The sequence below is a fragment of the Pristiophorus japonicus genome, chromosome 5 (assembly GCF_044704955.1).
Source record: "Pristiophorus japonicus isolate sPriJap1 chromosome 5, sPriJap1.hap1, whole genome shotgun sequence".
NCBI lineage: Eukaryota > Metazoa > Chordata > Chondrichthyes > Pristiophoridae > Pristiophorus > Pristiophorus japonicus.
The window spans coordinates 214,980,283-215,041,230 of record NC_091981.1 but is presented as its reverse complement, the minus strand read 5'-3'; the positions used below and the strand labels follow the sequence as shown (position 1 = coordinate 215,041,230).

General features: G+C 45.9%; 1 protein-coding gene across 2 annotated transcripts; it reads left to right on the top strand.

Annotated features, from left to right (window-relative positions):
* Nucleotides 1–1,593: 1,593 nt before the first annotated feature.
* On the top strand, nt 1,594–54,209 carry gpd1c (glycerol-3-phosphate dehydrogenase 1c). Of its 2 annotated transcripts, none has more exons than XM_070881299.1 (8): nt 1,594–1,779; nt 18,888–19,065; nt 21,301–21,441; nt 24,789–24,927; nt 40,060–40,172; nt 44,724–44,957; nt 45,660–45,766; nt 49,927–54,209. In XM_070881299.1, exons 1-8 carry the CDS (start codon nt 1,748–1,750, stop codon nt 50,021–50,023), a joined length of 1,041 nt encoding a protein of 346 aa, XP_070737400.1. In that variant the 5' UTR covers nt 1,594–1,747; the 3' UTR covers nt 50,024–54,209. The 2 variants fall into 2 exon arrangements, with proteins under 2 accessions (XP_070737400.1, XP_070737399.1); XM_070881298.1 differs by lacking the exon at nt 1,594–1,779 and adding an exon at nt 2,076–2,238.
* The last annotated feature ends 6,739 nt before the right edge of the window (nt 54,210–60,948 follow it).

Sequence of the window (60,948 nt, the reverse complement as noted above, 5' to 3'; positions counted from 1 at the left end):
CCGTGACAGAGGGATAGTAAGGTGGGGTAGTGATGAGCAACAGGGATATGGGGTTTCAGTCAGGGGAACCGGATTCTGATGATCTGCTCACAGACAACCCGTCCAGAAGGGGGATTTTCAGGTTGCCTTCTCCCTTCTTCCTCCTCCTCCTCTTCCTCCTCCTCCTGAGGTGGTCACGGAACCCATGGTGGCAAGGGCTGCACCCTCGTGGTGGCCAAGTTGTTAGAAGGTGCAGCAGACCACAACGAATTGGGACACCCGCTCTGGTGAGTACTGGAGGGCTCCTCCTGAGTGGTTAAGGCAGCATAACCATTGCTTGAGCACCCCGATGGTCTGCTCGATGAGGTTCCGCATGGCAGCATGACAGTATTATATGATTGCTGGCCGTGACCGGTGGGGTTGTGGAGGGGAGTCAACAGCCAGGTGTAGAGCAGATAGCCCTTGTCTCCGATCAGCCACCCTCAGGTTTGATGTGATGGCTGGAAGATTGCTGGCACACCAGACTGGTGCAGGATGAAAGCATCATAATTGCTGCCAGGATAGCGGGCATTCGCTATCATGATGCGCTGGACATGGTTGCACACCAATTGCACATTAAGTGAGTGGTCCCCTAAACGGTTATGGTGCATCTCAGCATTGGTATGCGGCACCCGCAAAGCTACATGTACACAGTTGATGGCGTCCTGCACCATGGGGTAGCCCGCTATCCTGGCAAAGCCATGTGTGCACTCCTCTTGCTTCTCTCTGTTCAGAGAGATGACGATGAAGTCCCTTCTCCCCCTGATGAGTACAGAGCCTCTGTGACCTCCCGGGTGCAGCAATGGATGGTGAGCTGGGAAATGTTTGCTATGTCACCTGTTCCAGTCTGGAAGGATCCACTGACAAAAAAAATCAGAGCCACAGTCACCTTGAGGGCCACTGGCAGGGTCGTCATCCCTCTGCTCTGAGGCTGCAGGTCTGGTCCCAAGAGGTGGCAGAGTTATGTGACCATCTCTTTGGTGAAGCGGAGCCGCAGAACACACTGCTCCTGCCTTAGGTGCAGGTAAGAGAAGTGCTCCCTGAAGACCCTAGGTGGATAAGGCCTCCTGCTGAGAGCCTTCCTCCCCCCCCCCCCCCCCGTGAACAGCTTGTCTTCGTTACTGCCTTTGCTCCATCTCCCTGTCATGTTACAGTGCGAGGGAGACCACAAGTAGAGCCCGTGGTGCAGTCAGAGGCCTTCGAGTAGCAGCCAACGTCTTCCCAACATCCAGCAGCACTTGCTGTACATTTTAAACACCTTTATAATTGTGTTCCAGCAATCCAGTATTCATATAAACTCTGCAAGAGTCAGAATAAGTGATTACTTGCAAGTTGGATGTATCTCTTTAATAGCGCTGGTGGGGAATTCCTCGTGCAGCTGAACACATATTTAGCTGTGCGTGTTTAGGAGAGGGTGTTGATTGGAACGACGACGTCCAAAATGGCAAGTAGTGCGTCTAATCAGCGTTGCACGCAGACTGACGTCATGATCTACCCACTCTGCATTCTGCTGGAGCAAGCACGTCCCACCCACGCTATCGCCCTCACCAAGATGGCGAACAGCACGGGACACGCTGTAAGTGGGTGGATGCCATTTTTTTCTTCAAACCCGCCTTAACTGCCGGCGCTAAGATGCCGAATTTCACGGTGAGGATTTATCTGCAGACTGCGTTCCTCTTTTCAACACAATTACTGCAGTGGCAACAATAACAACAACCATCTTTTAAAAATGGGCACGAGTTATAGAAGGTGGATGGGCAGGTGAGCATTGGTATAGTTGGCTCTGGACATATCAGGCAGCAGATGGACTGAGGTAGTGGTGGAGATGGAATTAAATGATATAGAGAAGATATGGGGTTAGAACTGATCTCAGGGTCAAATTGGATTACTGATAGAAAGACAGGGTATGGTGTGCAGGGGCTCTGCATCTTTATCGTTTATATGGATACAATGCCTGTATTTTGACATAGTCACCACCTCTGTCCCTGTGGCAAGTACTTGACTCCGCAGAAAGGAGGAGCATGGTCAGGTGACACGGCAGCGAGTGGGTTTACCGCATGCTCAGTGCCGGCTAACACTGCCCTCGGACTGACGCTCCACCGAGCTTCAGTACAATTTCTGCGCGACAAAGTCAACAGCAAATCCGGTTCTGCTCTTTTAAATTGCCTGCTCGCAAATGGCCGCACCCTTGAAAGTGTGCATTATTGGCTCTGGAAATTGGTGAGTCAAGTGACGGGGGGTGTTGCTCCGAGCTGCCGCTTGTCTGAGAATGGGCGCCGGGAAGTGTCAGTTCCACTCTCGGGAAACAGATTACTGTGTCGTTTCAATTCGGTTTACTTGTGAATGTTTCGCCTTTTTCCAGCGTAGACTGCAAGGGTTTTTTTTTATACATTATGTGAAATAACCTGCGGTTGTAGTGTTGTCACTGAAACTGCATTCAGTCCCAGAGTTGCCAGTTTCACGGTTGCATGCCATATATAGGGACAAGATATTTTCATGTACTTGCCAACTTTGAATTGACATTTTGACATTTCAAGTGCAGGATCAACCTTTCGCTCGGGGTAATATTAGCAGAGGGTGATATTTAAATGAAGCCCTAATCCACCACGTCAGGGTTATCTGAGAAGATCGTCAATCAGTTAGTAAAATTTAATTTACACGGCGTAAAAGCTGGATTTATATTCTCTGAGCCTATTTACATTTGTACATTCAGTGCCGATATATCCAAGTTCTTCCAGTATTTACTGTTCTGTGACTTGGAAGGTGGCAGTCAATTTGCTGTGAGGTGTACAAGAATGTCTGGGTTTAACCTTTCCTTTTTAGGAGTCTTGCAGTGATTGGGATCTATCTCCACATGGGAATTATGGTGAACCTGCTTTTCATTCTGTTCTTGTTACCTAATTAAATCGCTGTCTCACAAGACAATGCTATATTCTCAAAGTTCGCAATAATCCAGCTGTTAAAGAAATAATTACATTATCTTGCAGACGGATTTATCCAGTTTGAAACTCATTGGCACAATGGCACATTTCTATTGGTGGGATTTGTGATATGCAGGCCGGAGAGCTGGATTTAGAACTAAGTACTGGGAGCTGGCTCATAGATACTGATCTTCCGAAATTTGAACTAAAATAGTGGCTATATAAGCATTTGTACGTTGATGCTGTATTTTTCTGTTAACAGAATGCCTGACATTCTACAATTCTGGTAGCCACAACTATAATTATCTGGTCCATCTGAGCCTGGTTAACATGAAAGTCTGGGAATTCAAACTTTTTTTTTCCTAATTACTAAACACATTATAAATGTATTTGATAATACGAGTAGTTTGGTATTCAGTTGATGATAATTGTCAAATCCCCATTTCTCCATGTGTGTTATTCCTTGTGCTTTTCACACTAGCTGTCCCAGTGAAGTTATTTTACATCTCATCAGACTTATTATACAATACCCAATAGATTTATAGCCGTTCACAAATGCTAGGCTCTCAGAATCTGAATTAAAATAAATGATGATGTAAAAGCAGCCTTATTCCTAGGTGTGCCTAATACAGTTTTCCATTCCTTCAATGTTAGTAATTTGTTGACTTTCCTCCCCCCTCCCCCCCCCCCCCCCAATATTGTTTTTGTGTTATTTATTGAGGTGAAATAATAATTGATCACTAAATCATTATATTGGCAACATCGCTAAAGAAGAGGATAAACACCAACACAGACCAGTTAGGCTGAATCCCCTGTTTCGTATTGTAATTTCTATGTGTTGAATATTCTGTTGTGAAAGTAATGTCACAACGTCATTTACCATGTGAACTGTTCATGGGATAGACAAGCAGCATAAATGTTTGTTGTCTGATCAATGGAACTATTTGATAGACACAGCAACTGGTGTTGAATTTAACATCCTGTACTATGGTCACATTAAACCAGGTCAGTGAATTCTGTTCCAGTGTTCAACACAGTCAGCAGAAATCGGGAGACAACCAGGTGGTTACTTACAACATTGTATCTTCCTAGTGTGGTGAGCGAAATGCAAGTTGTTGAAGTAATACCAGTTGGTTATTGTCTCTGTCAACAATACAAGCTCAGTGCACTCTGCTTTAAGCACATTAGGTGACCCAATACTGAAATAATGGTTTTATTGCCTTTAAATATTTTCCATAAACAAATGGTGATGTATTTGAGAACTGTGAATTTAATAAAGTTTTGATTTATTTCAGTTGTGTTGCAATGATTTTGCAATTTGAGAAAATTACTAATTTGGATACATCTGTTCACACAATTATAAAGTTTGAAACTCTCCGCCAAATATCTAGAGTCAGTTATCAAATGATCATAGAATAGTACAGCATGGAAGGAGGCTGTGCCGACTCTTTCGAAGAGCAATCCAGTTAGTCCCACTCCCCTACTGTTTTCCCCATATCCCATTTTTTTCCCCTTCAAGTATTCATCCAATTCCCTTTTGAAGGCTACTATTGAATCTGTATCCACTGCCCTGTAGACAATATGCACACTTTGTTTAAGTCTATGATGTTCTGCATTGACTGTCTTTATTGTGTATACGTATTCTTTCTAAAGTAAAACACCAGTGTGGTAAAGTGCTTTATATTTTTAGGTTCTCCACATAAGGATTTGAAAGTTATCCAAATATGATTTACAGAAGTCTTTGGTTATATTCCTTTCCACAACCTTTGTAGAGAGCTAGCATTCATACTCTGTGTCAGGCAGAGTGACACAGGCAGTTATGAGTCAAAAGCGTATGTCCTAGTGTATTCACTTCATACTGCTGCCTGTGAAACGGGATCACACGGTAAGTGGGTGGAATTACCCAGCTGTAGTTCTGGCATTCTGTTATTTTTTATGGGGTGCAAAATATGTAACTTAATGTAAATTGCTTGCAGTATAATAAAGATTCAACTATCAAAGCCCTGATTAAGGAGAAATGCTCTTTTAAGATATTTAGTTACATAATCTCCCCCAAATCTAGCTTTTGCTTGTAGCCACTTCGTCCAAGCCACAGATTTTCAGGTGTGTAGTATGTGACATCTGCAAAGGATTGTTATGACTGGGGTACACGTGACAGAATTTTTTTGAAATTAGAGCTTTTTTAACTTTTTAAAATGCAGGAAATTCACAACACAACTGGTGTATCGGCATCTGAAAGGGGGTCGATATCTCAAGTATGGACCTATTATCAGAATATGTAAAGATTCTGTAATTGAGAGCTAAACTGTCTTTTCTCTTTGCAGATGCCGATGGACCTGCTGTTTTATTTCCAGCGTATTTGTTTTTTTATTTCAGATTTCTAACATTTGCAGTTCTTTCTTAGCTTTTTTAGCTGAGTTTTTTTTAATGGATTTGCAGAATTATTTTTTATCCCAGCTATTCCATTGATTATTGTAAACTGGGGGTTCTGTGACAAGAGAGTTACTACTAAAGGGATGAGGTTTGACGAGCTGAATGGCTGTTCTGGGCTTTTCTTCTGTTTAGCTGCAAGATTGCAGTCAACGGACATACAAACAATACACATTGACTGGTCCTTATTATTGCATCTGATTTCATATTGCTGGTCATGTAAGTGGCTTTAATATCTAAGTATCACAGTGTAACTAGTGTAAATATTCTCCATTTTCATATTTTGCACCGATTTTATCATTATAAAACAGCATTTTAATTTTTCTACAAAATCATCCCACAACATTGTATCTCCCACAATATTTCTACCTCTTGAGTGCAACATGCAATTCCCTAATTTGAACCATGTAATTGTAGGAAGGTCAAAATTGCCCTCCGCGAGAAATTGGGGCGGGTACTTCGATTTTAAGTGGAAATTTACTTCCCGGCGGGAGTCGGAGGGAAGAGCCGAAAAATTCGCTTCCCAGTGCTTTGGGATGCTGTTGGAGATGGGATCGAAACAGGAGCGGGGCAGTGTCCATGTCAGCGTGCAGATGTGCTGCGTCGCACTGACGCATCGCAATGCCTCTCCCCTTCACTTAAAGGGAAGGGACACTGCGAGGCCTACGCGGAGTCCAGTGGCCACCTGGGAGGGGTTCAGCTGGGCCAATGACCTGGCACTCGAGAGGGTACTGGGCTGCCTATTACCAGCCTGGACGAATCAGCAGCCACCATTTTCGGGCCGACTCAATATGGCGGCCGCACCGCCCAGCCACTGGCAACTTCCCACCATGCGAAGCTGTTGGGGGCACCGACTGGCGCCGGCTGTGCCCCTGCGGGGCAATTACCCCTGCAGCGCGGAAAAGTGGTTGCGTAAGGGGCCGGCGCGCTGCTGACAATGGGTTGGAGCGCCGAGCAGGGTGGAAAGTCGGAGCACGGCAGAAACCCTTTTTTCACCCGGGGGCATTTGTGGATGGGTCGGCCCCGTCACCTGCCCCTGGTCAGTAAGGTCTTACCACTCCGTTGCTGCCTCTTGCAGGCAGTTGTAGGCCTTAAAGAAGGGGGCAAATTCCCTTACCCCCACCCCCACCCCCAAAGGTGTTTTTAACAGGGAAGGAGGCAGGCAGAATCAGTGAAGATCAAGCTGAGCTACCTTTTGTGAGATCCAGAATGCTCTTAGCAAGGGTTTAAGACTTCAATATCTGGGTGCAGAAACCTAAATGAAGAAAAAGAACAAAGAGGTAACAGTATTTGCCTGTGAGCAGTCTTCACTTAGAAGCCACTGAAGTCTTCTACATTTGTGATTGAGTATTTTGGATACATTAATTGTTTCCTCTGGCTGTTATAGGTGAATGAATTAAATGGTTACATTTTAAATATTACCATGTGATAATTTCATTTGTTCATTCAGCCTTTTTCGTCGAGTGGAGCGAGCGTGGGTAAGTAGTTGGTGGGCGAGTGGGCGGGGACTGAAGGCCGGTATAACTGAGTGCGGGCAGTGACTGAGCAGTGGGTAAACGCTGTGGTTTTCCGGGGGCCCCGGTTTAATTGACTCCCCTTGTGGTGAGGTTCGGGGCCTACAGGGCGGCGGCAGTTGCCTGGACGCGGAGCCCGGGAGTGCGGGAGCCCGGATGTGCCACACGAGGGCAGGGGGAGGGCCACGTGCTCCGAGCTGACTGGGGTCAGACTGGCCATCACAGTAACAGCATGCACAGACACCTTTCCCAAACACTACGTGCCGCCTTCATTCAAAAACAAATCCTATCTTTTACTTTCCAAAATAAACTACTTCTTCCCAGAAGTGGCTCATTCCAAATGCCACCCTTCCTGCTGGTGAATATTCCAATGGTCCCCTTGTTTCACATTCCATGAGCTAGTTTTCTGGTGTGAAATCTATTAATGTAGCATAGGAACAAGCCATTCAGCCCAAGAGGGAGTTAGATATGCCCTTAATGGCTAAAGGCGTATGGAGAGAAAGCAGGAAAGGGGTACCGAGGGAATGATCAGCCATGATCTTATTGAATGGTGGGGCAGGCTCAGAGGGCTGAATGGTCTGCTCCTGCACCTATTTTCCATGTTTCTAACCGGTCTGTGCTGTGTTTATGCTCCACACGGGCCTCCTCCTGCCCTATCAACATAACCTATTCTTTTCTCTCTCGTGTTTATCTAGCTTCATCTTAAATGCATCTATGCGATTTGCCTCAGCTATTCCATGTGGTAGCGAGTTCCACTTTCTAACCACTCTCTAGGTAAAGAAGTGCATTTAAGTGTATCTTGTACATATGGCCCCCAGTTTTGGTCCCCCCCACAGCCGGAAACATTTTCTCTACGTCTACTGCATCACAATTTGCAAGACTTATAGGATTACCTCTCTGCCTTTGGCCCCAGCTGCCGCAACCTTTGAAGTAATGGAACATATACAGACAAATGTTCGACGTCCAAAAAAGCAATATGCCACTTCCCTATAGCAAGAAAATTTGGAATGTACAAGTAAGGAAGTCTTGCTACAATTATAATTAATGAGAGGGCTGTCTTTTGGTGAGAGATTGTGTAGAATGGGCCAATACTCAGGAGTTTAGAAGAATGAGAAGTGATCTTTTTGAAACATACAAGATTCTGAAGGGGATTGACAGGGTAGATGCTGAAAGGCTGTTTCCTCTGGTTGAAGTGACTAGAACTAGGGGGCATTCTCAGGATAAGGGGTATATTTAAAGCAGCGATAAGGAGGAATTTCTTCAGTCAGAGGGTTGTGAATCTTTGAAATTCTCTGCCCCAGAGGGCTGTGGATGCTGAGTCTCAATATATTCAAGGCTGAGAGAGATTTTTGGAGTCTAGAGGAATCGAGGGGTTTGGAAATCGGGCAGGAAAGTGGAGGTGAGGTCGATGATCAGGCATGATATTGAATGGCGGAGCAGGCTCGAAGGAATTACTTGAGGCACGTCCTACACGTGGGGTCAGTTATGGTGTGCTCATGCTAGCTTTTCTTAGATTCCAAGTCCATCAGAGCTGTCTAGTGAAGTTGGCTCTGTCGGTGCACTGGTGCCCATGACGTGCAGTCCTGTGTATTCCTAGAACTTCAGTCTGTGGCCACTGACCGGAGATAGACTATAGAAGTATGGTAGCATAGTGGTTATGTTACTGGACAAATAATCCAGAGGCCTGGGCTAATGATTTAGTGACATGAGGTCAAATCCCATTCCGGCTGATGGAGAATTTAAATTGAATTAATTAAACACAATCTGGAATAAGAAGCAAGTATCAATGATGGTGACCATGAATCTACCGAATTGTCTTAAAAACCCATCTGGTTCATTAATGTCCTTTTTTAAGGAAGGAAATCTACTTTCCTACCTGGTCTGACCTATATGTGACTCCAGACACACAACAATGTGATTGACTCTTAACTGCCCACTGAAATGGCCAAACGTGCCACTCCGTTGTATTCAAGTAGGCGGCTCACCACCACCACCTCAAGGGCAAGAAATGCTGGCCTTGCCAGCATTGCCTATATCCCCTGAATGAATTTTTTAAACTATGCAGGATGGTGTACAACAAATCTTGAGATTATTAAGTGAGGGCAAGTTCTTAGAATCTGTTCATGGAAGAAAATGGCATGTTGGCCTTCATAGCGAGGGGATTTGAGTACAGGGGCAGGGAGGTGTTGCTATAGTTGTACAGGGCCTTGGTGAGGCCACACCTGGAGTATTGTGTACAGTTTTGGTCTCCTAACCTGAGGAAGGACATTCTTGCTATTGAGGGAGTGCAGTGAAGGTTCACCAGACTGATTCCCGGGATGGCGGGACTGACCTATCAAGAAAGACTGGATCAACTGGGCTTGTATTCACTGGAGTTCAGAAGAATGAGAGGGGACCTCATAGAAACGTTTCAAATTCTGATGGGTTTAGACAGGTTAGATGCAGGAAGAATGTTCCCAATGTTGGGGAAGTCCAGAACCAGGGGTCACAGTCTAAGGATAAGGGGTAAGCCATTTAGGACCGAGATGAGGAGAAACTTCTTCACCCAGAGAGTGATGAACCTGTGGAATTCTCTACCACAGAAAGTTGTTGAGGCCAATTCACTAAATATATTCAAAAAGGAGTTAGATGAAGTCCTTACTACTAGGGGGATCAAGGGATATGGCGAGAAAGCAGGAATGGGGTACTGAAGTTGCATGTTCAGCCATGAACTCATTGAATGGCGGTGCAGGCTAGAAGGGCCGAATGGCCTACTCCTGCACCTATTTTCTATGTTTCTATAGATACCCAGGTGTGTGTGGCTGCAGTCTGGGTTAACTGGCCTCTTATTGCCAACCTAAAAAATCAGCACACGCTGACCACCAGCTTAATAAAAACTAATTTTATTTGGTGCATTATCTGGTAATCCGGAGTTCACCATAATTCTACCTTTCAAGCCAAAAATCGTTATAGATATTAAATATGAAAATAGTTGTAAGGACTGCAATAGAATTTTATCAGGTAAAATAAATAAGTTAACACACTTAGCTAAAATAATGGATAATAGAATGTTAATGAATATGTTAAGTGTTTGTATGTTATCGCCAACAGTAATTTCTAGCTGCAAAATCAGTAATTGCTGTAAAAAAAAAAAGTTAAACTAAATTATGTAAGAAATGTAGTTTGCAGGAGCTGGTAAGGGGAGCTGAACTTTGCTCTCAGCTAGACGTGACCTGTCTCTAGTCTGGCATTTGCGACCTATTCTTATCTTATTGGTGTCACTCCTCATGTTTCCTAATGGCTGTTGACAGCTCCGATATGGACAGTCCCCAGTTATTGCACAGTAACAAAAGGTCACTCGTGCATAAACAACTGAAAACTTCTAAGTTACAGAACGTAACTGGCTACTGACTTGCTGACTAATGAGCCACTGGTTTGCAGTACACTGTCATAAATGAGAATCTCAGCGGAAGATTTATTTGAGTTACAAAAATTGCTACGATTTCTACTGCACTCTTGATTTTCAATTCTACAAATGCTCTGACAAAATTGCTCAATAAAGCAGTGAATGATTTAATGCTCGGGAACATCCTCCTTGCCTCAAAGGGGGATACAACTAGTATTGCAGAAAATAAACCTTCACCAAAAACAATAGCTCTGCATGCTCCAGAAAGTTTCTTTTATTGAGGAAAATAAAATGTTGAAAAATCTACATTTAAGTAGCCTTTTTGTAACATAGAATTACATAGAATTTTGCAGCGCAGAAACTGTCCATTCGGCCCGACAAGTGTATACTGGTGTTTATGCTCCACACGATATACAACTTTTTAGGGGGCCGATACTAAATAAAACCTCTTGTAACTGCATCTCCTTGATACCATCTTCAACCTTTTCTACTTAAAGTTTGTGTACTGTACAATGATTTGTGGGAGAAAAAATTGATTCGAATAATCTTCAGTTGTGCCCTCAAATTAATGTGATTGATCCTGTTGGCCTCTGGTTGTGCCTTGCAACTGATCTGATTGGTTCCTTATGACGACCTTCAGTCCCAGTGAAAAAGGCAGATTTTTTTTCTTTTTTGTAAAGCTGAAGAGCTGACAGCTGGCTTGTATGTCATTGATACCTTCCACATAGAAAAGATCCTCGTCTCAAAGCAGCACGGCTAAGATAAGGATCGAGGCTTATTGTGAAGGAGACAATGTTCTAGAAGTGTGTCTGATTCAGCTTCTGATTTTGGATGCGAGAGTTTTATAGTAGTCAGTGCATAGTAGAAAATAGCTGCACATAGTTAGAATCAGAAATTTACAGCACGGAAGGAGGCCCATCATGTCCACTCCGGCCGACCAAGAGCTATCTAGCCGAATCCCACTTTCCAGCTCTTGGTCCGTAGCCTTGTAGGTTACGGCACTTAAAGTGCAGATCCAAGTACTTTTTAAATGTGGTGAGGGTTTCTGCCTCTACCATCCTTTCAGGCAGTGAGTTCTAGACCCCCAACACTGGGTGAGAAACATTCCCCTCAAGTCCCCTCTAAACCTCCTACCAATTACATTAAATATATGCCCCCTGGTTGTTGACCCTTCTGATTAAGGAAATAGGTCCTTCCGATCCATTCTATCTAGGCCCCTCATAATATTATACACCTCAGTAAGGTTTCCCCTCAGCCTCCTCTGTGTTCCAAAGAAAACAAACCCAGCTTATCTGATCTTTCCTCATAGCCAAAATTCTCCAGTCCAGGCAACATCCTCGTCAATCTCCTCTGTACCCTCTCTCTAGTGCAATCAGATCTTTCCTGTAATGTGGTGACCAGAACTGCACGCAGTACTCTAGCTGACCTAGCTAGTGTTTTATACAGTTCAAGCATAACATCCCTGCTCTTGTATTCTATGCCTCGGCTAATAAAAGCAAGTATTCCGAATGCCTTCTTAGCCACCTTATCTACCTGGCCTGCTACTTTTAGGGATCTGTGGACCTGCACTCCAAGGTCCCTTTGTTCCTCTACACTACTCAGTGTCCTACCATTTAATGTGTATTTCCTTACCTTGTTTGCCCTCCCCAAATGCATTACCTCACACTTATCTGGATTGAACTCCATTTGCCATTGTTCTGCCCACCTGACCAGTTCATTGATATCTTCCTGCAGTCAACAGCTTTCTTCATTATCAAGCACACAGCCAATTTTAGTATCATCTGCAAACTTCTTAATCATACCCCCTACATTCAAGTCAAAATCATTGATATATACCACAAAAAACAAGAGACCTGGTATTGAGCCATGCAAAACCCCACTGGAAACGGGCTTCCAGTCACAAAAACACCCATCAACCCATTACCCTTTGCTTCCTGCCTCTGAGCCAATTTTGGATCCAACTTGCCACTTTGCCTTGGATCCCATGGACTTTTACTTTCGTGACCAGTCTTCCACGTGGGCCTTATCAAAAGCTTTGCTAAAATCCATATACAATATATATATATAAAAATATATATATATATATAAATCAAATGCACTACCCTCATCGACCCTCTTTGTTACCTCCTCAAAAAATTCAATCAAGTTAGTCAGACACGACCTTCCCTTAACAAATCCATGCCGACTGTCCTTGATTAATCCATGTCTTTCGAAATGAAGATTTATCCTGTCCCTCAGAATTTTTTCCATTAATTAGGCTGACTGGCCTGTAAATACTCCGTCTCAGCCTATCCCTTTCTCCCTTTTTAAACAAAGGTACAATGTTGGCAGTCCTCCAGTACCACACTTGTAGCCAGAGGGGATTGGAAAATGATAGCCAGTGCCTCTGCTATTTCCTCTTTTGCTTCTCTTAACAGCCTGGGTAAATTTCATCTGGGCTTGGGGATCTATCCACTTTCAAAGCTGCCATACCCCTTAATACTTCCTCTCTCACTGATTATTTCACCTAATATTTCACACTCCTTGATTGCAATGTCTGCATCGCCCCTCTCTTTTGTGAAAACAGACGCAAAGTTTTCATTAAGAACCATACCCACGTCTTCCACCTCCACACACACATTACCTTTATGGTCTCTGATAGGCCCTACTCTTTAGTTATAAATCTTAAAACATCTTTGGGTTTTCCTTGATTTTACTTGCTAAAATGTTTTCCTGCTCTTTGCTTTCCTAATTTCCTTTTTCATTTCACCCCTGCACTTTCTACACTCCTCCTAAGGTTCTGCAATATTGAGGCCTCGGTATCTGTTATAAGCCTCCCTTTTTTTCTTTATCCTACCCTGTATGCCCCTTGATATCCAGGGGGTTCTAGATTTGTTAGTCCCACCCTTTTTCTTTAAGGGAACATACTTGCTCTGAACCCTCAGGATCTCCTCCTTGAATGCCTCCCATTGCTCTGACACTGATTTACCTTCAAGTAGCTGTTTCCAGTCCACTTTGGCTAAATCACATCGCCACTTAGTAAAATTGGCTGTCCCCCAATTGAGATATTTTATTCCTGGTCTAATCTTTGTCCTTTTTCTATAACTACCCTTAATCTAAATGAATTATGATTGAGCATCAAAATGCTTCTCCCACTGATACACTTCCACCTACCCAGCTGCATTCCAGAAAACTAAGTCCAGAATCGCCCCTTCCCTTGTTGGGTTTGCTACATACAGGTTAAAAAAGTTCTCCTGAATGCATTTTAGGAATTCTGCACCCTCTATACCTTTCACACTAATTCTATCCCAGTTAATATCCCCTACTATTACTACCCTATAGTTTTTGCACTTCTCAGAAATTTGCCTACATATTTGCTCTTATATCTCCCTCTGACTGTTTGGGGGTCTATAGTACACTCCCAGCAGTGTGATCACTCCTTTTTTGTTCTTCAATTCAACCCGTATGGCCTCATTTGATGATCCTTCTAACATCATATCCCTCCTCACAGCTGTAATTGTTTCTTTAATCAATCCCTTTTTTTTTATCCCCATCTCTATCCCTTCTGAAAGCCCTGTAACCAGGAATGTTGAGTTGCCATTCCTGTCCTTCTTTCAGCCATGTCTCAGTAATAGCTATAATATCATACTCCCAAGTGTCTGTCTGCACTCTCAGCTCATCTGTCTTATTCCCTAGACTCCTTGCTTTGATGTATATACAATTTAGCTCTGCCAAACTCCCTTGTCTATTTTCTACCCTTCATTTCCTCTGCATTCAAAATTCACTTTCTAATTTTCTGCTTTCCAATTCCAGCTTTGCTCCCCCACCCCCTCTCCCCACCCTTCTGAATCTACTCTCGGGTTCCCCTCCCCCCTGCCAAGCTATAGTTTAAACCCTCCCCCACAGCACTTGCAAACCCCCGCGAGGATATTGGTCCCGGCTGTGTTGAGGTGCAGGTTTGTACAGGTCCCAGAAACGGTACCAATGCCTCAGGAATCTAAAGCCCTCACTCCTGCACCATCTCTCCAGCCACACAGTCATCTGCCCTATCCTCCTAGTTTTGTACTCGCCAGCATGTGGTACCGGGAGTAATCCGGAGATTATTACCTTTTTGAGATCCTGCTTTTTAATCTCTCTCCCTGCTCCCTGAAATCTGCCTGCAGGACCTCATCCCTCCTTCTGCCTATGTCGTCAGTAATGGTATGGACCACGACCTCTTGCTGTTCACCCTCCCCCCCTCAGAATGTCATGCAGCCACTCAGTGACATCCTTGACCCTGGCACCAGGGTGGCAACATACCATCCTGGAGTCACATCTGCGGCGGCAGAAATGCCTGTCTGCTCCCCTGACTATGAATCCCCACCACTATAGCTCTTCCACTCTTCTTCCATCCTCTCCTGTGCAGCTGATCCACCCGTGGTGCTATGGACTTGGCTCTGGCTGCACTCCCTAGAGGAACCATTGCCCCCACCAGTACTCAGAACAGAATACTAGTTGGAGAGTGAGATGCACTACTTACCTGGTCCTCCTCTTCTGTCTGGCAGTCATCTATTCCCCCTCTGTCTGCACACTCTTAAGCTGCGGGGTGACCATCTCTAGAAACCTGCTATCCACAAAGTTCTCAACCCCGCAGATGCACTGCAGTGACTGCAGCTGTCGCTCAAGCTCCAAAACACAGATCTCGAGCTGCTGTAGCTGGCAACATTTCCTACACACGTGGTTGGCCAGGATATGAGAAGCGTCCAGGACTTCCCACATGGCACAGGATGTGCATTCCATGGCCTGAGCTGTCCTGCCATGCCTCTATTTACTAGATTAATTCACTAAAGTTTTTAGTATACCTCCCTGCCCTTAGTTCAAGACTACAAGGCAAACAGGCAAAAAAAAAAGTGATACCGGTCCCAAGCATGAATAGCAAACAAAACAATGTGACCGTTATCAGCCAATCAGTTACCAGCTATCCTGTGACGTCACTCCTTGTGTTTTTTTTTTGCCCTTGCCGCCGTCGCTCTGTTCCACTCTCAGGCACTGCTCCTTTATACCACCCTCGCTCTGTTCCTGCTCTCGGGCACTGCTCCTTTATACAGCCGTCTCTCTGTTCCACTCTCGGGCACTGCTCCTTTATACCGCCGTCTCTCTGTTCCACTCTCCGGCACTGCTCCTTTATACCACCCTCACTCTGTTCCCGCTCTCAGGCACTGCTCCTTTATACCACCCTCACTCTGTTCCACTCTCGGGCACTGCTCCTTTATACCACTCTCGCTCTGTTCCACTCTCAGGCACTGCTCCTTTATACCACCCTCACTCTGTTCCCACTCTCAGGCACTGCTCCTTTATACCACCCTCACTCTGTTCCACTCTCCGGCACTGCTCCTTTATACCACCCTCGCTCTGTTCCACTCTCAGGCACTGCTCCTTTATACCACCCTCACTCTGTTCCACTCTCAGGCACTGCTCCTTTATACCACCCTCGCTCTGTTCCACTCTCGGGCACTGCTCCTTTATACCACCCTCGCTCTGTTCCACTCTCGGGCACTGCTCCTTTATACCATCCTCGCTCTGTTCCACTCTCGGGCACTGCTCCTTTATACCATCCTCGCTCTGTTCCGCTCTCGGGCACTGCTCCTTTATACCGCTCTCGCTCTGTTCCCGCTCTCGGGCACCGCTCCTTTATACCACCCTCGCTCTGTTCCACTCTCAGGCACTGCTCCTTTATACCACCCTCGCTCTGTTCCCGCTCTCGGGCACTGCTCCTTTATACCACCCTCGCTCTGTGCCCGCTCTCGGGCACCGCTCCTTTATACCACCCTCGCTCTGTTCCACTCTCAGGCACTGCTCCTTTATACCACCCTCGTCTGTTCCCGCTCTCGGGCACTGCTCCTTTATACCACCCTCGCTCTGTTCCCGCTCTCGGGCACTGCTCCTTTATACCGCTCTCGCTCTGTTCCACTCTCAGGCACTGCTCCTTTATACCACCCTCGCTCTGTTCCACTCTCAGGCACTGCTCCTTTATACCACCCTCGCTCTGTTCCCGCTCTCGGGCACTGCTCCTTTATACCACCCTCGCTCTGTTCCCGCTCTCGGGCACCGCTCCTTTATACCGCCCTGGCTCTGTTCCACTCTCAGGCACCGCTCCTTTATACCGCCCTGGCTCTGTTCCACTCTCAGGCACTGCTCCTTTATACCGCTCTCGCTCTGTTCCACTCTCGGGCACTGCTCCTTTATACCACCCTCGCTCTGTTCCTGCTCTCGGGCACTGCTCCTTTATACAGCCGTCTCTCTGTTCCACTCTCGGGCACTGCTCCTTTATACCACCCTCGCTCTGTTCCACTCTCGGGCACTGCTCCTTTATACCACTCTCGCTCTGTTCCACTCTCAGGCACTGCTCCTTTATACCACCCTCACTCTGTTCCCACTCTCAGGCACTGCTCCTTTATACCGCCGTCTCTCTGTTCCACTCTCCGGCACTGCTCCTTTATACCACCCTCACTCTGTTCCACTCTCCGGCACTGCTCCTTTATACCACCCTCGCTCTGTTCCACTCTCAGGCACTGCTCCTTTATACCACCCTCACTCTGTTCCACTCTCAGGCACTGCTCCTTTATACCACCCTCGCTCTGTTCCACTCTCGGGCACTGCTCCTTTATACCACCCTCGCTCTGTTCCACTCTCGGGCACTGCTCCTTTATACCATCCTCGCTCTGTTCCACTCTCGGGCACTGCTCCTTTATACCATCCTCGCTCTGTTCCCGCTCTCGGGCACTGCTCCTTTATACCACCCTCGCTCTGTTCCCGCTCTCGGGCACCGCTCCTTTATACCACCCTCGCTCTGTTCCACTCTCAGGCACTGCTCCTTTATACCACCCTCGTCTGTTCCCGCTCTCGGGCACTGCTCCTTTATACCACCCTCGCTCTGTTCCCGCTCTCGGGCACTGCTCCTTTATACCGCTCTCGCTCTGTTCCACTCTCAGGCACTGCTCCTTTATACCACCCTCGCTCTGTTCCACTCTCAGGCACTGCTCCTTTATACCACCCTCGCTCTGTTCCCGCTCTCGGGCACTGCTCCTTTATACCGCTCTCGCTCTGTTCCACTCTCAGGCACTGCTCCTTTATACCACCCTCGCTCTGTTCCACTCTCAGGCACTGCTCCTTTATACCACCCTCGCTCTGTTCCCGCTCTCGGGCACTGCTCCTTTATACCACCCTCGCTCTGTTCCCACTCTCGGGCACCGCTCCTTTATACCGCCCTCGCTCTGTTCCCACTCTCGGGCACCGCTCCTTTATACCGCTCTCGCTCTCTTCCCGCTCTCGGGCACCGCTCCTTTATACCGCTCTCGCTCTGTTCCCGCTCTCGGGCACCGCTCCTTTTTACTGCCCTCGCTCTGTTCCCGCTCTCCGGCACTGCTCCTTTATACCACCCTCGCTCTGTTCCACTCTCAGGCACTGCTCCTTTATACCACCCTCGCTCTGTTCCACTCTCAGGCACTGCTCCTTTATACCGCTCTCGCTCTCTTCCCACTCTCGGGCACCGCTCCTTTATACCGCTCTCGCTCTGTTCCTGCTCTCGGGCACCGCTCCTTTATACCGCCCTCGGTCTGTTCCCACTCTCGGGCACCGCTCCTTTATACCGCCCTCGCTCTCTTCCCACTCTCGGGCACCGCTCCTTTATACCGCCCTCGCTCTGTTCCCACTCTCGGGCACTGCTTCTTTATACTGTCGATGCTGCCGCAAGGCCTATTATAAGACGTATCCAATCTATATCTTACAAGATGCCATGTTTAATATCTTCTCTTTTTATATACATCTATTCTATCCCTCAACCTCAAAAGTGCATTTACAAGTGAAAATGATTGAAGTATAATAAAAGGAGAGGGCTATTTGCAATGTGTGTACTATGGAAATACAGGGAATAGACATTGGTTACTATGTTCCTACTAGATTTAATTAAAAAGTTCTGTGAGCTTAACTGTTCCATGACTTTTTTCCCCCTTCTCCACTTTTCCTTTTGGTTTTCTCCCTTTACCCCATTTCTCTTGAAGGCAATGAATCAATCTGCAGTAAAGTTCTACATGTGGCAGCAGCTCTTCAGTACCTTGCCCAAGTGGCCATTCATCGTGCGAGACTGGACAGTGAGTATTGCCAGACCATTTGACTGTGAAGATCATTGCAGTCAAGCTCCTTCTCGCCCAACGCCCACACACTTAATAGCAATCAGCAGTGAGCACCTGAGCTAGTTCTGTTTTCTTTTTTCCCCTCTCCCAGCAGTTTCGGGCACCAAAGCCATTGTAGCTCCCCACTGCCTGTCTGGACCATCAGTGCCACAGTAAACTGGAACCTTCTTGGGCTACATGGCTCAATACAGGAACATGATGCTTTACTAGGTCGCCGGTGAGGGGGGGGGAGGGGAATTTTTGTGAATCACAAAGAAAAAAGATCAATTAAAATCTTGAGTATAGATCACTCAATGTATATACATTACTGTTCTCACATGACACCTCATTTTTTTGCACTAATTTTTCAGACACATTTGTGTATTGTTCAAATATCTAACGAATTGCATTGAAAGGATAAATAAACGTGTACTGCCCCATGTAGCTGAAAAATGGGTTATCCCTTTACATGCTTTCAATGTTTCCTCAGGGGCTCTGCAGTTGCGAAAATAATTGGAAAAAATGTACAGACGATTCAGAGATTTGCTACAACGGTCAATATGTGGGTCTTTGAAGAGATGGTTAATGGCAGGAAGCTAACTGAAATTCTAAACCAAGACCATGAGAATGTTAAGTATCTGCCGGGATACAAACTGCCTGAAAATGTGGTAAGGTAATAGTCAGAAAATAAGTTGTCGATGAACTAAAGAGCACTTGTCTTTCATTTGAGTCTATTAAACTTTTGAAGTAGAGATTACTATTTTTCTTTAGCCATTAAACTTGTAATATTTTTGTTAAATTTTTAAAATTAAAAAATAATTGCGATAGTCCTCCAGGCCCCTGTTTTCCCTTCGTTACACCTAGGCAGAATTTGTTGCTGTTCCTTCCACGTGATACATTGGAATTAGATTTTTTTTTTGGTGCTGAGTTGTTATTTTTTAAGAAAACATTTAACATGATAAGGCAGAAGTGTAAGTGGCCATATGTACTGTCCTTACTTATATGGAGGAACCCCATATAAAATGTTCAAAGCGGAATTTATCTAACGAGCAGGGGGGAGGTGGGGCAACATACTTCAAAGTTACTTCACAATTATTTCATTACTTGCATCTACTTTAGTAGCTCTCTTTCAGAGCACAAATGTGTAAATGTCGAAAATGCTTTAATGTCTGCCATATCTTTTTGTTAACTGGCTTTCACCTCTCTGCCATCTTGTTTATATATATTTTTTTCTTTCTTGGTATTCCCACAATCAAATAACCGACTGGATAGGTGACTTGCTCCCTGGCCTTTAATGTCAGAAAAAACAGGCCTGCTGCAGGCTACACTGACTTCTATCCTTCCAGCCGGGAATCCTCATGGTGTGACAGCTGAGTTTGAAGTGTGATCACTCTGTATTAAAGCTATTGTATTATTCCAATGGCCATTGGGTTTGACCTTTTCTGTAATTTTTTTTTGAGCAATCATGAGTTAAATTATTTTTGTTTGAATTTTGTGAGTAAGTAACTTTTTTTATCATGAGCTTAGAGCCACTTTGTAAAAAGAAATGGGTAAAATAAGATTTTCATTGTACCCTATTAAATCAAGTGCTTAAGCCATGTCAAAAAGAAAGGCTTGAAAGACCTGTATTTCTATAGCACCTTTCACAACCACAGGACATCCCAAAGTGCTTTACAGCCAATGAAATACTTTTGAAGTGTAGTCACTGGTAATGTAAAGGTTAGTCAGGCCTTGGAGTATGTGAAATTTGAGTACATTAATTAAGTTCAGTGTTTGAATCCCTTGCCTCAGACTATTTGATCCCTCCCCCCCGACTCATGCTTTTGAAAATTAGTTTTTTTTTAAAATATCAATTTTTCTCCCTTCCTCTCGACTTGTTTAGGCTCCAGCATCTCACCTGAGTTGTCCTTTTTGTGTAAGCATCGATAGAGTTTTGGCAGGCTATTCATCAAGGAGGGTATTGCAGCCAAGGCCAATTATGTTTATCACATGATGCCCATCCACAGGCAGTTTTTATGCAGGGATTGAGGCCAATTTTAGGGCTTCAACTGCTGCTATAGCTAAGATTAGCTCACTTTGCACAGATCAGGGTCAGTACTACACCGTACAGACATAAGTCCCCAAACTGAATCCCTGATCTGTGCCAAGTTAGCTAATAACCATCACAGTCAAGTTGCTCACTCATGGTGACTCGGAGTGCTGGAGGGCAGTAGATGAACTCAAGGAGTCAAAGCTTGGGGGAGGGAAGAAGAAAAATTGATACTGTAAAAAGAAAGACATGCATTTATATAGCGACCACCAGAAGTCTCAAAGCACTTAATGTAGTCACTGTTGTAATGTGGGTAACGTGGCAGCCAATTTGCGCACAGCAAGCTCCCACACACAGCGATGTGATAATGTATTTGTTATATTGATTTGAGGGATAAATATTGGCCATGACATCGCCCCTGCTGCTCTTCGAAATAGTACCATGGGATCTTTTTGTCCACCTGAGAGCAGACGAGACCTCGGTTTAACGTCTCCGCTGAAAGACGGCACCTCCGACAGCTCTGACACCTCTGTATTGTGATTTCAGTGTTATAAGTAGAACCTATTGTAAATATTAGAGTTGTCAGAGCTTTTACATATAATAAATATGCCTGTTTATTGACACCTCGGGCACTATTATTATTTTTCCCTACAAACTCCTTGACTTGTAACTTCATTTTGACAGTAGAGCGAGGGATCTAATTGTCTCTATGATGAGCTGCATCAAGCAGAATGCAAATGCCTGCTACTAATGGGCAGATGCAGCTAGGATGTCTTCACACGTTTAACATAGAAGTAATTATGGTGCTATGTATAAATGAGCACCATCTGCTTCCTGTATGGTTACTTTCTAAATCTATTATGATTCATTACAGGTCGCTATTCCAGACGTGAAGGATGCAGTGCGTGGTGCAGATCTGTTAATTTTTGTTGTACCCCATCAATTTATCCGTAGACTGTGTGACGAGATAGTTGATCAAGTGGCACAGAACGCTCTTGCCTTAAGTCTTATAAAGGTACTTCTATATTTACAAATGATTCCATCACTTACTTGGTTGCCACACCAATGGGTTATACTACTTTGCTTGAAGGGGGTGGGGTTTGGGGAGGGTGGGGAGACTGGGAGGGAAACGTAGGATGTTTACCAGGTTAGAATCTTGGGTGAAGTTCACTCAGACTGCAGTGCTTATAAACCCGAACTGATTGATTTCCATTATTGGTTGTTTGTTCAGTTCATTACTGGCTCATTCTCTTCCAAATCCCCAACATCAGATGTGTGCTGACTCTTAGGGCTGGATTTTCAGCTGATGTGCGCCCCATTTAGTGCCTCGACGGGGCGCAAAAACAATATTTTGGGCATTAAACGAGGCGCACAAGATTTTGTGCCGAGGCAGAATTTTCACCAATGGTTTTGTGGCAGCACTAAAACTTAGCGCCCCACCACTGTTTTGACCGTTGGATGACACAAATCGTCGTGCATTGCTGCACTAGCACCCCAGGCAGAACTTTCAAGCATTTCGCCCTGGGAACCCGCCCAGAAAAAAACAGTCAGACCCAAGTCGCACCAGGTGCTAATAGTGCCATCTTGAAAACAGAGGAGAAATTTGCAGTTCTGAGTGATTAACAGGATTGGGAGAAGAACGCTACATTACTGCATACTTTTGATTGTGAAATTTATGAGAGTTTATCATTTGTTTTAAAAACATTTTAAAAGATGGGGCTCGTGCTATGTCAGGAGCCAGTAATCCTGACTGCTATATTTATACGGCGTCGAGTTGGAAGGAGGCTTATTGATGATTTTTAATGTAATCGAAGAGATCGCAGACGTATGGGAAGGAGGCCTTGCCCTCCATGAGGGAAAATCGCTCAAACCTCCAGCTCTCTAAGGTGCAGTGCATTAAAAGGATGCGCTTCTGAAAAGAGGTGGTCACAGAGATATGCCAGCTTACAGGCAGATCTACAGCCTACCAGCGGCAACAGGACTGCACTGCCAGTTGAGGTGAAGGTGACTGTGGCACGTGCCTTCTATGCCTCCAGCTCCTTTCTGGCATCAGCGGGGGACATATCTGCATCTCGCAGCATGCTACACATTACTGCATTCGCCAGGTGACGACTGCACTGTACGCAAGCAGGATGGACTTCATAAACTTCCCAATGACCAGGGAGACCCAAACTGAGAGGGCTATAGATTTTGGATGATTTACTGGCTTCCCCAAGGTTCAGGATGCCCTTGACACTACTCAGGAATGGTTAAGGTGAACAAAAGAATTTATTAAACATCGTAAACTTTGTCAACTTTGTAAACAATTTTGAAACTTTGAAATTTTAATAAAATAACAAATAATCTGCATTCAGCAGTGTGATTATTTAACAACAACAGCAGCAACAACATTATAAACAGAATGCAGAACATTATAATAAAACATAGGATGCATCCCACATCAACAACATAATGCAGCAAACCCTGCCCCACTGTCTTTTACCACCAGCTTCCCCGCCCTCCCCCCCCCCCCCCCCCCCCCGCTTCCCCTTATCATGCTCCCCTGCCTGCTGTTCCTAACCCAAGTGGTGTCAAGATGGCTTGCAGCAACGTTGTCGGAGCACTGCTGTGTTGGGGGAAGACAATGGAGACGCCACCTGGGGACACACTGGACCAGCTCGTGGTGTGGAAGGCCCGGCTTCTGACTGGTGAGCCTCTTCATCGGCATCGACAGTCGCAGGTGGTTTGGGTTTGGGTGTGACCCTGGGGAACGCAGAGAGTATGGTGGAAGGGTTTATGGACTGCATCACCTGCCCAAGCTGAAGCAGAGCTTGTATCTGTGGTGCACCATATTCCGCAAGGCTTCGCGCCACACTCTCCGGGACTCCACTGTCACTGCTGGAGGCCACCAGCAGGTTTCACGGCTCGCACCGACAATTTGTGACTCTACCTCCGTAATGGTCGCAGTGAGACTCTCGATGGTCACGGGAATCCTACCCAAGACACAGTGACCAGTCACAGCCACAGCATCCTTGAAGGCAACACTCCACGTCAGACCATCTTGTGGAGGAGGAGGACTAGTTTACTGATCAGCTGACTCCGGCGCAGATGCGATCCACCCCTCTTTTTACCACCGGCACTCGCTTCGTCTAAGGACGACGACGTAGGACTTGCCCTCAGTTTCCGAGCGGGGTTAGCGTCCCCACTGGCAGTTGCCTGACCTGTGATGTCGATGAGGCCTGCCACTAAATCCTCGAGGTCTGTGAGTGGCAGGGTCTGAGGTGGACCGCCACCTGCCCTCGCCTCGTGCCGATTATGAGACTACTTTGCCTGCAAAGATGAAAATGGGAATCGTTACCAGAGGGTCCATCTGCACTTGTGGCAGACACAGCCACCAAAGCACTTATACCATACTATCTGAATGTAATACAGTCCTCTGTTTAATGGCCTTGGAAGTTGCACGTGGTTCATCAGGAGGACATCGAAGTCCGGACCCTAGAAAATGATGAGTATCAATTAGACTCCCTACCCTCTCCAGTCTGCATCCCATTTAGTTTTGCCGTTGCCTCTCCACACTGCAGATGTTTATCCAAGCACTATCTTTTTTTAAAAAAAACAGGAAAGGCTAGATATGCAGCAAACCAGTTTGCATTTGTGGATAGAACATTGTGTGCATCCAGCATTTTCTGTTTTTTGAAAGGTTTCATGATTGAGTACTGTTTATACCATTCAAATCTTAACCTTCAAAACCATGATTATTTGTCCTCCTGGGTTAAACCTGTATTTTGATTAGGTAACAGGTTGATGTATGGGAGAGGTGATGTTTGATAAACTACACAAATTGGACAATTGGGTGGAGATGGGGAGTGGTGAAAATGTTCCTTTGGAGCTTCAAATTATTAACGCTATATAAGTGTATGCTTCCTGTTTGGCTGAGTGTTGTGAGTGGCCCATTGATGTGGTAATTACCTATTGTAAAATCCATGTCCTGAGTGGATCTGTTTGTTATCATTACCAAAGCAGCCAACAAGTTCGTATATAAGAATTGAAGCTTTAAATATTGCATGTGAATAATAAACATTTATTGAACTAAGCATTATCTGCATTGTATATCATATAGGCACAACCACACAATAAATATTAGAATCCAACCCTATGTTAATTTTTTATTCACTGCCTGACTTCAAAATGGATAGTGACTCCCTTTGGGATCATATTGAAATCATGCAATTGTCATTAATGTATTGTATGTCTTCATAGAAATTGCAAATACTACAAAACGGTTGTAAAATATTTTAAAAGAATTGTTTGCAATCACTCTATAAATGCAGTATTATTGTTTTTCTTAATTTCTCTATTTTCTTCATTTACACTTAATTCCAGGGAATTGATGAAGGGCCTGAGGGACTAAAATTGATTTCTGATATAATCAGGGAGAAAATGAAAATCGATGTCAGTGTATTAATGGGAGCCAATATAGCCAATGAGGTTGCAGCAGACAAGTTCTGTGAGACTACAATAGGTAAATCGGCTTATTTTTTTCAACAACTATGCTTTTGGGTTGCAAAATATTTTTAAAAATCCATGAACTCTGTATGCTATGAATTGTGGTGCAGTGTGTTAATCCTCCGGTTAAGGATATGCAATGAACTGTGTTGCAATAAGATAACCCTTCTGATAAGGATGTGTTGTGAATTGTGACAGTGTATTAATTCTCCAGTTAAGGGTGTTGCTCGAAATTTACATGATTTACTATTTTACTTATAACAGTGACTTATTCCTCTCAGTCATTTACTCCATGCCAGGAAGGTAAGGTTTATACCTAGCACTGTGGAGGCGTTGCAATCACCTCTTAACCTTTCTTTATTAAAAAGGGTAGTTGAGGAAGGACCGGCAGAAACTAAGTGTAAAAAGTGAATGACCTGCACAGCACACACCAAACGGCTGAGAAGGTCACTGGTTTTATTCCTGGTTTGTGCTGAGTTAGCTGATCTGAACTAGTTACTATTGTAGTAGTGCTATAATTAGTTTTATGCCTCTTAGGCTAAAGAGGGGAAAAATTAATTAGGATATTCTCTCCTGATTAATATCTAGTGACCTCTGCGGGAAAATTAACCCTGTTGGGTTAAAATAGCCAGCTGATGCTTTCAGTCAAAGTTCACACTTGAGATGAGCAGGGCCTATTGAACCTTACCCCAACAGGACTCTACGCTTTCACATGTAAGGGGTTTTCTCGGAGTGTTGTTGTGCCTTGGGTGTCTCTCTCTGGGCTTCTGCCCTCACAGCTTATGCCTGGCCTGTGAGGTACCCTGAGTGCTGCAAGAGCACCCCTGGAGAGACTGTGTCCACAGCTTATGAAGGGGGTTTTGAGACTCGTGTGTCCCCACAGCTTATGCCTAGCCTGTGAGGCACCTGTGAGTGTCAAACACTCCTAACCCCTTCTTCCCTAGCCTGTGACACACAGTTGAGCTTTTTCGAGGCGCTCCTAGCTTCCCTTACACTGTTCTGACATAAGACTCACGATCAGGAGATGTAATACAATAGAACTGAGACAAGGTTATTCCAAGAGGAACTTAGGCTTCCAATTTATTTGACAAGGTGTATCTCAACAAACAGCAATACACCAACAAAACAATCCCCCTAAATCCCACTAATCGGACACAACGAAAATCTTTACACAAGTTTATCAGTACAATGCCCAACCTCCCACCTTTCCTGCCTAACTGAGTTGGGAGTTCTGGGGACCAGAGGTTATACTCACTACTGTGCCTTCTGCAGTCTAGTGGTTTGTTTCTTCTATCTTCGGTGTCTTCGGACACTGGTTTTCCTTCAGTGTCGAGAGTCTTGCTGCTTGTGGTTGTTGGATGACGAGGTCAGGGAACCACCCACACTACGTCAGAAACTCCTTTTTTATAGCCAGATTATCCAGTCCGCCTCTCCTGCTGAAATCAGTTCTTCCCATTGGTGGGCTTTGTGATTTTGAAAAATGCAGCAGTTTTAGATTATTACGGGTTTTTTCCACTGATAATCTACTCAAGGTTTGAGTGGGTGTTGATTACGTTGGCCTCCTGTAGCCATTGTGTAGGCCCTTGGGTTGTTTTGGGTTCCCTGGTTTCTAAAGGTCTGCATAATTTTCCTTCAATTCAGTTTTTCTAACCTACTCAAGGTTTGAGTAGGTGTTAATTGGGTTGGCCTCCTGTAGCCATTGTGTAGGTCCTTGGGTTGTTTTGGGTTCCCTGGTTTCTGAAGATCTGCATAATTTCCTTCCCGAGTGTAAACATGGGGAAGACAATAGTCCAATAATGGCTGTGAGTCAGTCCCACAGTTTGAACAAGTCCTCTCCCATTGGCTTGAAAGCCCCATGCTTCGGGCTGACTCTGTCTCACCATTAGCCCTCCGGTGTCCTCCCCCGTCCAATCACTGCTCTGCCACGGTCAAACTGTATCGGTTTCAATTCACAGCACAGACTGATCCCACAGCCCTTTTCCTTCTGGGTAAAATGAGGGGGTTTTCGTCCTCCCCTACATAATCCCCCATCTGACACAGTCAGACACCACTCGAGTGTGTCAAAGTTCAGGGTGCTGAGAAAACCCTAGGTCTCCCAAATTGCCCAACTTTCCCCAGTTTAACTCTAAACTGATCCCGTCGATATATATCGTAATTCCTTTTAACGCGGCACAAAACACAGAATCCAACCGGTTACAATATACGACAGCAATATACATATATGTACTTAAGGTTACAGCAGCAATTGTGCATTGAGTCTCATTTCAGTCTTAACCGTAAAACAAAGAAACATGCCCTGCAAACTCCCCAGGGGCCATGTATGAAAACGCAATCATCCCTGGGAATAACAAAGCCGCCCAAGTGTCGCAGTCAAGCTTTGTTTACACGCCTTGAGTGTTTAGCAACGGCTCTCCTGTCTGTGTAGAAGCCTGAGGAACTGCTTTCTTTTTCTTTTTCTCCTGAGCTTACAGCTTGTAACTAGCAGATAAGCTACAATCAGGAGTTGGCCGATTACTAAGGCATGCGATCCCACCCAGATCCACGCAGGTATGTCTGCCCGTATTCCCAAATCCCACCATGCTGGGGGTTTAATCTGGGCAATCTCCCCTGCTAGAATTTCAGTTTTCTGCTCCATGGTGTAAAAATGTTTTTGAGACAAATCCACTGCCTGGAGGAGGGCTGTAAGTTTCTCAGGTAGTGGGGCAATGGGATAGCCAAACTGGGCGACATATTGTTGTAGATGGCTGAGGTTGTTTTGTACCGTGAGGTGAATCGTGGAAGGTTCAGGAATGGGTGTGATTCTGGTGTGTGCCACTTGAACCTCTGCCCTGGGCTTAAAGCAAAAGCTGCTGTATGGTATTGGACGCCACCTTCCCGGTCCGTGTTCATATCGTTGGGCACTTGTGGTGACACAGTATGTCCCACCGCCTACATAAGCTACCTGTGGAGGCATGTGGTTAGGGGCCATTACCTCCATTGTGCAATTGATAGGCTCTGCCCCAGCAGTGCTGAACCCGCATTGTGGCCTTGCAAAAGCGTTCAAGTGCTGGGGGCACAGGATTACCTGTGCTCCCCTGCTCCGACAACCCGAGAGGTCTGTACCTGTCACAGTGTTCTCCCACATTGTGACATAAGGTGGGACCTCTTGGAATCGAACATGCACCCCTCCACGAATGACTCCCACATTCTCCACTCTGTACAGGGTTGCTGGTCGTGGAGACGCCCCCATCACGGGCATCCTGACCACCATACCCATGATGGTATGATTTGACTTTCCACAGTCCACCGGTACCGGGTAGGCTTCCGACGCTACACGAAATTGGCAAGGACTCAAAACATTATCATAAGGGTGCAGTGCTGCTAAGTGCTGGTTGCTGATCCAGGAGGGGACCTTTCCCTGTCTCAGATCCTCGAGGTTACTCCGTCCCTCTCCCAGCAACCAGGCCCCATAGAGCACGTACACCTCATTTTGGGCGGCTTGATCGGAGGCGTTTCTATCCTCCTGAATCAAGGTGTTTACAGCCCTGGCCTGTGCCTCCAATTGAGAGATAATCTCCTTTAATTGAACGGTCATTGCCATCTCTTCATGGAGCGCGGATCCCACTACGGTATTCTCGTCCCCCAGGATTTTGCGCAGCTGATTCTTTAACCCATTTATCTGGAGGGCCCGCTGCATGTTATCCAAACTGTTTATGGCGGACGGCCAGTTGTTAAACCCCGTGAAAGTGTGACGCCTCTGCCCGTTCGGCCCCATCCCACTGTTTATACAAGTCTGTCACTCTCACTCTGGAAGTGGCCACAGTGATCTCCGGGCAGGGGATGGAGGCCTCTCCGTAGGTAAAGTCCTTATGGTTGGAGTACTTGGTGGAGTTCGATCCCAACCACCCAGGCCATCTCCCCTCGTGGGAGTAGGTGACCCGGCCATCCGCCGCCGGAGTCCCTTCTCCTGTGGTCACTGTCGGCGCTCTGCCCCCGGAGCATCCGAAAACCAGGGAGTCCTCGGTGTCCCCTCGGTGCCCGGTGCAGATCCTTAGCGATACCAGCATCACTAACGTCCAGTAGGGAGGTGTTGACATCTGAAAGGCAAGAAGAACATGGCCTTGCCTTGAGAGACCTCTCCAGGCTCGGCCCACTTACCATGTTCCAAACACAAAAATGCTGTACTCAACCGTCACTGCCTTACCTAAACACATGTGCACACAACACAAAGTAACGAAACAGAAAGGGAAAATATATACACCGCCACCCGTCCCCGGGTGGCCAGGCTATGTCCTGTCACTGTACAGGCATCGTCGACCACTCGGCTGACTGTACCCTGGGGACCAGGATGCCCTCCGCTGAGGGGCTCGTATAGTCCCCCTTAATGGGTCTGGTGCTGCCCTCCAAGGCCCTCCCGAGCCCCGGATAATCGGTGGGAGACCCTTGCGAGGGCAACAGAGCACCCTCCCTGTTGTCTTTCGCCTTCTCGGTCTGGGGCGGGGAGCTAAGTAAACAGGGGACCATGGCGCCCTGGTCTGTGGCACTCTGTCACTCCTCCTTACTGTCGGTGCAGAGTCCCACGTTATGGGCTGCAATGCTATCTCCTCCACCTCTTGGGCTAGCCCCAGCTGATCCACCATGGGAGGTTCAGCTTCCCCTTGGACCTTGCTAATGGTAGAGCCTTTCTCCCTACTTCTGTTAGTGGGCTGGGAACCTCTACCCAGTGGTGGAATAGCCTTACTGGAGCAGTGAACCAGCCCCGGCTGTAGAGCTTCGGGGCCCGCTGCCTCCTCCGGAGCCTTCAAATCCACCGGGGCCTGTTCTTCCCCCAGTGCCTGATTCCCTTCCCTTGCTCGTCCCCTCTGTTTTTTTACCTCTTTTGGGGTCAAACAATTTACACTGATTAATGTGATACCACTTCACCCGGCGAGGCAATCGAACCGCATAGACCATAGGGCTAGCCTTGTCGACTATGCTGTATGGTCCTGTATACAGTGGTTCAAATACCCCGACCCGGGCGAAGCTTCTCACCATCACCTGGTCGCCCACCTCCCGATCATGGTGACTGCGGGGTTCCAGCAGCAGCCGATTGGCACGGTGCTGTTTACCCATGTTGTTGGCCGCCTGCCAGTGAATCTGTTGAAGCTGTTCAAACAGATTCCTGACGAAGCAGTCCCGGTTCACCTCTCGAAGCTGTCCTTCGGTGAGAACCGGCGCCAACACATGCACTGGGATTCTCATGATCCGGCCCGTCATCAGCTCATGGGGTGAGTACCCTGTGCTCTTTGACTGACTGGCCCGGATTCCCATGAGGACCAACGGTAAGACCTCCACCCACTTGTTCGGTGAGTCTCCCGTCTCCTTGCGCAGCCTTTCCTTTAGGGTCAGGTTCAGGCGTTCTATGGGGCCTGAGGACTGAGGGTTGTAGGCGACATGCCATTTGGCTCTTATCCCCAGCACCTTTAGGGTGGCCTGCATCACCTGGCTGGTGAAGTGGCTTCCCCGGTTGGACTCCACGATTTGAGGTAGACCCCACTGAGAGAACACCTCCCTCACCAGGATTTTTGCAGTCCCCACCGCGGTAGCTGTTCGGCAAGGGAAGGCTTCCACCCACTTGGAAAACACATCCACCAGGACGAAGCAGTGTTTATAACCTCCCTGGGCGGCCGGTAGGGGTCCGATGTAGTCAATCTGGATCGACTGCCATGGTCCCTCTACCCGCCTGACGTGTCCCATAGACACCTTCCTTTTCTGAGGGTCTAGGTTGTTTGCAGCGCAAACCAGACAGCCTGCACAGAAGTTGCGTACGTCTTCCCGGAGGCCTGGCCACCACCCTGCCTTTTCTACCCGTTGCCAGGTAGATTCCGGCCCAGGGTGTCCCGCACCTGGACCCTCATGGGCCAGCTGAAGGAATTCCCTCCGGTGTTTTGGCGGCACTACCTATTTGTCCCCTTTAAACAACATGCCTTCCCGAACAGCAATATCTGCAGCACTGTATGGGCCCTCCGCCTTTTCCCCCTTTTTGATAGCAGCCAAGGCAGCCTTCAGGATCGGATCCTGCATCTGGACTACTTTAAGGTCGGAGCCACAGCCGCCCCTACGCTCCCTTGTGTCCCTGGCTTGCTTCTTGCTGCTGCTATCCTGCCTGCCTCGTATGGGTCCCATGGGCGACCTGTACGAGCACCTTCCCTTGCCAGCAGGTCTGCCTGCTGGTTACCTTCCCCCCGTGGCTCAGTTTTGGAGTGGGCCTTTACCTTATGGATATATACATCCCCGGTTTCTCCCACTGCAGCCACGATCTTTTCTAGCAGGGGTTTGGTCACAAGGGGCTTCCCATCCGCAGCGGTGTACCCCCGGCATGACCAAATCGACAGATACTCTGTACACGAATTGCAAGTGAACTTGCTGTCCGAGCAAATCGTGTATGGGATAGGGAATTCCTCGAGGTGTGTGACCACATACATCACCGCCGAGAGTTCCGCCTGCTGGGCGCTCAGGGTGCATGCGAGTTTAAGAGCCAAGGCAATCCCTGCCTTGCGATCCCAAACTCCGCAGCCCGTGAGTCTTGTACCCGCGGACACTGAACTGGAGCCATCAACGTAGACCTCGCGGCCTGTGGGGTGTATCCCTGCCCGAAATCCAAAGTTGATGTCCCATACCCCCTCCACAGAGCATCTATGCGGCTGCCCTGGATAGATTAAATTTGCTGCGAGCCTGGGCTCGCAGAGGCCCTTGACCTTTAAAGTCATTTGGGAGAGGAGGAGGGTCCAGCGAGTGATTCTAGCACTGCTCACTGTCCCGTCCTTAATCCTCCCGTCCAACAGTATCTGCATCGGGGTGAGGAGTGTAATGGGGGATATTCCGGTAAAGATCTGAGCTCTCTTTACTGCCCAGTGGGTGGCAAGCAAGTGCCTCTCACAATTGGAGTATCCCTTTTCTACCTCCGTGAGGACCCTGGAGGAGTACACCACTGGTCTCAGCTGACCGTTTCGCCCCTGGAGCAACACTGCACTTAAGCTGTTGCCACTGGCTGCCACCTCCAGGAAGAATTCCTCCTCCCCATCAATTGCCCCTAGGGCTGGTGCTACCTGCAGGTCTCTCTTAAGACGGACAAATGCTGCCTCACAGCCCTCGTCCCATTCCCACTCGACCCCCTTATGTAGGAGCCTGAGCAGAGGGGCGGCAGTGGCTGTATAGTCCTCGATGAAGCCCGTACAGTAGCCAGTGATTCCCAGGAAATACCTTGCCCCCGACACATCCCTAGGGACAGGGAGTTCCTGCACTGCCTTTCTTCTAGCCTCATCAATGGCTCTTTCTCCTGCCCTTATCGTCAGGCTCAGGAATTTTACCTCTCCTAGACCTATCTGGGCTTTCCTGGGGTTAACTTTAAAACCCCCTTCCTTCAGTAAGACCAGCAGTTCAGCCAGCAGTGGACAGTGTTCCTCACTGCTGTCTGTGAACAACAACAGGTCGTCCACATACTGGACCAGTTGGTGTGGCTGGCTGAAGCCTTTTAAGCAGTTCGCCATGCATTGATGAAAGATGCTGGGACTATTATGAAAGCCCTGTGGGAGGCAGCTCCATGTATACTGCTGTTCCCGGAAGGTGAAGGCAAACTTGTACTGGTCTTCCCTCCGTACAGGGATAGACCAGAACCCGTTGGATATGTCCAACACTGTGAACGTGGTTGCGGATGCAGGGATTTCCCCGATCAGATCCGCAATCGCCGAAACTGTGGGAGCACAAGCTGGGATGTTTTTATTGAGCACCCTATAATCCACCGCAGCCCTCCAAGAATTGTCCGGTTTCCTAACCGGCCAAAGCGGGGAGTTGACATGGGTGGCTATGGGTCTCAAAACACCCTGCTCGACAAGCGAGCTTAAAGCTGTCTCCAAGTCTGCTTCTGCCTCTCGGGGAAAGCCATACTGCTTTTGCGGGCAGGACATGGGATCCCCATCTATTCTAACCTCCACTCCTGTGACTCTCCCACAATCGTGTTTATGGGTGACAAATGCTGCAAGATTTGCTTGCACATAGGCCCGGTACTCGGCCAGGGTGTTACCGACCAGAACTTCCAGGTCGTAACCCACTTTTGGCTTCATTGTACACAGAGTCCCTTTTCCCTGTTTCTTATCAATAACCATGACTTCTCCCTCTGCTCCCGTGCCCACTGTGCCCCATAGACAGTGATTCCTCAAGTCTACTAGGATCTGGCAAGCGATGATAAAATTAGCCTCTAAGATCCCTTTTCCCACCTGCTCCCAGTTCATCAGGACGCACTTCCATTGTGTTTGGAGTGCTCCTAAATGAACTGCGAGCGGGACTGAGAAAAACCCAGCCTTATCATTTCCTGTGAACCCAACTAGTTGATACGGCACCCCGTTTGATAGAGATGAGGTTGCGGGGTCCTCCGAATGGACTATCGTGCTGGAAGCACCAGTGTCTAAATGGTAAGTACCCAATACACCCTCAACCTCCATCTTGACCCAGGGTCGTCCCCAGGGGTCGTATTCTAGTGGGCACAGGTATGCAGGCTGGGTCTGGGCTAGTCACGGCCTCTGTACTGGCAGGGTTGCTGGTGCTTCCCTGCCTGTTGCCGTGGCTACCTTCCCAGTCCCCTCCAGCGCTGTCCTCACTGCAGCTAGTATCTCATCAAGGGATGGTGAGGAGCTCCCTCCACTTCCCCCACTCTGGGTGGCTCCTGAAGGACTTCTCCCCCCATATCTCTTTACTGGGCTCCTGCAATCCATTTTAAAATGGCCAGCTTTCCCGCACCCGTAGCACACTCCCTCCATATCAATCGAGCGGCCACCCTCCTGGTGCCATTCCCTTTTGGGAATCGAGTTGGGTTTTACTTCATTTACCCGACCTTTGGAGGTTTTCTCCTCCTCCCCTCCTCCATTCCGTTGGACCAGTGCCAGTTGCCTGACCACTGCTTCCTCAGTGAGGTTGGGGTCCCGGGAATCGAACCACAGTTCTGTCCTGGCCTTGAGCCGGGGCAAGCAGTTTGCCACCAGCATCCTCAGCCAGCGGCCAGTCTGTACCGTGGAAAGATTCGCCCGGTTGAGGAGCTCCCCACAGGCTGCGTGGTATACCACCCACAGCCTGTCTGCAAACGCCTGTGAGGTTTCCCCTGCGAGCTGCCTTGTCCTTTCGACCCGTTCGAAAGGACTGCCGTCATTGAAGCCCATAGCCTCAAGGACGGCCCTCTGGACCTCAGTAAATGTACGCTGTCCCCTCCGGCATTCTGCTGGTAGGGCCTGGTACAATTTGCTGTCCAGAGAAAAGAGCAGCAGCTTGGCTGTCTCTTCCTCGTCGCACCCATTAATTTCCCCTGCCTGCATCACCTCCATGAAGTGGATAGATGGGTCCCCACTGCGAGTGAGTTTGGCCAAATGGGCCACCATGGCCCTGAGTGATTGAACTCCATGGGGAGTAATAAAGTCGCTCTCCAGCGCTCCCCGACCTTGGCCACCTGCCTGTGGAGGACCGTACTTGCGCTGCCTGACCGGGCACATCCGCCCTTCTTCAGGATCTTTCTGCGCTGGTCCCTCTACCTCCGGCTGTCCCACCATACCCGGTGCAGCAGACAGTGCCTGGTCGCCTGACCCTTGGCTGGAGCCTCACATCCCTGCTGCCGAGCGGGACACATTGGTCCTGCCCCCAGCCCTGGGTATGCTACTACCTGCGTGCCTCGCTCCTCCTGGTACCCCACCGGACAAACCACCGGTGCCTCAGGAGGTGATCGGGCGTCTCTTGCCTTTTGGATTCTCCTCTACCCCCCAATACTCTCCTTTGTCCCCTGTGGACCCTCCGGGTCCTATCAGGGCGACCATCCCCTTTGCCTGGGATAGAGCGTGGGTGAGAGTTTTAATCCTCTCCTGGCAGGGACCGTGATCTGCAAACTCACTGCTGCTGGCCACTTTATATGCTGCCTGTACATCTTTTAATTTATTCTCTAGTTCCCAAATTTTCTGGATGTACCGAGAGTTCTGTTCCCAGAGGGACCCCTCACTACCCTTGGCCTCAGTGACCTGACACTGACGATAGTCCCGGCTATTTCGCAAGGTCTCCTCCAACTGCCTCTTCCCTTGCTGCTCCACAGCTAATTCGGCCAGCAGGTTGTCCCCAACCGCAGCCCGGATAGCAGAGAGCTCCTCTGATTTCTGAAGACTCTGTTCCAAGTCCTTCACCCGCTGGTTGAGCTTTCGGACTTGGCGGGTGAGGCAGATAAGCCAGATGGCCTTTTCCACCCTGCGGTTGTGGTCCTTCCCTGCTGTCCACTGAGCAGCAGCATCCACTGGGCGCTCTGCCCGAGTGAGGGCTTGCACCCAAGGTTTGGTGAGGTTCACCTTGCCAAAAATGTATGAGGAAATTCTCTCCTCCATTTTAGTTTCCACTCATCACCTCATCTGTTATATTAACATCTCCTGTTTGCTTATGTTCTGCCGCGGTCACCATGTTCTGTAAGGTGTTTTCTCGGAGTGTTGTTGTGCCTTGGGTGTCTCTCTCTGGGCTTCTGCCCTCACAGCTTATGCCTGGCCTGTGAGGTACCCTGAGTGCTGCAAGAGCACCCCTGGAGAGACTGTGTCCACAGCTTATGAAGGGGGTTTTGAGACTCGTGCGTCCCCACAGCTTATGCCTAGCCTGTGAGGCACCTGTGAGTGTCAAACACTCCTAACCCCTTCTTCCCTAGCCTGTGACACACAGTTGAGCGTTTTCGAGGCGCTCCTAGCTTCCCTTACACTGTTCTGACATAAGACTCATGATCAGGAGATGTAATACAATGGAACTGAGACAAGGTGATTCCAAGAGGAACTTTAGGCTTCCAATTTATTTGACAAGGTGTATCTCAACAAACAGCAATACACCAACAAAACAATACCCCTAAATCCCACTAAACGGACACAATGAAAATCTTTACACAAGTTTAGCAGGACAATGCCCAACCTCCCACCTTTCCTGGCCTAACTGAGTTGGGAGTTCTGGGGACCAGAGGTTATACTCACTACTGTGCCTTCTGCAGTCTAGTGGTTTGTTTCTTCTATCTTCGGTGTCTTCGGACACTGGTTTTCCTTCAGTGTCGAGAGTCTTGCTGGTTGTGGTTGTTGGATGACGAGGGCAGGGAACCACCCACACTACGTCAGAAACCCCTTTTTATAGCCAGATTATTCAGTCCGCCTCTCCTGCTGAAATCAATTCTTCCCATTGGTGGGCTTTGTGATTTTGAAAAATGCAGCAGTTTTAGATTATTGTGGCTTTTTCCCACTGATAACCTACTCAAGGTTTGAGTGGGTGTTGATTGCATTGGCCTCCTGTAGCCATTGTGTAGGCCCTTGGGTGGTTTTGGGTTCCCTGGTTTCTAAAGGTCTGCATAATTTTCCTTCAATTCAGTTTTTCTAACCTACTCAAGGTTTGAGTAGGTGTTAATTGGGTTGGCCTCCTGTAGCCATTGTGTAGGTCCTTGGTTTGTTTTGGGTTCCCTAGTTTTCTGAAGATCTGCATAATTTCCTTCCATAGTGTAAACATGGGGAAGACAATAGTCCGATAATGGCTGTGAGTCAGTCCCACAGTTTGAACAAGTGCTCTCCCATTGGCTTGAAAGCCCCATGCTTTGGCCTGACTCTGTCTCACCATTGGCCCTCCGGTGTCCTCCCCCATCCTATCACTGCTCTGCCAAGGTCAAACTGTATCGGTTTCAATTCACAGCACAGACTGATCCCACAGCCCTTTTCCTTCTGTGTAAAATGAGGGGGTTTTCGTCCTCCCCTACACACAAGAGATGGAGAGCTACTTGGTAGTAAAAGCAAATAAGTAAACAAAAAAGAGAAATATAAATGCTCCTCTTGAGGCACTTGTGTGAGGAATTTAGAATAGCCTTTTATTTTTATATTTTTTTTGATACTGCACAATTATTTTATCTCTACCTCCCTGAAGGTGTTATCTACTTCCTGCTTATGATTCTATATAGGTCAGACTAGATATTCTGTCAGATTCAGCATCACCAGTCACTCCTGTAAGCGGCCTCGTGTCCCCTACAACCTGCAGAGTACCCTTAAAGGCCAATATTCTGTTACACAATTGTGTGATCTGGGGGTTATAACAAGGGCCCTCATTGTGTGCACTGGTACTGTGATTTCATTTGTGTTTCTCCTGTCGTTCGGAAAACAGACGCATCAGCACTGTAGTGAGACTAAGCCAATTGTAAACCAACAAACCGGCTTATTTTATATTAATGAGCAGAATAACACACTCAGTAAGTTTTGGCTTATTACTTTTGGAACTTGTAATGGAACAAATTTCAGAAACGTTGGCTTTGATAATGGCACACCTTTCTCTGCAGGTCTGTATTGCATGACTGGCATTACATTGTTCTAATACAGTCTGCATGTATTCATGTCCCAACCTAGAATGTTCCACAACCGTCCTCGGGCTGGAGAGAAAGTGAGGTCCTCCCGTCCCTCTCACTGATCCAAACTCAAATTGGCATGGATTCTTTTTTTTTTCTTTCCCCCACACACAAAGGGGAAACCAAAACTTGGCGCCCCGCCCACTCCCCCCCCCCCCCCCCCCCCCAGGCCTGTTCCTGAAGATTGGCTTGTCAAGCTGCTGTTTTTTTTTTTAAAACTATCGTCTTGTTCCTTGACCTGTTCGCCTTGATATCAGGGCCATGGCATCTACTTTGCCAATCTTGCTAGGACTCCTGTTGTGCTCACTGAATGGAGGCCATTCTAACATTTTATAGATGCAAATATTTCTAGGAAATAGTAGGCAGCTCCCACTTATCTCAAACTATTCTGGGTTGCGAGAGAAACTATTTTATTAACTACTTTGTATTCTACTTCAGTAAAGGTCCTAATCTACATCCTGAAGAACATGTGTGTTCCTGCGGCTTAAACCCATGAAACCCATGAAACCCAGTTTTAATCTTACAGCAACATCATATAAATTAGCTCCCAGATCTCTACTAGACCAAATGGCAATAATCTCAAAATATGACAATTGAAAATCAAACTTTAGGCAGTCTACATAACTCTGCTCGTTACTGGATTAACTAGCTGTACTATCAGAGAAAGCCTTTTTTATTTGTTTGGAATATAGGAACAGCAGTAGGCCATTCAGCCCATTGAGCCTGTTCTGCCATTCAGTTAGATCATGGCTGATCTATATCTTAATCCATCTACCTGGCTTGGTTCCGCAACCCTGAATACCCTTGTCTAACAAAAATCTACCAGTCTCCGTTTTAAAATTTAAAATTGACCGTGGGCCTGAAATTCACCGTCCCCAAAGGGGTTTGGGTGGCCGATATTTTTTTTTTAAAATCGATCAGCCACCGCAGTCCGATGATTTTCCCTCCCTGAGCCATATTCAGCTCGGGGAGGATTTGAACAGTGTGCACTTCCGCCAAAAACGGCGGGGTGAAGACGCTGTAAAGGTGACTTTCCAGCGGAGAGGGAAGCAACGTACGGACCACTGGAAAGGGGCTACCACAGCTAAATTCACCGAGGAAAAGGTAGGACTTTTCCCGGCAGTGCCCCTGCGAGGTTTTCGATGCGGTGCCCTTTCGTAGGTAAATAGTTTTATTATTTATTATTGTTTTTAATGTCATATCCCATCACCTTCAATATTTAGCTTTTCATATAGTTTTATTAATTGTTTTGCTCAAAAGTTTGCACGTAATTTTGTACAACTTTTAGGCCTGACTCTTTAGTGGAGGCCTGTGGGCTGCAGAGACCTGCTTGGCAGGGAGCAGCTGGCCCATTAGAAACCCTTAGCTGTATGCTGAATTTCTCAGTGGTGATAACGCTCAAATTAAAACCGCTGAAAACTCCACTTTGGAAGGGTTCATTAGTGCTGGAACCCATTTGTTCACTTTTGGAGCTGAATATGGGGTGGCCCAGCCACTAAAAAATGTTGGCGCTAATGGCCACAAAAAGGTGGGGGAGCACCAGCTTTCCAGCGGTACTGAATTTCTGGCCCCTAGTCTCTCCAGCTTTTTAGGGAGATAAAAACACCTATATGGGATGTTTATATAAGAAATAATGCGATAAATTCTCAGGTCTTGGTTTGGTGTCAAAACTCTAAAACATGGGCTCCATTGTGATGGGAGCATTGCACACAGGCCATACTTTGCCAAGTTTGGTGGCTTCAATAGAAGCATTGATTATACTTCATGTTACCAGTTGTCCAAACGACAGTTCTCTGCTTCAACAGCAACTTGTATTTATATAACATCATTAATGTAGTAAGGCACTTAACAGGAGTGTTATAAAACAACATTTGAAACCAAGCCACATAAGGAGAAATTAGGGCAGATGTCCAAAAGCTTGGTCAAAGAGAGAGATTTTAAGGAGAGTTTTCATAAAGGAGGAAAGAGAGACGGAGAGGTTTAGGAAGAGAATTCTTAGTAATGGCACGGATATGTGGTCGGAAGCTCATTTCAGGGTCAAATATGACACAGAAGTTGTGAACAGTGTGGTTCAACCTCGGGGAGAGGGATGGAGTCAATAGCTAGAGTTTGTGGTGGGGACTGACGACAATGACTATGGTTTTCCCAATGTTTAGTTAGAGGACATTTCTCTTCATCATCCAGTACTGGATGTCAGACAAGCAGACTGACAATTTAGAGACTGAAGAGGGGTTGAGAAGTGGTGAGGTAGAGCTGGGTGTCATCAGCATACATGTGGAAACTGACCGTGTTTTCGGATGATGTCGCCGAGGGGCAACATGTAGATGAGAAATAGGAGGGGTTCAAGGATAGATCCTTGGGGGACACCCGAGGTAACGATGGGGGTGTGGGAAGAGAAGCCGTTGTAGGTGATTCTCTGGCTGTGATTAGATAGATAAGAATGGAACCAGGTGAGTGCAATCCCACCCAGCTGGACAATGGTGGAGAGGCGTTGGAGGAGGATGGAGTGGGCAGATGTGTCGAAGGCTGCAGACAGGTCGAGAAGCCTCTCTGCAGTGGGTCAGCAGCACTAGGTCCTGCATTGTTGTGAAAAACTGAAAAGTAACACCGAATTTGTTTATTGTAAGAGAGTTTTGTGAACTGATTAAATGTTCAGTATTTGCAGGTGTTGTTTTTGCAGTTCACAACCAGTTGTGTGACTTACAGTAGAAATTAAATTCCATTAATTAGACAAACTAAATACGTCATTTCTTCTATCAGGCAGCAAAATTGTGCAAAATGGAAACATCTTCAAAGAGCTCCTGCAGACATCTAATTTTCGGATAACTGTGGTGGAGGATGCAGATACTGTGGAACTATGTGGAGCACTAAAGGTAAGAGGGCATATTGCAGTTTTTAATTTTTTAATAAGTATTTGAATCTTCTTCCTTACTTCTAGCATTGGTCCATTTATGGGTGGGCTGCCAAATGTTCTGCTCTTGGGCCTCACCAATGCCATTCAAAAGCAAACTGCTAGGAAGTACATGGCTATTTTTTGTCTCTCTGCAATCACGATAGATAACTAGGTGGCATGGAGATTAAACCCATGTCCCCCTCCCCCAGTATACCGCAATAGGCCTTGGGTGACAATCCATATCTGAGGGGTGAGGGCGATAAACTGGGTCTTGCATTTGAAGTGACATTCAATTGACATTCCTGGTGATGGAAGTTTGGAACAAAGTCCACCATCTGCCATACTCAGTAATCCAATACCTAAAGCAGGCAAGTCTGCAGTACTCTAAGGCTCTGTTGATGACTGACAGTCAGTCTGTGTCCTTAATGGAACCTGGAGGATGGGATTCTTCTCACTTGGCTTCAGATAACCCAATGCCCTAATGAATCAGGTGGTGTTAGCTGGCTGTACAGTGGGATGCTTACTAGACTTGGATAAGTTGGATGTAAGTGCAGTCTTATCAGGCAAACAGAACATAAGAAATAGGAGCTGCAGTAGGCCATTTGGCCCCTCGAGCCTACTCCGCCATTCAATAAGATCATAGCTGATCTGATCATGGACTCAGCTCCACTTCCCTGCCCGCTCCCCATAATCCTTTACTCCCTTATTGCTCAAACATCTGTCTATCTCCCCCTTAAATATATTCAATGACCCAGCCTCCACAGCTCTCTGGGGCAGAGAATTCCATAGATTTACAACCCTTTGAGAGAAGAAATTTCTCCTCATCTCAGTTTTAAATGGGTGGCCCCTTATTCTGAGACCATGTCCCCTAGTTTTAGTTTCCCCTATGAGTGGAAATATTGTGCTCAATTTGCTTTCCCACACATCTTTGCATCATCAGCAAACTTGGCTACATTACACTCGATCCCTTCATCCAAGTCATTAATATAGATTGTAAATGGTTGAGGACCCAGCACTGATCCCTGCGGCACCCCACTAGTCACTGTTTGCCAACCAGAAAATGACCCATTTATCCAGACTCTCTGTTTTCTGTTAGTTAGCCAATCCTCTTTCCATGCTAATATATTACCCTCAACCCCGTGAGCTTTTATCTTGTGCAGTAACCTCTTATGTGGCACCTTATTGAACTATAAAGATGTAGATCTCTCTCTGGCTTGGTTTTGAGACTCATAAACATGGTGATGGGTTTCCACAGATGTCAGATAACTGGCTGGTCAAAAAAAAAACCTTGGTCAATCAGATTTTAATAATAAACGGCTATATGGGAAAATAAATTACAGTGCAGTGTAAATTGCAATATTTTACAGCAATGGTCTTAACTTTTGCGGAGATTTTAGACAAAAATGGAATGCTGATGCTCAGTGCAGATACATATTTCACAAAATTCAGCTGCAGGAAATCCACAGCAGATCCATCAGCACCTGGAAAACTGCTGGCTATAGTTTGCATGTAGACCCAATTCTGACTGAGGATCTCCACCCAAAATATTAACTTAGCAGCATCTGAAAAGATAAAATGAAGTTTTGTGAGTAGATCCTTTCTCAGAATTGGGTCTATGTGTGAAATATAAGCTGTCGTTTTTCTTTTCAGATGCTGACTGACTGAGCTGCCTGTATTTTGAGCATTTTCTGTTACTGGCTACCGTTTTGATTTTTACTGCTATTCTTATCCAGGTTATGTCCACTCCTTGACATATTGCTGAGTCTTCCATGTTATTGCTGCATTATTATCAAAGTAATTAGTGATAGTGTATTCAAAATAATTGCACATTCTATCCTCATCTTAGACCTTTTTTAAATGTGAGGAAGTTGGGTGACAACTTATCTAAGATTGATAGCATCTGCACAGCTGCCTCTGCTGCCTCTGGCCTCCAGGTCCCTGGTTTCCCACCTCTATACTGTAGAGAATCTCTCTCTGCCCCTCATTAAACTTCTCTTGGCAATGAAGCTGACTGTCAATCCCAGTTCTTAACTGGCCAACTTTGGCTCCAGTCTCATTCTGCCTCCAGGTGACAGCTGCTCTGCTGTCCTATACCGAGTCGTGCTCATTCATCACCCATGCCCTTGCTGACCTACATTGGGCCCCACGTCCCAACACCTCAAATGTAAAATCGTCATCCTCGTGTTGAAATTTCTCAATGGCTTTGCTCTGTGACCTCCTCCAGCTCCCTGACCTCCAGAAACCACATTCACCTGACTCTGTCTTTTGTACTTCTGTATCTCCAGTTGCATTTAAGGAGATATTTTATAACTCTCAACAAAAATATATCTCAATGAGAAGGAAAGGCTGTAAGAGAAGGGATAACCCTCCGTGGCTAACTAAGGAAATAAAGGATGGTGTCAAATTGAAAACAAGGGCATACAATGTGGCCAAGACTAGTGGGAGGCCAGAGGATTGGGAAACTTTTAAAAGCCAGCAAAGAACGACTAAAAAAAATAATAGAGGGAAGATAGATTATGAAAGTAAACTAGCATGAAATATAAAAAAGATAATAAGAGTTTCTACAGGTACATAAAAAGGAAAAGAGTGGCTAAAGTAAATGTTGGGCCCCTAGAGGATGAGACTTTGGAATTAATAATGGGGAACAGGGAAATGGCAGAGACTTTGAACAAATAATTTGTATCGGTGTTCACAGTGGAAGACACTAAAAACATCCAAATAGGGGATAATCAAGGGGCTATAGGGAAGGGGGAACTTAATACAATCACCATCATTAAAGAAGTAATACTCGATAAAAAACGGACTAAAGGCAGACAGGTGCCCTGGACCTGATGCCTTACATTCTAGGATCCTAAAAGAAGTGGCTGCAGAGATAGTGGATGTACTGGTTGTAATCTACCAAAATTCCCTGGATTCTGGGGAGGTTCCAGCGGATTGGAAAACCGCAAATGTAATGTCCCTGTTTAAAAAAGGAGGCAGACAGAAAGCAGGAAACTATAGACCAGTTAAACTAACATCTGCTGTTGGGAAAATGCTGGAGTCTATTATTAAGGAAGCAGTAGCAGGACATTTGGAAAAGCATAATTCAATCAAGCAGAATCAGTATGGTTTTATGAAAGGGAAATCATGTTTGACAAATTTGCTGGAGGTCTTTGAGGATGTAATGAGCAGGGTGGATAAAGGGGAACCAGCAGATGTTGTGTATTTGGATTTCTAGAAGACATTCAATAAGGTGCCACATAAAAGGTTACTGCACAAGATAAAAGTTCACGGGGTTGGGGTAATATATTAGCATGAATAGAGGATTGACTAACGAACAGAAAAGAGAGAGTAGGGAAAAATAGTTAATTCTCGGGTTGGCAATCAGTAATCAGTGGGGTGCCGCAGGGATCAGTGCTGGGACCCCAACTATTTATAATCTATATTAACGACTTGGAGGAAGGGACCGAGTGTAATGTAGCCAAGTTTGCTGATACAAAGATAGGTGGGAAAGCAAATTGTGAGGAGACAAAATCTGCAAAGACATATAGACAGGCTAAATGAGTGGGCAACACTAGAATTCCTCCTACGGTCGAATAGACTGCACCCACTTTGGGACAATTACAACTTCCGGCTGCCCATATCTCGCATTAAAAATGGGTGGCTGGCGGTTGAAAATCAGGGTGGGGGGATCTCGGTCACCCCATTGATGCTCAAGGACCACCTGATGTGACTTTCAGGCAGGCCAGCTGTTTCAGGAATAAGACTGCTTAAATATGGGAATTAGGGTCCTACGCTGGTTGTAGGACCCCGATTGCAATGTTCAGGTATAAATGGGCAGAGTGCATGTTCTGCCCATATGCTGCAGGCAGTCAGCGGCCTAACCCGCAGTCCTCTAAGGGACCTCTAGTGGCCACTCAAGTAAGGGCCCAAAACCTTTTTGGGGAGAATTCTTGTGGTGCCAGGTGAAGCAGAGGTGCTCATACTGGCTCCACAAACATATTATGGCTCGTTGTCAGCCTGTGCCCGGCCACCCCAAGCCCAACCTGTCGGGTGGCTAAGTATGGCAGGTGGCTAATTTGCCGCCTGTAGCTCGCCAGTGGTATTCAAATGAAGCCCAACTCCCAAAACTGTTCTGGCCTCCCATTGCTCGCCATGCACCCATCTTGGGTGGTAGTCGAATTCCTCCCCAAAATACTGAAGAATTAGCAATAGAATTGCTGGGAAAACTGAGGGTGAAACCAATCTTCCTAAGAGGGGAACATCTTGAGGAGCTATTGGACTGGAGCCAAGGTTAGCAGTTAAGAGCTGGGATTGACAGCCAGCTTCATGGCCCAGATGAGTTTAGTGAGGGCCAGAGAGAGATTCGATTGGTGAGAGCAGTTTTTTTTTGAGTTGTGATTGCTCTTTTAAGGAATCAACATTGGTTGTAAGTGAGCCGATTCACCATGCAACTCATGTTAATAATGGATCATAAAACTTGGAAAGCATGATTATTATCTTGGATGTGGAAGCTGCATCTTGATAGAATGGCACTGTCACTCTTTGACAGAACATTGTTGCTGTTGGTGCTGGTTTCTGTGATGGTCTGCGCTGTGGAGATAACACTAAAGCTGCAGTGATTCGCCTGGGTTTGATGGAGATGATTGCGTTTGCCAAACTCTTTTGCAAAGGAACAGTGTCTGTTGCGACTTTCCTGGAAAGTTGCGGCATTGCAGATGTTATCACAACTTGCTATGGTGGACGAAATCGCAAGATTGCAGAGGCTTTCGTAAAAACTGGAAAGGTAAAGACGACTTTTATTAACTGTATATTCTATTAAAGAAAACATTTTTAAAAACCATAAATATGTACAGATTTTAGGTAGTTAAATGCAGCCATATAGAACAGAAGATTCCAGGATTGATTCACAGTCTTTGAGTTAGCTGGAGTGATGGTAGGGATGCTGTAATTGCCCTTGGGCTTTGGAGAGGGAAGTTGGCCAGGATTCCTTCTCCCAACTGTTATTCGGTGACCCCTGTGGGAAGTGCATGGATGTGGATGTTTGAATGTGGATGGGTTTGGACTTGCCTGTGGAGTCCATCCCCACAGTTCTGTAGCCTGTGTCTGCTCACCATCTAGGCTCACGTGAAGAATGGCTACTTGACCAAGAACTGTACCCCAGCAAGAATTAACGCCTTCAGGAGGAGAGGCCAGTGGAAGAGAATACATGAAACATTTGCAGTTTATTTATACACAAATATTACTAGAATGTTCACTGTAAAAACAGCACCTAAACATCTACCATTTAGTTCTACTGGCACAGTAGAAAAGGTTGTAGAAGAGTACAACAATTTATATTCCATATATATGATATGAAGTATACCTTCATTTTAATAGAAAAAGAGGTGTGTAGATGAATATATATCAACTCTCAATACTGTTCAGTTGTTGCATAAGAGATTACATTATTGCAATGTATAAAACTCTGGGATTATTTGCTCTGCAGACTATTGAACAGCTGGAAAAGGAGATGTTGAATGGTCAGAAGCTCCAAGGTCCTCAGACTTCAGCAGAAGTGCACCTGATTCTCAAACAGAAGGCACTGGTGGATAAGTAAGTAGAATTTACTTGTTTCTTTCTTGTGTATTAGACTTGTGTCTCTGATTTATATGAAGTTGTGGGGCTGGAGGAGATTACAGAGATGGGGAGGGGCGAGGCCATGGAGCGATTTGAAAACAAGGATGAGAATTTTGAAATCGAGGCATTGCTTAACCGGGAGCCAATATTGGTCAGTAAGCACGGGGGTGATGGATGAGTGGGACTTGGTGCGAGTTAAGACATGGGCAGCCGAGTTTTGGATCACCTCTAGTTTACGTAGGGTAGAATGTGGGAGGCCAGCCAGGAGTGCATTGGAATAGTCAAGTCTTGAGGTCCTGACCAGATAATCTGTTTTTATGATGTTGATTGAGGGATAAATATTGGCCAGGACACTGGGGATAACTCCCCTGCTCTTCTTCAAAATAGTGCCATGGATCTTTTATATCCACCTGAGCGAGCAGACGGGGCCTCGGTTTAACGTCGCATCCGAAAGACGGCACCTCTGACAGTGCAGCACTGCCTTAGCACTGTACTGGAGTGTCAGCCTAGATTTATGTACTCCAGTTCCTGGAGTGGGACTTGCACCCACAACCTTTTGACTCATAGGCGAGTGTGCTACCCACTGAGCCACAGCTGACACATAATCTCACACATCCCATTCATTCTAGTAACTAATAACCCTTGTGGCTGCTATAGTTGTCATTGTGTGCAAGATGTGAGATGAGGATGTGAGTTTTGGTGGGTAGAGATTGTTGGTGGGTGAGTGGGGTGTGGTGCTTTGGGCAGTGTGTGAAGCTTGTGGTACAGATGGTGGTATGTAGCATTTGGTGACTCATTCAATCACCCTGACCACCCTACTGAGGTGAATCTGCCATGAGCAAACCTGCTTCATTCCTCTGGCTCCTTCTCCTTATGTTTCTCCTTGCTGAGGCAGCTGCACAGCCAGTAATGCTGAAAATGAGGTTCTGCAGTATCAATGAACCTCCCCTTTAAGTACTGAAAAAAGCCTGTGGCAATGGTGTGCTGAGGTTAGACTGCACCCGATATTCGTCTACCCTTTGAGTGTAACATCACTGAGCTAGACCTTTACAATTTGATTTAGCACCCCAATCATTTATTTGAGCAGTGAGAATGAATTTTGCGTGCAGTCTAAAGCATTAGCGCCCGACGCTAATTCTCAAACTTTTCTAAAGATATCGCCCATTCCTGGGCTATAATGAATTTCTAGCCCTAGTCTTCTGCGCCAGTAAATAATCTCCCAATCACAAGCTCAAATTACATAATTTTTCTCAAAAGACTTCGCTAGTAGTTTTACTGTATAGCAGTCGACTGTCACAGGTCTGTTGCAATCCTCTCCAAAACCAAGCATCTGTATAAATGGCTAGACTTCCTGCATGTTGGCTATGAATGGACAAAAAAATCTAGTCCAAAGTTGTTTTGTCATGCTATTTAATAGTTTGGATTCCACTTGGACTAAAGTTTGAACATTTTGTCTTGGCACATGTAAAATTTGTTCATCTCTACAGGTATATATTTGTTGTGTGTGCTTCCTTCTAACATGCAATAAAGATGCAGCAGTTATAATGGGTGACTTTAATATGCACATAGATTGGACTAGCCAAACTGGAAGCAATACGGTGGAGGAGGATTTCCTGGAGTGCATAAGGGATGGTTTTCTAGACCAATATGTCGAGGAACCAACTAGGGGGGAGGCCATCTTAGACTGGGTGTTGTGTAATGAGAGAGGACTAATTAGCAATCTCATTGTGCGAGGCCCCTTGGGGAAGAGTGACCATAATATGGTGGAATTCTGCATTAGGATGGAGAATGATGCAGTTAATTCAGAGACCATGGTCCAGAACTTAAAGAAGGGTAACTTTGAAGGTATGTGGCGTGAATTGGCTAGGATAGATTGGCTAATGATACTTAAGGGGTTGACTGTGGATGGGCAATGGCAGACATTTAGAGACCGCATGGATGAATTACAACAATTGTACATTCCTGTCTGGCGTAAAAATAAAAAAGGGAAGGTGGCTCAACCGTGGCTATCAAGGGAAATCAGGGATAGTATTAAAGCCAAGGAAGTGGCATACAAATTGGCCAGAAATAGCAGCGAACCTGGGGACTGGGAGAAATTTAGAACTCAGCAGAGGAGGACAAAGGGTTTGATTAGGGCAGGGAAAATGGAGTACGAGAAGAAGCTTGCAGGGAACATTAAGGCGGATTGCAAAAGTTTCTATAGATATGTAAAGAGAAAAAGGTTAGTAAAGACAAACGTAGGTCCCCTGCAGTCAGAGTCAGGGGAAGTCATAACGGGGAACAAAGAAATGGCAGACCGATTGAACAAGTACTTTGGTTCAGTATTCACTAAGGAGGACACAAACAACCTTCCGGATATAAAAGGGGTCAGAGGGTCTAGTAGGGAGGAGGAACTGAGGGAAATCTTTATTAGTCGGGAAATTGTGTTGGGGAAATTGATGGGATTGAAGGCCGATAATTCCCCAGGGCCTGATGGACTGCATCCCAGAGTACTTAAGAAGGTGGCCTTGGAAATAGTGGATGCATTGACAGTCATTTTCCAACATTCCATTGACTCTGGATCAGTTCCTATGGAGTGGAGGGTAGCCAATGTAACCCCACTTTTTAAAAAAGGAGGGAGAGAGAAAACAGGGAATTATAGACCGGTCAGCCTGACCTCAGTAGTGGGTAAAATGATGGAATCAATTATTAAGGATGTCATAGCAGCGCATTTGGAAAATGGTGACATGATAGGTCCAAGTCAGCATGGATTTGTGAAAGGGAAATCATGCTTGACAAATCTTCTGGAATTTTTTGAGGATGTTTCCAGTAAAGTGGACAAAGGAGAACCAGTTGATGTGGTATATTTGGACTTTCAGAAGGCTTTCGACAAGGTCCCACACAAGAGATTAATGTGCAAAGTTAAAGCACATGGGATTGGGGGTAGTGTGCTGACGTGGATTGAGAACTGGTTGTCAGACAGGAAGCAAAGAGTAGGAGTAAATGGGTACTTTTCAGAATGGCAGGCAGTGACTAGTGGGGTACCGCAAGGTTCTGTGCTGGGGCCCCAGCTGTTTATATTGTACATTAATGATTTAGACGAGGGGATTAAATGTAGTATCTCCAAATTTGCGGATGACACTAAGTTGGGTGGCAGTGTGAGCTGCGAGGAGGATGCTATGAGGCTGCAGAGTGACTTGGATAGGTTAGGTGAGTGGGCAAATGCATGGCAGATGAAGTATAATGTGGATAAATGTGAGGTTATCCACTTCGGTAAAAACAGAGAGACAGACTATTATTTGAATGGTGACAGATTAGGAAAAGGGAAGGTGCAACGAGACCTGGGTGTCATGGTACATCAGTCATTGAAGGTTGGCATGCAGGTACAGCAGGTGGTTAAGAAAGCAAATGGCATGTTGGCCTTCATAGCGAGGGGATTTGAGTACAGGGGCAGGGAGGTGTTGCTACAGTTGTACAGGGCCTTGGTGAGGCCACACCTGGAGTATTGTGTACAGTTTTGGTCTCCTAACTTGGGGAGGGACATTCTTGCTATTGAGGGAGTGCAGCGAAGATTCACCAGACTGATTCCCGGGATGGTGGGACTAACCTATCAAGAAAGACTGGATCAACTGGGCTTGTATTCACTGGAGTTCAGAAGAATGAGAGGGGACCTCATAGAAACGTTTAAAATTCTGACGGGTTTAGACAGGTTAGATGCAGGAAGAATGTTCCCAATGTTGGGGAAGTCCAGAACCAGGGGTCACAGTCTAAGGATAAGGGGTAAGCCATTTAGGACCGAGATGAGGAGAAACTTCTTCACCCAGAGAGTGGTGAACCTGTGGAATTCTCTACCACAGAAAGTTGTTGAGGCCAATTCACTAAATATATTCAAAAGGGAGTTAGATGAAGTCCTTACTACTCGGGGATCAAGGGGTATGGCGAGAAAGCAGGAAGGGGGTACTGAAGTTTCATGTTCAGCCATGAACTCATTGAATGGCGGTGCAGGCTAGAAGGGCTGAATGGCCTGCTCCTGCACTATTTTCTATGTTTCTATGTTTCTTCCACTCAGCTAACAGATGGTTTCTCTTTCTCTTTCTCCGCCCCCCCCCCCCCCTTGTCTGGCACAAACCCATACTTTTTTCACTTTCTTGTTATAGGTTCCCTTTGTTCACAGCAGTGTATCGGATTTGCTATGAAGGCAAGCCAGTGGAAGAATTGATAGTTTGCTTGCAGAGTCATCCAGAGCACATGTAAAACTGCATTCTGATGGATTACACAGTGTTCCTCTTGCATGGGGCTAATACTAAATGTTGACGTGTGGATCATTAACTAGAAGAGATCCTGCTTGACAAACTATGAAATAGATTGTGTGGCACCAATCGGTCATAAGTGAGCCTGACCTTCAATGGCAGTTCCATTGAATTGTCAGTTAATGTTTGTAATATTGTGATGGACTGAGATGAATTTACAGTTTAAAAATGCCATAGTGAGTAAGGGCTTAAAGTATTGTTAATCTGAGTGCCTATTCATGATGGAAATACTATAGCAGATGGTTTGCATGTACATTGGCATGAGGTTTGGGCAAAGATTTATGCATAACCTAGTTTAGTTATTAAATATTGTCGACTAGCAAGTTCAAGCGTCAAGAAGCTCATGGAAGGTCTGATATCACAAGCTGTACTGGTTAAGTATAGAATGATGCCCAAACCTTTTAAATTTCTTTCCAAAAATGTCAATTTTATTATTTTTAATACTACGAATTGAGAAAATCTGTAATTTTAAGACACAGTTCTCTATTATTACAGGCATGTTGATGTTTACTGTAATTAATTGCACACCTTGCTTATTCTAAGTTTTAGCCCAGAAGTAAAACCATTTGCCCAGGTGAGATTCAAATAGACTTTCTCAGATGAGAGCAATTTTGTTACTTTACGTTCTTGATGTGTTAGGTGGCCTTAGCATGTCTCTACTTAGCGGTAGGACTCTCGCTTCTGAACCAGAAGGTCATGGATTCAAGCCCCACTCCAGAGACTTGAGCACATAATCTACCTTGACACTTTAGTGCAGTACTGAGACAATATTTTCCTCAGTGAGACTACATTTCAAGAGAGCACTTCATTGGCTGTAAAGCAAGTTGGGACATCCTGAGTTATAAAAGGTGCTATATAAATGCACATTCGTTCGTTCTTTCGTCTCATCTGCTGCTTTGAGGTGGCAAGGACCACATGATCCAGCCAGTCGCTCTTCCAAATCCTCTTCCTCTTTGCTTTCTTCTGACCTAACCTCACCTTCCAGTTTCCCCCTTGTTGTATTTTCATTATCCCTTCTGACTCCGAATGAGTCATCCTCAGCAAAGCCCTCGGCTTCATCCTTGATATGATATTGAGCTCTTTTTTTTTGCCTCTGTGCCTAATTTCTATGCTAGGAGGTTTGCTCCCACACATCAGACCCTCCTGCCTTCACCACCACCAACAACAACTTGCATTCATATAGCATCTTTAATGCAGTAAAATGTCCCAGGCGCTTCACAGGAGAGAGAAACAAAATTTGACACTGAGCCACATAAGGCGATATTAGGACAGATGACCCAAAGCTGGTCAAACCTTTTAAGGATCGTCTTAAAGGGGTAGAGAGGCCAAGCGGTTTAGGGGGGTAAATTCCAGAGCCTCCTTTGTCTCCAGCTAATATCACTTCCGCCATGAAACCATCTTCTCTTCTCCACCTAAGCACTTCATACGAGTCATTCTATTTATTTTCCCGTGAATGTGTTTTTTCCCTTCCCTTTCACTTGTTCGGTTCCTTTTTTAAATGCTGTTGATCTGTAATATCTGCCAGTCCTGTGGAAGGGTCTTTAGACCGGAAACACCAACTGAATGACTTCTGTTTCCCCACACATGCTGCCTGATGTCCTGATGTGATCTCCTGAGTATATCCAACCTTTTTTTGCTGTTTCAATTTTCAGATTTCTAACATCTACACGGTTTTGCTTTCTATATCTAAACTGTCTTGACTTGGGTAAATGGAGTGAGCGCTCCATACTGGACAAGCAGAAAAGCTACTAATGATCTTTTATGAGCTTGAAATCGAGATTCAAACATGGTGATGGATTTTTTTTTTTAGGCCTGAAACTTCAACGGAATGATGGGTTTTTGTAAGTGCCGGACACCTGGCTGACCAACCAAAAAATTACATCTGCCCTCCTTTATTTCCCATTTACGTTCTGCCAAGCCATGATCACCCACCAACCCGATCCTTTGGATTTACCCCCTGCCAACGACGCCTCCGCTCTTCCACCCCTAACCCCATTTCCCCCCCCTGCCCCGGCCTCTCTGATCCCTCCCTCAGAAATCACTTAATGTGTCTTTGCCTCCCCTCCCCCCCACCCCCCTACCGATGTCTCCGACTCTCTGATCGATCCACTGCTCCCAACACATGACCTCTCTTCCCTCCTCTCCGCTCCCCAGCTGCAGCCTGGTGCCGGAGGCCGACCCACTCGACAGCCAGCCAGCCTCGCAATCTGGATGGCAGCGGCCAGGAAATAGAGACAAAAAATGGTAATCGGGCCCTGCTGTTAAATTTGGGGCTTGAGGGAAACCCGTTCTTCCACGTTTCCCAATCGCAAAACAACACACACCCACCTCCCCCCATCCCCGCTCCTTCCCCTCCTCCAAGTTAATATCGGGGCCACTGTGAATTGGTAGCTAAGTAACTGATGGATTACTTTAAATAACCATTATGGAGTCTGGGGGCGATTTTAACCCTAGTCACCCAACGGAAACCGGGCAGATGGCAGTTAAATTGCTCAGGTTTCTTACTCGCCCTGGAGCTGTCAATTTCACAATTTTATTTTGCTGTACTGAACAGGTGGCAAGGAGACCTACCCAAAGTTGCTGGGTTCCTCTTTTACATATGTATGTTTTCGTCCTGATAACATCTTCAGGACCTGGCTGCAATTTTAACTGGTGGCCTGAGCAGGAAGCTACAGTGGCTTTCCCACCAGGTGAAGACCATGGGGGAAGAGGATCCAGGGTCAGAAGCGGTCCAAATAGTTACTTTTTACAAACGTGCCCTGTGAGGCGCGGGAGTGCTCCTCCGGGCACCCCAAGGAAAACTTGGGCCTGCTCTGCTGCAGACTCGCTCCTCTCCCCCTTCCTGATCGTGAGATCTCCGCAAGTCAGGCCCAACAACGGATCCCACTGCATACCTGCACGATTTTCCGCTGTGTCCCGGAGCAGGTGGGAAGTTGGCTGCTGGGGTTTAAATGAGGCCTGACGGTTAAGATCAGTCCTCCTTTGTCCCTCAGTTTGATACACTGATTGGGGCCGTCTGCATTGGGACTTCAAATTACAATAGCAGGCGTCTTGTTTGCATAAGGACATGAAATCACAATACACCAACATCTGAGTGAAGCAGGTTTTTTTTAAATTTCAAAATATACTTTATTCATATAAAAATGTGTACAGTACATTCAAAAGCAGTTCAGTACATTTAGCTGCGGTTAGCAATCCCATACACTACATTTGGGTGCTGCCGGCAGTTCCGTTCGATACAGTTCCTTGTTTTTCAGTTCAAGTACAATACTGGATACATTGTAGTACATTCAACAAATTACATTACATGTGTCACTATACAGTACACGGAATGGGTGACGGTACATTTACATTTTTTCCTTTCCAACCTGCATTACGAAACAGACCTTGCATTGTACATGGCACTACATAGGTGTTTACAGATCATGGTGCTCTATGTACACAAAAAAGAAGTTACAAGTACGGCCCAAGGGGAGTTTTGTACCGTGGCAGAATGGCTTTAAACTGTGGCCCTTCCCCACTGCCTTTGCGGCGACGGCACCAATTTTAAGTGTGCCCCTCAGCACGTAATCCTGGATTGCGCCAGTCTGCAACACGCAGACGTGGACATCTCCTTGGTCTGGAAGACCAGCAAGTCTCGACCAGACCAAAGAGCGTCTTTGACCGAGTTGATGGCCCTCCAGCAGCAGGTGATGTCTGTCTCGGTGTGTGTCCCTGGAAACAGCCCGTAGAGCACAGAGTCCTGTGTTACAGAGCTACTCGGGATGAACCTCGACAGCAACCACTGCATCTCTTTCCAAACCTGCCTTGCGAAGGCGCAATCCTGAAGGAGATGGGTGACAGTCTCATCCGCCCCGCAGCCGACTTGTGGGCACCGTGCCGTGCTGCTGAGGGCCGGCTGTGCATGAACGCTCTGACGGGTAGGACCCTCCTCACCGCCAACCAAGCTACATCTTGGTGCTTGTGTAAAAGCTCTGGCGATGAGACGTTCTGCCAAACGAGTTCGACAGTCCGCTCAGGGAACCACCCGACAGGCTCCACCCTCTCCTTTCGTAGGGCATCCAGGACGTTACGTGCTGACCACTATTTTATGGCCTTGTGGTCAAAGGAGTTTTTTGTGAAAAACTTTTCCACGAAGGACGGTGGACAGGCATGGTCCAGCTGGTGGGGGCGTTTCGCGGCAGCGTGGCCAGGCCCATCCTTCGCAACACCGGGGACAGGTAGAACCTCAGCACGTAGTGACACTTGGTGTTTGCATACCGGGGGTCTGTGCACAGCTTGATGCAGCCGCACACAAAGGTGGCCATCAGGATGAGGGCCACGTTCGGAACATCCGTTCCTCCACTGTCCAGAGATTTGTACATTGTGTCTCTGCGGACACGTTCCATTTTGGACCTCCAGACAAAGTGGAAGACGGCCCGGGTAACTGCCGCGGCACAGGAGCGAGAGATGGGCCAGACCTGTGCCACGTGTACCAACCCCGAGAGCACCTCACTCCTGATGACCAGGTTCTTTCCTGCCATGAAGAGGCAGCGCAGCTTCCACCATCCCAGTTTTTGCTTCACTTTGGCGATACGCTCTTCCCAGTTTTTGGCGCACGCCCCGTCCGTTCCGAACCATATTCCCAACACCTTCAGGTAATCTGGTTTAACGGTGAAGGGAATAAAGGATCGGTCAGTCCAGTTGCCAAAGAGCATGGCCTCGCTTTTGCTGCGATTGATCTTTGCTCCCGAGGCGACGTCGTCCATGTACAGGGAGGTCTTGACCTGAGCGCCTCCGCTGCCTGGGATCGTCACCCCTCTAATGCCCGCATCCCTCCTGATGGACTCGGCAAAGGGCTCGATACAACACACAAACAAGACAGAGGAGAGGGGACAGCCTTGCCTGACTCCAGAACTGATTGGAAAGCTTTCAGTTTCCCACCCGTTGATTTGAACTGCACTACTGATGTCTGTGTAGAGCAGTTGGACCCAATTGTGGATACCCTCCCCAAACCCCATTTTGGAGAGCACGTCCATCAGGTACGTGTGCGATATCCTGTCGAAGGCTTTCTCCTGGTCTAAGCTGATTAAGCAGGTGTCCACCCTCCTGTCCCGCACGTAGGCGATCGTATCCCTGAGTAGCACGAGGCTATCGGAGATCTTCCTGCCTGGGTGAAGCAGGTCTGCAGCAGTCTGCTGGTGCTGTGGAATTTGCAGGATTTACAGTGGTTCGGGTTCCATAGCACACGACAGGCCAAGAGCTCATCAATTATGATGGAAAATAAAAATGCTGAAAATGTACAGCCAACCTGTCAGCATTTGAAGGTGGCAAAAAATTGAAGTAGCATTTTGCTGAACTGGCTATAGGCAGGTTTTAGAGGAAGAAAGAGAATAACAAGGGTACTGATATGCTAATTACTGTTACAACGAGAGAGCTTAGAAGCTTGTAAACAAATTTTGAACTGCTGAAGAACGGTGAAAAGTGATTGATATACTTAGTTGTTTGAAAATTATGATTTGTGATTTTTGGCTGCATGATCTTCCCTGGTGGTCTGTACAGGCAGGTGAGAAAATCTGGTTACAGTTGCCTCCCGAGGTGCTGGAGGAAACCTCACTGGATTACTTCTTTATAATTGACTGAGCCTTTCATCTTGATTTGAAAATCCTTGGTACTGGGGCTGATGTATTATTGCGATCTAATTAAATTATCTGAGCGGGAAGAGGCCTTGTTTTCTTGAAATATATACTGCATTGTTAGTGGCTTGCTGCACCAGGGTGTGGAAAGATGCAGATTATAGCAGCTTGCTATACTCTCAGATGGGGTCATGTGGGGAGGCAGGGCAGAGGCGAGAGAGGAAGCGAGACAGTTAGAAAGCGACACTCGCAGTTTAACCAGGCTGAAGAAGCCTCCAAATCTCTCTCAGAAAAAGAATTGTATGATTTATGAGAGAGAAAAATCATTGTATAAATGGTAGAGAAGAAAATATTGTGCTTTTTATTTTTTTTTTAAAGTATTTTTAACTACCTCTCCTGCAGAGACTTTCCCTCTGCTTTTTCTAAAGTATGGCTTTGATGAACCCCAGAGACCCTTTGATACCTTGCCCAGATGGCCATTCTACAAATTGAGTGTCAGCAGATACTTGACTGTGGAGGCATCATAGCTGAACCTTATCTTCTCTGTACATGATGTGTATGCACATGCTGTTCCAGTAGAGATCACTGGTAGTGCCTTTTTTCTGCCCCACTGACCCAAGGGTTCTGAGACTAATTGTACTGCCGACATTGCCAGCCTGGCGCAGGTCACAATTCAACATAAGCTAGGACGCAAACCTGGGACCTTGCTTGTTCTGTATGATCAGCTGCTTACTAGATAAACTTTGCATATGATACAAAGCTAATGAAGGTGGTAGACTCCAAAGCTGAACAGGATGCATTTCAGGAGCATTTGAATATACTTGCTTTAAGAGGACTGAGTGACTCAGCAGGTTACAATATAGTTTTTTGTTTGTAGAACCACAGATCAAATCTTGTCCAGACTGATGGGATTATCGTCATTGAAAAGCCTCCAGTTTAACTGACATTAGTTTGTCCAGCCCAGTTCCTAATGGGCATGAATTATAAATATGGACATATTGCTAAAACTTAGCCTAAAACAAAAGTTATTATAAAAGGGAGGAAATACAATTCTGCCTTACAATTCTGTTCCTTATAAAGACAAAATCATATTATGTAGAAATGCTACCTAGGGCTGCTGAATAGCTTAGTGGGTAAATGGTGTGCTGCTAAAGATCCCAAGGACGCTCATTGTTAAGTTAATTATGACAACCAGAACTCCCCCTCCTGCTTGAGGTGGCAGTGGAGAGACAACAATTTGCCTAGGAAAGGAAATGAAATTAGCCAGGCCTCCTGCTTCCAAACTCTATCCATTAACCCCTGTTAGAAAGGCCATTTGTGGGGACATTGAATAAGTACAGGCTTAGGCTTGGCCTGTTTTGCCTTACTTATGCAAAGTGAACACTTGGGTGAGTTAATGGAGTACTGCCCTTGAGCAGGAATTTGAGGGAGGGGAAATGACTTGATAATTTTAATGTAAAAAGCTATTCTATTCACGAGCCTTTTGCACAGCGCAAAAGCAAAATAGTGCTGTTGCTGGAAATCTGAAATAGAAAAACTCAGCAGGTCAGGGAGCATCTGTGCAGAGAGAAACCATTAACGTTTCGGGTCAACGACCTTTCATCAAAATTGAAATTTCCTTTTGCATATAGCTTGTGTTATACTTTTTATTATGTATTAAACACCTTTGGGATATGTTAATTGACACAAGATTACTTCTATAGTGTATTTAAGAATTGTGATAATCAGACTGCAGATACACGTATGTAAAAACACTGCTCTGAAGAAGTGGTAAATGTCTATAGATAAAGTGAGACCGAATTGGAGAAAATGAATCTCGAAACACTGCCAAATAAGCAAGGTGTGCAATGAATTCTTGATGATGCTATAAATATTTAGAAGTGAAATTGTGAAAAAATTAAATTATGAAAATGTTTTGCAAATGTAATTTCTTAACTTTTTAACACTGCCAAGGAATTATAACGTAATTGTGTAACTTTTCACCAAATATGACAGTGTACAATTTTAATAACACCTGAAAATAAAAATTAAAAATTTGCTGACTTTTTAAAAAATGTGTTATATAATAAATGGACAACAGGAAGAATTTTCCAATACCTCTCAAAAAAAAATACATCAGATATTGTTACGACATGGAAAGGCGCATTTGATCATCATTGCATATTCCCTGTTTAAAAAGATGGGATTTTCAATATATTTGCATTGTTTCCACAAACTTTCAAAAGAATTAAAATAATGAAGGAATGAAAAAATATAAAGCAGGGTCGTCTGTGCTTTTAAGAGAAAATGGATTCAAAGCTTTTAACAAAGTCTGAAAAACCTCCATCGCTGGCTAATTTGGTAATGCCAGCCTGTTAATTGCTATTGAGTGTCTCCTACTGGAAGCTGTAGTTATGTTAGCAGTGGACAAGAGTAATTGGCAGTGATACCACCTGCAGTCCAATAGTTTATCAATACTTGAGGCTGGATTTTACACTCTCATACTGTCTGAATTTCAGATGGGAAATGATGTTGGAATCCATTATGCTGAATCTCTGCCCATTTTTTATTGTGCCAGACTTTCTGGAGTTGCATTCCACTGAAGCTGCCCAAATTTAAGAATATTTAAACGAGGTGGTAATGACGAGATAAGAACATAAGAAATAAGAGCAGGAGTAGGCCATTTGGTCCATCGAGCCTGCACTGCCATTCAATAAGATGATGGCTGATCTGATCATGGGCTCAGCTCCACATCCCCACCCACTCCCCATAACCCTTTATTCCCTTATCGCTCAAAAATCTGTCTCTCTCCGCCTTAAATATATTCAATGACTCGGCCTCCAGAGCTCTCTGGGGCAGAGAATTCCACAGATTTACAACCCTCTGAGAAGAACTTCCTCCTCATCTCAGTTTTAAATGGGCGGTCCCTTATTTTGAGTCCATGTCCCCTAGTTTGAGCTTCCCCTATGAGCGGAAATATCCTTTCTGTGTCCACCTTGTCGAGCCTCCTCATTATCTTATACGTTTCGATAAGATCACCTCTCATTCTTCTGAACTCCAATGAGTATAGGCTGAAACCACTCAACTTGTCCTCATAAGTCAACCCCCTCATCTCCGGAATCAACCTAGTCACTGTTTGCCAGCCGGAAAATGACCCATTTATCCTGACTCTCTGTTTTCTGTTAGTTAGCCAATCCTCTATCCATGTTAATATATTATCCCCAACCCGTGAACTCTTGTACAGTAACCTTTTATGTGTCACCTTATTGAATGCCTTCTGGAAATCCAAATACACCACATCCACTGGTTCCCCCTTATCCACCCTCATTACATCCACAAAGAACTCCAGCAAATTTGTCAAACATGACTTTCCTTTCATAAAACCATGCTGACTATGATTGAATTATGCTTTTCCAAACGTTTCCTTAATAATGGACTCCAGCATTTTCCCAATGACAGATGTTAGGCTCACTGGTCTATAGTTTCCTGCTTTTTCTCTGCCTCCTTTTTTAAATAGGGGTGTTACATTTGTGGTTTTCCAAACCACTGGGACCGTCCCAGAATCCAGGGAATTTTGGTAGATTGCAACCAATGCATCCACTATCTCTGCAGCCACCTCTTAAGACCTTAGGATGTAAGTCATCAGGTCCAGGGGACTCGTCTGCCTTTAGTCCTATTCTTTTACCAAGTACTACTTCATTAGTGATCGTATTAAGTTCCTCCCTCCCTATAGCCCCTTAATTATCCACTATTGGGATGTTTTTATTGTCTTCTACCGTGAAGACCGATACAAAATATTTGTTCAACGTCTTTGCCATTTCCATGTTCTCCATTATTAGTTCCCCAGTCTCATCCTCTAGGGGACCAACATTTACTTTAGCCACTTTTTTCCTGTTTATGTACCTGTAGAAACTCTTACTATCTGTTTATATATTTTATGCTTGAGATGAGGTCATGTATTCTATTCTCCAATATACATAGAAAGACATAGAAGTTACAACAGGGAAATGGGTCATTCAAGCCAACTATTCCATGTTAATATTTACCCTCCATCTAAGAAAATAGTTCTAATTATATTTACCTACCCTATTCCCATATCCATTCATTCCCTTTTCCCATTCACCTCATCTAACATTGAATGTTGACATAGCTTCCGCCTCAACAACTAACTTTCCATTCTACAGCCTCACCTCTCTTAAGGAGTTTCTCTTCCTCTGCTCGAAATCTCATGCATTTAATCTCATATCTACGGCCCCTTGTTCTACCATGGGAACAGTTTGCTTCTAGCTACCCTGTCCCATCCTTTCATAAGTTTAATCATTTCTATCATATTGCCTAGTAATCTGTAATGTTCTAATAAATAGAAACATAGAATCATAGAATGATATTGCACAGAAGGAGGCCATTCCGCCCATCGAGCCTGTCATGGCTCTTTGGTAGAACTATCCAAATAGTCTCAATCCCCTATACTTTCCACATAGTCCTGTAAATTTTTTCCATTCAAGTATTCTCTTGAATGTTATTGAATTTTCCACCACCAGGCAGTGCATTACAGATCATAACAAATCTCCGTGTAAGAAAAAATGTTTCCTTATGTCGCCTCTGATTCTTTTGCCAGTCACCTTAAATCTGTGTCCTCTGATTACCAACTCTTTTGTCACTGAAAATAGTTTCTCTTTATTTACTCTATCAAAACCATTCATGATTTTGAACATCTCGATCAAATTGCCTCTTAACCTTCTCTGCTCTTAAGGAGAACAACTTCAGTTTCTCCCGTCTATTCAAGTAACTAAAGTCCCTCATCCCTGGTACCATTCTAGTAAATCTCTTCCGCACCCTCGCTAAGGTCTTGACACCCTTCCTAAAGAATTGAACACCGTGTTCTAGCTGAGTCGGTGTTTTATGAAGGTTTAGTATAACTTCCTTGCTTTTTTACTCTATTCATCTATTAATAAAGCCAAGGATCCATATGTTGTTTTTAACAGCTTTCTCAACTTCTCCTGCCACCTTCAAAGTCTTGTGTACATACACCCCCAAACTCTCTGTTCCTGCACCCCCTTTAGAATTGTACAATTTAGTTTATAATGCCTCTCCTCATTTTTCCTACCAAAATGTATCACTTCATACTTCTCTATTGTCTCTAAAAAGTTCCCCGTCGTCGACATTAGGCTGATTGGCCTGTCGTTGCTAGGCTTAACCCTCTCCCATTTTTTAAACAGCAGTGTAACATTTGCAATCCTCCAGTCCTCTAGCACCATCTCCATATCCAAGTAGG

What these genes read in the sequence shown, in the direction of transcription:
- gpd1c (XM_070881298.1), top strand. Translation starts at nt 2,195, where the DNA reads ATGGCCGCACCCTTGAAAGTGTGCATTATTGGCTCTGGAAATTG. An exon ending in ATTATTGGCTCTGGAAATTG is followed by an intron (nt 2,239 to 18,887) that starts GTGAGTCAAGTG and finishes ATGTTTCCTCAG; the next exon opens with GGGCTCTGCAGTTGCGAAAA. An exon ending in ACAAACTGCCTGAAAATGTG is followed by an intron (nt 19,066 to 21,300) that starts GTAAGGTAATAG and finishes GATTCATTACAG; the next exon opens with GTCGCTATTCCAGACGTGAA.